The 72,089-nt window shown below is 38.1% G+C and overlaps 2 protein-coding genes, 2 long non-coding RNA genes and 2 pseudogenes across 12 annotated transcripts; 2 read left to right on the top strand and 4 right to left on the bottom strand.

Annotated features, from left to right (window-relative positions):
- Positions 1 to 2,099: 2,099 nt before the first annotated feature.
- LOC112173925 (THO complex subunit 7A) lies at positions 2,100 to 6,273 on the top strand. Of its 3 annotated transcripts, none has more exons than XM_040508705.1 (3): positions 2,100 to 2,780; positions 2,879 to 3,025; positions 5,887 to 6,273. In XM_040508705.1, exons 1-2 carry the CDS (start codon positions 2,187 to 2,189, stop codon positions 2,993 to 2,995), a joined length of 711 nt encoding a protein of 236 aa, XP_040364639.1. In that variant the 5' UTR covers positions 2,100 to 2,186; the 3' UTR covers positions 2,996 to 3,025; positions 5,887 to 6,273. The 3 variants fall into 3 exon arrangements, with proteins under 3 accessions (XP_040364639.1, XP_024167377.1, XP_040364640.1); XM_024311609.2 differs by having other exon boundaries at positions 5,879 to 6,270; XM_040508706.1 differs by lacking the exon at positions 5,887 to 6,273 and adding an exon at positions 3,882 to 5,551.
- A 1,930-nt stretch (positions 6,274 to 8,203) lies between these two features.
- Positions 8,204 to 11,001, bottom strand: LOC112174161. Of its 6 annotated transcripts, none has more exons than XR_005801688.1 (5): positions 10,663 to 11,001; positions 10,345 to 10,462; positions 9,897 to 10,036; positions 8,890 to 9,792; positions 8,204 to 8,413 (listed from the first exon to the last, which is right to left on the bottom strand). It is a non-coding gene; the product is annotated as an uncharacterized LOC112174161 (long non-coding RNA). The 6 variants fall into 6 exon arrangements; XR_005801689.1 differs by having other exon boundaries at positions 8,204 to 9,138; positions 9,522 to 9,792; positions 10,663 to 10,998; XR_005801691.1 differs by having other exon boundaries at positions 9,522 to 9,792; positions 10,663 to 10,998.
- Positions 11,002 to 35,244: 24,243 nt separating this feature from the next.
- Positions 35,245 to 36,057, top strand: LOC112174676 (annotated as a pseudogene).
- Positions 36,058 to 46,206: 10,149 nt separating this feature from the next.
- Positions 46,207 to 46,794, bottom strand: LOC112171280 (secreted RxLR effector protein 161-like). Its single transcript, XM_024308485.1, has one exon. The coding sequence runs from the start codon at positions 46,792 to 46,794 to the stop codon at positions 46,207 to 46,209; it is 588 nt and encodes a 195-aa protein (XP_024164253.1).
- Positions 46,795 to 63,774: 16,980 nt separating this feature from the next.
- On the bottom strand, positions 63,775 to 67,292 carry LOC112171279 (annotated as a pseudogene).
- A 2,274-nt stretch (positions 67,293 to 69,566) lies between these two features.
- LOC112169798 lies at positions 69,567 to 71,541 on the bottom strand. 2 transcript variants are annotated; one of them, XR_005801239.1, is made up of 5 exons: positions 71,304 to 71,541; positions 71,064 to 71,166; positions 70,824 to 70,978; positions 70,561 to 70,636; positions 69,567 to 70,330 (listed from the first exon to the last, which is right to left on the bottom strand). It is a non-coding gene; the product is annotated as an uncharacterized LOC112169798 (long non-coding RNA). The 2 variants fall into 2 exon arrangements; XR_002924879.2 differs by having other exon boundaries at positions 69,567 to 70,636.
- Between the last annotated feature and the right edge of the window lie 548 nt (positions 71,542 to 72,089).

The following is a 72,089-nucleotide window of genomic DNA, read 5'->3' as shown; positions in this document are numbered from 1 at the left end:
GCGGTTGCCCTCAAATCTTGATTTATGAAATTGCAGGATATAGGGGGGGTCCGCATAGAGCCTGAACCCCAAATTACAATAAGCATAGAGAGAACATCCTAAATAATACCAGGATTCTCCATAAAACCTATGTATTCTAACAAGCACCAATTAGCAAAGAGTGCACGAATGACTACTCCATTTGCTTTGACATAGTGGTGACATACCGGAAAGATAACTCTATCATGAAGAAGCATCATTACAAATAGTACAATTTTCCCACTATGTTGCCGCACGAAAATAAATCCGGCATCACTCAATTTCTTTTGGCTACTAGGAAGTTGCGTCTATTTGATCAAGCAAATAACTCGCCACCTCGTTAGGTCAGACAAGGCACACAGAGTGTGCATACCAGGACAAAACCCACTTCACCCTAACCAAAATTGGTAGGGAATTATTACTGGCATGGAGCCATAGCATACTAAATGTAAATAATAATTAAGCAAAACAGAAAAATAAGTTGGGTCAAGGGCCAAAGCCCAGACCAACAAAATGGTCAAAGCCCAGACCAACAAGATGGTCAAAGCCTAGACCCAATGTTTAACCGGCCCAAGCCGAGATCGGGAGCAGAACTGACAACTTGCTGATGCCTCCCTTGTCGACCATCCACCGGCATCAGCACCAACATCCACCTTCCTGCTAGCCACCCCACCCTTCCAGAGATTAGAGCCAGAACATCCCACCCAGTGATCGATCTGATCTGTAAGATCGAGTCCAATCGATCTGATCCACCACCAGAGAATTGTAGCGACCCCGCCGTCCTGTCACCACCGTAAGGCGATCTCTGATCCCACAACATCGCCGCAAAACGTCCGCACTCCTTCCTATGGTCAGGCGACATCGGCCCCGACACCCATCCATCAACCCGCTGCTGCCCTTCGCCGTTAAATCCTCCAAACGCCAATGTCGCCACCCTGCAACCTTCTCCCTGACTGGACCATGCAATCCCTGCCACAAAGGACCCTTCGAGCCCGTCCTACGTCGTCGGACTGGGCATACACTTCAATGGAAGACTCTCGCCGCCTAGGGTTTTGGAGAGAGAGAAACGATGGAGAAAGAATAGTTCTATCTCGATGAGTGCTTCCCCTTTGTTCTTTATTATGTTGATGAAGGTTTGACAAAAATAGAAAAAAAGAGGTAGATAAGGAGCTGGCGGCGGATAAGAGGTTTGAGGTAGTTATTTTCATTGCAATGGTGTTCAGAAAAAAAAAAAAAAAAAAAAAGGTTCTATTGGGAGCAATAGGCATCTATTTGGGGGGCAATAAATATTTTGAATTGATGTAATCTCCTCATTTTTTTTCTTTAATCAAAATTTTATTTGTTTAATTTTAAAAAGATTAGTTCTAATTTCGATGACCGAAAGTTTTATTGGGGGGGGGGGGGGGGCAACATATGTCTATTGGGGTGCAATAGATAGTCTATTGTCTCTCTATTAGAGGGCAATAGACGTCTATTAGGAGGCAATAGACTATTGGGGGTAGTAGACGTCTATTGTGGACAATAAACCTTTCTGGCGACCTATAAGATCTCCGATGACCACTTTGGGGAACTCTGGTGAGGTTTTCAGAAAAGTTCGGTGGGCGCGTGGCCCGTGACTGGAATCCGGCGAAAGTTCTGGCGAAGTCCCTTATGATTTCTCTCTCTTCCATTCTCTCTCTAAGTAACAAAGGGGTGAGGGTAAAATAGTCTTAAAAAAAAAAACTTAATGGGGTATTAAGAAAGACTTTTTTAGAGTGTTTTGGGTGTAAGGAGAAATTTTTTTTTGAGAAGAGTAAGGAGGAATTAAAACAGTAGTGTTCACCTAGTCAGTTGTTGACCAAAAAATGTATGCTCAATAACCCTTAGATTTACATCCAAGGGTGGAAAACAAAACACCTCAACTTAATAATAATTCTCTCTGCCATTGGATTTACATCCAAGGGTGGTTGAATATTATTTTGTTGGTCAATAACTGACTAGGTGAACATTAGCCGGAATTAAAAAAACTTAATGAGATAAATGAGAAAAAAATTCCTAGAAACAGGATAAATGGACAAAAACTCAAATTTTTTTTTTTTTAAGACCTCAAAACCATTCCCAATTTTCCATTGTAGCGCCTCCTCCCAGAAACTCACTTGAGATTGGGTTTAGGGTTTGGTGAATCACAAATGTTGGGAAAGGGAAGGAAAGTTTCCGGTCGCGGCGAGACCGTGGCGGCGAACTACGCGTTTGGGCCGCATGAAGACGACATAATCATCAAGCACCGACTTCTCACCCGCACCACCACCACAAGAGGCGAACCGCCATTGAAGAAGCTCCAGAAGAAGTTCACTTCCCTCTTCGTCGAGCTCGACAAGGACGATGACAACTACGCCGACTGCGACAAGCTCGCCAGAGCCTTCCTTCAAGAGCTCTCCACCTTCGAGATTCCCCTCCTCAAGAGCAAAGCGGTCGTGGACGCCAATCTGAGAGAGAAGCACAACTTCGATGAGCTGCGGGAGGAGATTAACCGGCAGATTCTGCAGGCCCAGACCGACATTGAAACGCTTAAGAAGCAACTGGAGGAGGCTAAGATCGAGAGGCGGCATAAGGAGGAGTGCGAGGCCATTCGGAGGTTGATTGCTATGCAGCCGCCTCGGTCTCAGACGCTCAAGATCATATCGGATTTGGAGAAGGAGATTGCGGCTTTGGATTCGGAGAATACTGCCAGTTCAAGGATGCTGGAGCTTCGTAAGAAGCAGTTTGCTCTGCTCTTACATGTGGTATGTTGCTGTGTTCAATTTCGTAATGGTTGATTGTGTTGTGCGCGCTAATAAGGTTGACATTAGGTCTGATTGTTGTTGTGCTGTGTGTTTGCCAGGTGGATGAGTTGCAGACTACTATAGAGGAAGAGCAGAAGAGTTTAATTGAGGAGAAGGAGCAGAGAGGGGGGATGGAGGATGCAAATGGAGGACCGGAACCAATGCATGTTGATTAAGGGTGTACAATGCATCTCGGATTTATAATTGTAAGATTCTATGCTCTTACATTTTATTCTATTGATGCAATGGTCTCAATGTTGATTGTTATAAGAGAGTATAGGTTTGTCTCAGTTGTAGTGTGTGAGCAACTTGTAGAATCTCTTGCACATCTGATTCAGAAGAGAATGGCGAGAACTTTCTTCGTAGTAACTTCTATGTAGTTCAAAGCTTTCCTTGAATGTGTAGCACTTATATACATAAAATTAGTAGCGGAACATTATGGTTTTTTCATTTAGATGATTATGAGAGTTGGAAAATGCATATATTTCAGTGTCAATGACATGCTTATGCTTTTAAATACCATGTACTGTTACTGTTGGACCTTTACTCAGCTGGTAAAAAAAAAGACAAGGTTTGACTGCGAGATACTAATCTTTTCACGTAAAAATATATATATATATATATATATATATATATATCAAATGTTTATTAGCAGGCTAAAAGGATTATATTCCTACTAGGGTTTAGTGGTCAGGCCCATATTTTGGCTCTGTCATTTGGGGTTCGAACCCCCAAAGGTATCCACCTTATCTGCTACAGTTTCTTGCCTCTTAAAGATTGTAGGGTTTGGCGGGAGCTCCAGCTTTAAACCCATGTATGATTGTGGGTTTGAGGGTTTCTGGCGTCAATATATATATTTATATGTTAAAATCATGCTAAAAGGATCAATAAAACTTGTTATATAACCCTGTTTGTATCTATATTTTGATTAGATGGTAAGGTTTCACTATTGTTAGAAGAGGTTCATGGGGAGACTATTTTGTGAACTATATTCTCTGTGCTAGATTTGCCTTTCATTTTCATCTCCCTTGATTGAGTAAAGTACTTGTTACATGTCTTTAGTGAACTGGTTCTGCAAGTTATGGCATTCAATATGACAGGCCTATAGTCGACTCCCTGTTACATCTATATCAATCTATGGGGCCCGGTCCATAGTTGACTCCCTGTTACATCTAAAGTGAACTAGTTTCATCTCCGCTCCCTGTTAATCTACATCTATCTCTTTCTATTCTGAAGACACTAGATGTGACTCATTAATTGAATCTTATGTTGAGAGATTGGCCTTGGTTCCCCTCTGGAGTTCACTAGTTGAGTTGCTTAGTTCAGCGTAAAATACATATGCTGTAGTTTACTGAATAACACATAATCTGGGTCGTGTACAGTTCTAATTTCTGTTCAGCTGGTAACTGAAAAGGCCAATAGTTGAGTCAATTCAACACAGTTGATCCGGATTAAAAAGATGCAGATTTGCCGGATCAAGGGTGTATGAATTCTGTGACAAGTTTTATAGCGGGTTGAGATGTTGCTTTATTTGGAGTGCATGCTGTTTCTATTGCTTCCATATCTGAGAAAGATGGCTTTGTAATATTTTCACCTGGGTAAACATAGTTGGGTGAGTTCTAGTTTTCTAGTTTTCACCATGTGGTTTGTTTGAGTTTTGAGACTGTAAACATACGGGATCTACATGGGCAAGTCAAGGTTAGGGCTATCACTAGTGAAATATACGTGCAAGAGAGTTTCACAGGTTGTTAAGGATGTAAGAATTAAGAAATGAGGTAGAGCATGTGAGAGTTTTGCTGGTTCATAAGGATGCGACAAAGACAGGAAGAAAACACCGAGACGATGGTAATATGTGTAATCAATTAAGTATTGTGTTTCATGGTTGGTGTGCTGCAAACTTGTTCCAATCCAACTGTAAGTTCTTGGGTTTCAACTGGTCCCAACTGTTCATCTTTATCTGTTGGTTTATATGGAAATGGCGCAGTAAGATCTTTGTTACTGATTTCAAGGGTCCATATAGTGCCTCAACTATAATTTTCCAATAAATAACAGAATGGATATCTCTAAACTCGCGTGCAAAAAATTATAATACAAGGGTGGAGATGCTATGCCGGCAAACCTGAGATTGGTCATTTTAAGTTTAATGTGGATGGCTCTAGAATTGGGGAGGGACTAATTGGTGCTGGTGGGGTTATTAGAGACAGTAATGGTGTATGGAGAAAAGGTTTTATGAAGAACATTGAGCGTGGAGAAATACTTCAAGCAGACGCCTGGGGTTTGTTTACTGGCCTCCAAATGGCTGTTGAGATGGATATTATCATATTAAGCATTTGGAAGTGGAGACTGATTCTGCTGTGTTGTTTAACCTCTACACAGTACTGTATTGTGCTTCATCCTCTTGGAACCTTGTTTAACAATTGCAAAACTTTGGCACAACATTTTGAATCCTACTCTATCAAGCATATTTACTGAGAGAGGAATACGGTCACTGATATTTTAGCCAAAAGGAGTCTTGATCAAGATCTGGGAACTTACAGCTTCAATACCAATCCACTTTTTACTATTCAAGCTGTCTTAGATGACATTGATGGCATAGTGAGGTCTGGTTCCTTTGCAACAGCTTTGGCTGTTTAGTTTCTGAGTCTTTGTTTTCTTTTGTTTGGGCTTCAGGCCTCCTTGTAACCAAAAAATAAATAAATTGAGTATTGTGTTTACGTGTCTTATTTATCGGTTTGATTGGTCTCAGCATTGAATTTGCTTTGGAACTTTTTGGTTTTTACGTATTGCTCAGACTAAAATAACTTTCGTATCTCTGCATCCATTAATTCTTTGTTCTATCTGTGTTGAATTAAGAAATGATCTTCCATTAACTTGGTGGGTCCCTTGGGTCTACATGTTTAAAGGAACCGACTTGCCACTGATTTTTCTGTTATTCTGAAATATTATTATTATCACCTCTCTTCCATACACTTTGAACTGCATTTTCCTAAACTTGAACTGTTTTGTATACGCTAAGCAGTGGAACCCTTTGAATTAGGTCTAATTTTTATGGTGTTCAGTGTCTTAGGTGGATGAGTTGCAGGCTACCACAGAGGGAGAGCAGAAGAATTTAATTGAGGAGAAAGAGCTCAAGTACGCACCGGAGAAGTAGGGCTTGAAACTGATGCCTGTTGATTCCAAGTGTATGAGAGCATCTGGGATTTGTAATTGTAAGATTCTATGCTCGTAAGTTCTACTGATGAAATCATCTACATCCCGATTTTTGTAACAGGCATACAAGAGAATATAAGTTTCCTGCCCTGCAGTTGTAGTAAGTAAGCAATATTTTAAAATTCATATCTTTTAAGTAATCGGTAGAATTTCTTGCACACCTGCATTAACATGTTCATATGTTGAATATAATATTGGTAAAACTTTTCTTCTGTTACTAGATGAAGTAGATGCTATAAACTTAGTTCTTGAATTCTTTGCATTTCCATTAGCAGTGTAACATTACAGTGCATTTACATACACAAGGGGAAGCTGAAAATGCATATTTTCAGCATCAATTTGGCTTTTTCAAATGCCATGTACAGGCTCATCGTACCTATCTACTTAGCTATTTGCTAAAGTTCCCTGCCTCCCAAAGATTGTAGGGTTAGGCGAGTTTGAACCCTGGAATGCAATATGGTTTGGGTGATTTCTCGGTTTCAGAGAAATGTTACGCTACAGGGACGCTATAAAGGATTTATGTTATTTTTTTAAGTAACCCTGTTTGTATTTATATTTGCTTCGCCTGTGAGGTTTCACTATTGCTTGTCCAGAATAGGTGATGGGGAGACTTTTTTTGTTAAATAACTGTATTCCCCGTGATAGATTTGCTTTCAGTTGAATATTTCTAGAGTATGTAAAGTAATAGTTAAATAGTCATAGTGATAGGTTTTGTGCGTGTTATGAGAGTGGGGCTACTTGGAAGGGGATTGACAGGAGTTGTCTTATGGCTTGGGAAATTGGGATGCAATGACATGGGGATACTTTGAGGTAGCTTTACGTCACGATTTTTTAGTTCATGTTGTACTTTGTTTCTTCTTAATGGTTTATGGTGATATTCTTAGCCTAGTTTTTTGTTTTTTTCCCTTTCTTTTTTTGTTTTTCGAACACAGTGGTCTTTGTATGTGTGGTTATTTGATGTTTGCTTCTACTACCTCCTATTCTACAAGTGGGGCCGAAGCCAAGTCAATTAGGACAGAACTACATAAGAGGTGATGGGGTACAAACAGATACTTTTGGAACGTCCTTACCATCTAAGCAAGTGAAAACTTATTTTAGGGATAATTGACCTTAAAAAAAAGAAGTAATGACCTTTATGGTCGCTCAGGACCAGACTGAAAATGCACTCATGTTTGATATCTAGTTGACTCTTACCTTGATAGAATCCATAAGGGTTCCTGACTAGTTAAGAGCTAATTAGTTCAGTTCAACATATGTCAGCCATGTTTACTGAATCAATTGAAATCAGGGCTGTGTTCAGTTTTAATTTGTGTTCGTCTTGTATTCCAAAACTCAAAAAGTAAATAGTTGAGCCAATGTATATACACTAGGTTGATTTGGAATAAACTGAATTGCAGATCTATTGAATCCATGGTGTGAAAGATTTTATGATGCCTTGTGCATTGGGTTGAAAATTTTTGCTTTAGGTGGGAGTATGTGATGGTGTGTTGCTTCTGTACTTCAATATGATGGCTTTGTAGAATTTGTACCAGGGCAAAGATTGTTCGGCGAGTCTCAAATTTTAGTTTTCACCAAACAAGTTGTTGTTTGAGTTATAAGACTGTAGATAAGTGGGATTTGCATGTGCAAGTCTAGGGTTGGGGTTATTAGTTGATAAAGAGGTAAGAATTGAGCAGGAATGAGATAGGAGCGTCTGATGGTTTTACAGGTTAACAGGGATGTAACAAAGAGGGAAGAAACACCAAGAATCAATGGTAGGGTATCTGCTATTGATTTAATGTTTTGCTTCATTGGGTCATTTATGTGTTTGGTTTTTCTCCAATCTCCGTTATGACCCCTAGCAACATATCACCCTTTAATTCTCGTCTATAGTTATGTATAGCGGTATAGCCCGCACGATGCCGCGGATTTGTTTGTTTGATGTGGCACTTCTAATTTAACACTAACATTTCTGGGGCAATATTTGTTGTCAAAATAATCTCACTTTTGAAGAATTCATTCAATTTAAAGAGCTCTAAATTAGAAATTCCTAGTAACTATTATCGCATATTAATGTTCAGCACACATTACCTTCTTTGCGGCAGATAGGAGAGGTTCTCATTCAAAATGTACTAACAAAGAAACAGAGATAGGACAAATACAGAATCACATAAATCAACATTCCAACGGCAGGCCATCCTAAATTGGCATTCAAAGTAAGCGGGACTGCACAAAACTGTGCAACCACAACTTTTGGGTCGAATAAACATAATTGGAACATTAGAAGATACATTTTTTTTTTTTTTTTGCATTCTAAAACACTCACTCTAGCCAACAATATAACAAACATAGTTCTGTTCAAATAATCTTTTGCTTGATTCATCAAGTCTGGTGCAATGTTAAACCTGAAAAGAAAAGAACAAAAGGATTTAAAAAGAGAAGTAAATGAAGTTTGTATTGAACTTATGTCGAAAGACTGCCATACATAATACAAAGGGTCAAGAGGATCTTCATCTTTTTTTTGAAATGTAGTAAAGAGCCTCAATTGGCATGACAAAAACGTCTAAAAGTGCCCAGTAGAGCAACCCAAACCATTCTTCAAGCTCTATTCTTCTCTAGTATAGTAACTATAGAATTCATTCAAACTTGCGACCCTAAAAATTTGTGCACAAATATAGCAGAATAGCATAAGTGGAATAAGAAATAGCTAATCAATAAAGCTTTTTGTTATCTAATTCCTGATAGAATACTGACCCATGCACTCACTCAGGTAAATAGTGAGCCAAACTATAATAGGGATTCAAAATAATGTGGTTTTGAAGTGAAAGCTTTAACCAAATGGTCTTTTCCATCTTTCAATAGGTGAATAGATTTTGTTTACCTTGTTACAGGATCAGGGTAATGGCAGACCTGCTTGCATACAGAATTTGCATAAACAAATACAGTCACTGTAGAGAGTGCACCTCTGTGGAGTCAAAACATCTGATCCTCTAGTTTTTGTTCACTCAAACTAAGACGTTGACTAAAGATAACAGGAAAAGAAAGTATCCATACGTTCAAGCTTGATGTTCAAAAGCCCAAATTCCAGCTTGTAAGGGAAACGAAAAGGGAAGAAACCTCACTATTAAAACTGGAAAGGAAAAGGGAAGAACCTTTTTAGGGCAATGTATTACAGTTTAGAAACTCTACATGACTGATTCAAATAAACAGAGCTACAGAAATACGTATTGAACAACGTGAAGTTGATAAGACATATAGATCATTAACATTGAATAGAAATCACTGTGGAAAAGCAATTTGATCGTGCAGAAATAATTGAGATAGTTAAGTACAATTCAAACAACGGGAAAGAATAAGAAACTAACAATAGCAAGTGCACCCTCACTAAGCAATTCCGATACGGTTACTCCAACTACAACTAACCATTTAAACTGATGTAATCATTAAACAATACTATATCATACAGATCATATATGAATTACATTGGCATATATAAGAGATCATATAAATCACCTGAGCCGATTACTGTTAAGTGGGTGTGAGCCAGAGAATGCAAGGAGCTGTACACAAACAAATGAAGACAGGTTTTGGTAAAAAGAAGAGAACGGGGTAACACTAAAAACAAATCAAAATTTGAGAAACTATCTGGAATGGATTCAACCCTCTGATCTTTTGTGTACACATGATCTTCTCCCATGGCTTTTAGATTATGTCAAGCCCTAAATCTCTCCTAGCTTTTGGGATTATAAAGCTGAAAACTTGAAAATTAGGTCCAACCCTGAAACTGAATCAAACATACAAAATCCGCATCAGTAACAATTTTCTTCAATATGAAAATGTATTAAGCAAAAAACCAATAAATGTTCTTTCCCAAATCAAAACACATACCAGAAATCCAGAACATGAACTCTGAGAGGAAAAGTTATTGTTGCATTTTCTCCTCACAAAATTTTTCAATAAATGTATCTGCTCCTTGGGAACCACTCGTTTGCAAACTCCCACCAGTTTGGATCAACCTTCCTGAATCCCTGAACATTGATTCAATGATTTTGGAGACCGAAATTAAATCTCTACAGACTTTCCTCTCAATTAGAAAACTTCATAGGGTGTCTGAAAATTCAACACACATACCCAATCACAATTCACAATTGACTGGAAATCCTATTCTACTGAAAATTGTTTTTACTTCGACAACAACACTTGGTTCTAAAGGGTGTTTATGACTCATTATTTGACCATATAGCAAAGAACACTCATATCAGTACTCAGTAGTTACAGTGAGCTCCAGTAAATAATGCAATTAATTTTTTATTTTATTTTTTCAAAATGAACATACCTTCGGGCTTCAGGGGTTGGCATTGCATTTTCTCCCTGCATGAGTTATGATTGCAACGCCTCATACTCTTCCCACTATACATAACAGCAGTATTTCTGAACTCAAGATGTATGGTGTCCTACATTCATAAAATTGTGAGGGTTTATTGGAATCTATCAAAGATAAATTACAAAACAGCGAAAAACGGCATAAATGTCTAATATGGTGATTAAACTTGCAATTCCTCAATGAATATTTTTCTGCACAACAACAATACCCATCCAAAAAATTGAGCAATCCAAAACAAAAACCCAGAATCAGACAAAAGAAAAAACTTACATGCGCAATCCAAAACAAACGCAAACCCAGATCCTTCTTCTCCTTCTTTCGCGTGATTCCACTCTGCCATTTTAATATGGCCATTGAAAACACAAACATCCATTCCGCTCATATAAATTGGGGATTTGAATGCCATGATTGTAAAAGCGCACCTATAAAGTTAGTGGCTTGTCGAACTGAAATTGGAATGGAGCGACTGATGTTGATAGAGGCTGAAGTTAGTGGGAGATTGTTGATTTTGATGGCTGGGTTTGATGCTGCGAAACAGCGAATATGGATGTTGATAGAGGCTTCCCGAAGAAACTAAGAATTTGGGATTTTTGCTTATATAGTTAGGGGACATGGCAGAGCCGTAAGTCAAAGCAAAAACAGAGGGCAAAACCGTCATTTCCGCTTCTGAGTGAACAGTTTGGAATAGTAAACTCAGCCTTAGATATATGTATAATTTATTTCCTGTTACAACTACGGGTGATCCTTGCTACAGTGGCGTTTGCTGGTGTTTGCGGTATCTCAGTGCTTGATAGCTGATTAGCTGTCACTAAACTGTGATAATTCAAAATAGCCATTGTACTGTGGTGAAGGATAACCAGCCACGTGTCACTGATTCCTGATTTGTGGGAACATGATATGTACCGATTCAGCCCATCTTATCAAAGAAAACTAGCATTTTTAGTTTTTACATTTCAAGTTCTGTCTTTCTGCAATTTTATTTCTTCAGGATTTTGGACTAGGGCTTTCCATATGGATTTCTTTTTGAACGTTTCAGACAGGCGACTTTCATATGTGCGCATGAACTATAGAGTTCGGATGCACAATAGCCTTTTCTGACTCATACATGCATGAAGTATGAAGCTTTTTCTTATTGAATGTATTAAGTTCCATGTGACCAGATTGTTTTGTTAGTGGAGTCCAAGAATGTTTGAAAAGTAAATTCTATTAATGTTCGAAAATATTACAACATATTAGTATTACCGGTTTTGAGCTCAATATCAAGACATATTCCTAGCAAGATCTATATTTCCAGTTCCGTCACTATTAATGCCATCTATGAGCCGATTGCTCAACCATTAACTAAACTTTCTGCTTATAGCCAGGGGCAACTATGAAGTGTAACCACACACACGTGTCACGATGCAACTTCTTCACCACCAACATCAAGATGAAGTGATGAACAACTTCACCATGTTCGACATTGTGTCCAGAAATTGCTAGACCACGTTCAAGGGAATACACCACCATGTGGATGGTAAAAAAAGCACAGAAATTGAAGCACATTGTTCCCGAGAGTACTGCCATAGAAATGGCACATGACCAAAACTTTAGCTTAAGGCAAGAATTCGAAACCACCAGTCTCGCACTCACCAAACCTTGGGTCTCATTGGTGATCAAACCGCCAATCCATCTCATTCACTGTTTCACTCCGGCGAGAAGCAAATGTGGTGATAAAAGTGCTAGGCTAGATTTAGTGGTTGCAGCACAAGATCGGCATTGGAAGGCCATCAATATGTGGCTTACGACTGAGGCTAATGTCGGCCGCCATTGATGGAGCGCAGAGCTGCAGAGGCTAGGGTTTGGGGAAAGACGAGTCAAAGGTCTTGATTGATGAGTTTACCTAAACACATAACTACTTATCTCGGTCTCTATATTTATAAGCGAGATAACTAGAAATTAAAATGGAGAGCCATTCAGGAATCTGGTGTAGCATACTTGTCCATGGAATATTTATGGGGAATATTAAGAATGTTAGTGGTCTGATCTTTCTTTTGTCATGGTGTTGAAGTAGAAAAATTGATAATAAACTTATGATAGTTAACTTTTTGGCCAGATGCAAGTTGAAAGATATATTTTGTATATATCCCTGAGAGTAGAAGCAGCTTTGGTTGAAGCTTGAGCAAAAATTAAACAATGATCGACAAAGTATAAGTTAGAAATTCGTAATCCCCTAGTTGAAGAGAGAAGTTCCATATGATAAGTCTTTTCAGTAAAGAAATTAAGATTCGCTATAAAAGGTTCAATACATATAAGAAAAGGTATGAAGATAAAGGATACCGTTGTCTAGGTCTCCTAGAAGAACCAGTGTTCAAGATTTGATATAGGACGATTTATGTTCCCATCCAATCCAAAAAACTATACTAAAGCCTTGTTCACTGCAGATTAATTAGCCAAGGCCCAATTCAAGGAGACGCAATTGCCAACCAAAATGTAGGATTAAAAAACAAAAGGGTAAGCAGTTCGAACCACGCAATAATATTGGGAGGGTTTATTACTTCATTACATGTTTCATTGGCATGAATAATCCTGGGACTGAAACGTCACGCCTTTTGAGCAAGTTTGTTGTAGAAGATAAGGAGCCAGGGACAGAAAGCCGTTTTACTAAGTGGTGCATTTGTTGCATGTACATGAACTTTTGTACTAAAATTTAAATGCATGCTATTCGTAAATGCAGTGGGATTAAAAAATAATAATAATAACTTGATTGCTGCTGAAAGTGTATCTAATTATTAATTTGAAAGAACTTTCAGCAGTTTTCAAGCACTGCAAAACAAACTTTGTTTCAGTTATCATCTAACTTATCATCACACATTCTATCGAAAAAAACTTATCACCACACATGATCTGTTAGATATTTTCAGTTAATTACCTAACATTTAATAATATTTTTATTGAAAGGGAATAATGTATCTAGACTAAATTTATTTGATGATTTTTCTTTTTCCAATTATAGATGAGGTTTTGAATTCAAGTTTTCCTCCTCCTAGAATCAAGAAAACTAAAACAAAATTTTTTTTGGGGAAATAACTGGTCACATCCTGTAATTTGGGTGCGTCGACAGTTCAGACCCTCACATCTTAATTTTAATAAATAACTTCCCAGACATTCAAATTTCACACAATTTGGTTCAAAATGACCATTTTACCCCTCACTTCCTCTTTTTTTTTATTTTTTTTTTTATTTTAAATTCTTCTCTCCCTCTCTCTCTCTCTCTTTTTTTTTTTGTTATTTTTTTTGCTTGCCTCTCTCTCTCTCTCTTCTCTCGCCAACTCGCCTGAGCCTCCCTCGTCGTCCCTCCGCCAACTTGACGTCGTGGACTCCTCATTGTCAAACCCTAGGTCTCTCTCTCTTTCTCTCTCTCTCTCTCTCTCTCTCTCTCTCTCTCTCTCTCTCTCTCTCTCTCTCTCTCTCTCTCTCTCTCTCTCTCTCTCTCTCTCTCCTCAGAAAGACGGCGCCGGAAGATTTAGAGGATGCGATTAGCCGATTAACCAAGCCGGAGTCCTCGTGATCCAATCAGTCACCGGCGAGCCCGATTTCGACACCCCTTCCGTCGTGGAGCTTGAGAAAATGGCGGAAGAACAAGACGAAGCTCCCATACTTCGCTATGATTCCACCACGCTGAAGCTTCCTGTTCATCTGGGCAAGTTTCCTCTGGAGTTAAATGTCAATATGTGTAAGTGGGCTTGGTTCAAAATTTAGGGTTTAAGTCTTTGTATACTGTTTCTAATAGCATTTAGGGTTTAATGAATTCAATAACTTAAATTTGCGTGGTTTTCGTAGAGTTAGAGAAAGAAAGTTTTGATCTTTTTTTACTTGTAATGTTTAATTTGGTTTCTTACCCAAATCTTTTATTTAAAAACTGAATGAAAACATAGCTGTGGGAATCAATAATGTTGGTTTGGGTTGTTGAAATCTTGTTTTGCTTTCAATTTTGCAGGATTTTAGTGATTTGATTCCTACAGTTAGGAAGTGGGGTTCTTGATTGTGGAGGGAATAGGTGGAATTTGGGGCTATTGAGTTAGGATTTGATGATCAAGATGAAGACGCATGCTAAGGGGAGACGAAATGGGAGTCATTGTGCAACATGTGGTTTTCGAGCTCAAACAAAAGGTGGTTGTTACGCTGAATAAGCTTGTTGATCGAGATGCTTACCAAACAGGTGTCGAGGAGCTTGAGAAAATGGCAGAGTACGTGCTTGAACCCAGATGGGACTGCTCCATTTCTGTTGTGTAATTTGGATACAGATTCGGAACAGAAGAGCGCTGTTAGAAAGGAATGCATTAGGTTGATGGGTACATTGGTGAGGTATCTTGAGGGGCATGTCGGAATGCATCTTGGTAAGATGGTTGCCGAGAGAGAGAGAGAGAGAGAGAGAGAGAGAGAGAGAGAGAGAGAGAGAGAGAGAGAGAGAGAGAGAGAGAGAGAGAGAGAGAGAGAGAGAGAGAGAGAGAGAGAGAGAGAGAGAGAGAGAGAGAGAGAAGCAGAAAAAATAACATTAAAAGAGAGAGAAGAATAATTAAAAAAAAGAGGAAGTGAGGGGTAAAATGGTCATTTTAGACCAAATTGTGTGAAATTTGAATGTCCGGGGAGTTATTTGTTAAAATTAAGATGTGAGGGACTGAATTATCGACGTACCTAAAGTACAGGGTGTGATCAGTAATTTCCCCAATCTTTAAAAAAAAAAATTATTTATTGTTATTATTATTTTTAGGGAAATTGGGTGTCAATCCATTAAAAGTAGAAAATGTTACAAAGAAAATAGCTCACCCGAATTGGGCTACGACAAGATTGAGCAATTTTTAGGGACCCTAATTGGCTAAGAACCAAAATGTAACAATGAAAAGGGCCACCTAACATGCAACATTATCCTAAGAGAAGAACTGAGATAGTTTCCTAACAATGAAACCAAGAGATAGTTTCCTAACACTATTAGAGAAAGAACCAGAACGAAACCAAATGCTAACTCTAATTTATTCTTTGACCTACAAAATACCCTACTCTAGAGCGCCCCAAGGAGTGCTACCGTCAAAGACATGCTCAACATTGACCTCCCCGATCTTTTGCATCGCCACCACTTGCGTCTCTTCTGTCACCTTAGCCACGATAGCTCCTCTTGCTCCAGAACGTTTACAGTAGCCTTAAAAGCCCTTTTCTTTCTTGGTTTGACTTCCCCACTCATCTTTAGCTGTTCAGGACGCATGCCCTCCGGTTTGGGGTTATTTTTCCTCCTCGGAGGTCATCTTAACTTAGCCTTCTTAGCCGGAGACACCAAAATAACACCGTTGGTGGTTTTCAAGGCCAGTTCAGGTTCAAACCCTAACTAGACATTAGCATTGCTCGACGGAGCAGCATCCATTGTAGGTCATACCCTCTTGCTGGTATTGGACCAAAGTCAACGGTGGACCTGCACACTTCTTACCAGTAATGGGTTCATGCGCCATGGAAGGCGGAAAGCGGGTCGTTGTCATTGGCAGAGGAGCTGGGACCGGCTGTTGGGTTCGCACAAAGAATGTTAATATTGATAATAATAAAAATTACATAAGAGATTGAATTGTTAGAATCATAAAAATGAATTTGGTAATCTCAATAAAGCAAGGTGAAATACCTAAAAAGAGACATCCCCCTTGCCAATGAGATAAAAAGAGACAAGTATATCAACATCTAAGTATCTAAGAGTTTGCAAAGACATCGCTGTTAACGTGAGTCATATCCCTAGAATTGTGGTAATTGTAATATATTAGGATTATGCAGTTAGGAGAGAATATCCCATTGTAATCACGTAATCACGTGTAATTACTTTCCTAGTAGGACTGTGTCTTGGTCTGTATAAATGCCTCCATTAGGAGTAGAATAAATCATTCTAAATTCTATAGATATTATTCTGTTATGTTCTTTCTAACTTGGTATCAGAGTAGAGATCCAATTTGGGCTCTGCGTTCTTGGGGTCTTTATGTTCCGCTGTGTTCTTTTGGTTGATTGATCGAGGTCTTTTGGTGCTACAAATATTTGTTTGTTGGTCCATTGGTGTTTGAGTATTTTAGGGTTTTTGAACCCTTCGGCAGAACTCGTGTCCTCTCATAATGGTAATCCCATAAAGTCCCAATCTACCTCTTCTTGGTCATGGCAAGGGTGACTCCATTACCGATCCTCCACCAAAACCTCAAGAGGTCGTGATTGTTCAAAATGTGAATGACAATTCTGCTACACATTTTGGAGTAAAACTTGATGGCACCAATTATCAGTTATGGCACAAGTATGAAGATCCATGTGCAATGCATTGGAAAGTGGGGATACATCACAGGTAGCACTACAAGGCCACCTACTGGAAGTGCACAATTTGAGGCATGGGACACAGCAAATTCCAGTGTTATGGGAATTTTTTTCAAGGTTATGACACCAGAGGTAATGCAATTGTTTGCATGTTTTGATACTGGAAAGGCGATAAGGGATTCTGTTTCTTCTACTTATTATGACGGGAATGATTTTGCCCGTATTCGTGAGTTGACCACCAAAACATTTAAGATGTCACAGAATGGGCAAGCTATTGCCAATTATTTTGATGTTTTGAAGACTATTTGGCAGGAACTTGATCAAAGGCACCCTAACCTGATGACATGTGAGAATGACATTAACTTATATCGGGTGGTGTAAGACAAGATGAGAGTCCATATTTTTCTTGGAGGCCTAGACTTATATTTGGACGGTGCTAAGGGTGAGCTCCTCTGCATGCCACAACCACCAACTTTGGAGCAAGCATTTGCATATATTCGAAAAAATAAGGTGAACAAGGCTGCAATGACGAGTATCCACACAAAAATTTCAAGCTTGGCAATTCAAGCTAAGCTCCACAACTACAACTGCCCACAGTTATGGAAGATCTCTAGGATACTCTAATAATTGAGTAAGGTGCCACTACTGCAAAGACCTTGTCCATTTCAAGGATAGGTGCCCAAAGCTTGGGAGGAACAACTCTAACTATTATAACTCTACATGGAAGGGTGGTAACACCAACACAAGAAGCAAGACCACTGCTTAACTTATGAAAGAACATGATTTCTATGGTGTTGAGGGGTAAGATCACACTAATGGTAAAGTTTCTATGACTGAAATGCCTCGAGGTAAAATTGGTGTTGCCTTACATATTTCTGACTTTACTGGTAGTGATACCTGGATAATTGATTCTGGTGTGTCTGACCACATATATGACCTATGATAAATCTTTATTTACCCATTTGTCTCAACCATCTATAACCCATGTGTCTAATGCTAATGATGAGTCCTTTCCAGTCTTAGGAGTTGGATATGTTGCTGTCACCCTTACAGTTACTCTTCATAATGTTCCTTCTCTCGCTCATCATCTACTTTCTGTGTCCGAGGTTAACTTACAAAACAAATGTTCTATAACATTTTCCCCCATGTATGTTGTCTTTCAGGACCTTCGCACTCAGGAGATAGTTGGCAAGGGAGATCTAAGGGGGAGACTGTTTCACTTGGATTGCATGTACGCAGGGCAGAAGCAGACAGCACAGCAAAATCGAGTGGCCTGACATTGAATTCTGACCGGTTGAATGAGTTATGGTTGTGGCACAAACGCTTGAGACATCCTTCTTTTGGTGTTATGAAGAAATCTATGCCATCCTTGATTTTAGGTATTAATGAGTCTAGTCTCCATTGTGAAACTTCTGTTTTGGCCAAGAGCCACCGAACTAGTTTCATCAAGTTTGAATAAAGTTCCATGCCTTTTATGTTGATTCATTCTAATCTATGGGGGCCTTCCAAACACTCCACACTCTTTCGGATGCATTATTTTGTTCTCTTTACTGATGATTATACTAGATTGACATGGGTCGTTGAAGTCAAAAGATGCTGTGTTTTCTGCTTTCCAAACATTTCATAATCTTGTTCATACTCAATATAATGCTCAGCTCAAGATATTTCGGTCTGATAATGGGGGCGAATTTGTCAACCATCATTTTCATGATTATTTTCAAGCCCATGAGATTGTCCATCACACCACTTGTCCTCAAACACCTGAACAGAATGAGGTTTCTGAACGAAAAAACCGTCATCTGTTAGATATGAGTCATGCTCTCGTTCTGAGTTCACACATGCCTAAGAATCTTTGGGTAGAAGCTGTTCTATGTGCATCTCATCTGATTAACATATTACCTTCTGCCATTCTCCAAGGTCATGTCCCATTTGAGGTATTGTCTACTCATGTACCTATACCCTCCCTTAATAATTTACTATCTCGGGTGTTTGGTTGTGTAGTATATGTCCACCTCCACAAGAATCAACAGTCTAAATTAGATGATCGTGCTATTAGGTGTGTCTCTGTTGGTTATAAGTGCTATCTTCCTCCCTCACATAGATTTTTTGTCACTATCGATGTTATGTTTTGTGAAAATACTAGTTACTTTTCTTCTATAGCGACTCCCGGACAGAGGAAGCATAGTACATACTTTGAAGAACAATATAGTAAGGTCCGGGTGCTTGGTTCAGGGGGAGAAAATGTCCCTTCTCGACCCGTCTAACAGAGGTCAGGAGCTACTGGAGGAGAAAACGACGACTCTCGACTCGTCGAAGGTGGATAGGCAGTGGTTGCAGCTCTAGGGACTAATATTAACTTATCGACTATCAAATCAGAATTCAACCAGTCTAAGGGGGAGGGTTGACCAGTCAATCATGCTACTGGGAACAGTTCGAGTTTGGATGAAGAACATGCAAATCCACTCTCTCCGTCTCCATCAGTGGTCTCTCCTGAGGTATGTTCTAGCCATTTAAGTATGCATAGTGTTAATTTACCTTTATGTGATCCTAAATAGGTTAAAACAAAGGTCTTGCCTGAAAGGTCTACTAGTGGGCAGGCCTCGAAGAAATATGAACCAAGTCTTAGTGTTAACGCCAAGTATCCAGTAGCCAACTATGTGTCCACCCATAGGTTGTCTAAGTCTTCTGTGTCATTTGTGAATCAATTATCTTCTGTGTCTACCCCTAGTAAAGTGGAGGATACTCTAAGCCATGAAAAATGGGCGAAGGCGATGGAGGTAGAGATGGATGCATTAGAGAGAAATCATACATGGGAGTTGGTAGCATTACCTCCAGGCAAGCGGACTGTAGGATGCACGTGGATATACACTGTGAAGCATAATTCAGATGGGTCTGTGGATAGATACAAGGCACGGTTAGTTGCAAAAGGGTACACTCAAAAGTATGGAGTGGATTATGATGAGACTTTTGCACCAGTTACAAAGATTAACACGATTCGAGTACTGTTGTCACTTGCTGTAAATCTTGATTGGCCTTTACAGCAGTTTGATGTGAAGAATGCGTTTTTGCATGGGGATCATCATGAAGAAGTTTATATGGATCTTTTTCTAGGGTATGGTACTTCTACAGGTGAACAGGTTGTGTGTAGAATGCGAAAGTCTCTATATGGTTTGAAGAAGTCTCCTTAGGCTTGGTTTGGTAGATTCACTTCATTCATGAGGCATATTGGGTATAAGCAGAGTAATTCAGATCACATCCTTTTCTGAAATGTCAGAGGGGTAAGCTTACAGCTTTGATTATTTATGTGGACAATATGGTAGTGACAGGTGATGATGCTGAGGAAATTAAGAGATTACAAGTACAATTGGCTTTTGAGTTTGAGATGAAGGATCTGGGGAAGTTGAAATATTTTCTAGGAATAGAGGTGGCTAGAGGAAGTGACTGTATTTTGTTGTGTCAGAGGAAGTATGTGCTTGATTTATTAGTAGAGACCGGTATGCTTGACTGCAAACCATCAGATACTCTTATTGAGTTGAATCATCGCCTTGCTGAGTGCCCAGATCAATCCCCACCAACAAGGCTCGATATCAAAGGATAGTTGAAAAATTGATTTATTTGTCACACACTAGGCCGGATATTGCATATGCAAAGTCTCATATGGATGCGGTGATATGTATTTTGAAGTATTTGAAGTCTGCACCCGATAAAGGATTGGTTTTCTCTAAGAACAGTCATTTGGATGTTTATGGGTATATCGATGTAGATTGGGTAGGTTGTATCATTGATCGTAGATCCACTTCAGGGTACTTTACATTTGTGGGTGGTAATTTAGTGACGTGGAAGAGTAAGAAGCAAAAGGTAGTAGCCCGGTCTAGTGCTGAAGCAGAATACAGAGGAATGGCCCATGGAGTGTGTGAGTTGTTGTGGTTGAGACATTTACTCAGAGACTTGGGTTTTAGACAAAGGAGGGTGATGAAGCTTAATTTATTGTGATAACAAAGCTGCCATTGAGATTGCACACAATCTAGTTCAGCATGATCGAACCAAGCATGTGAAAATTGACAGACATTTTATAAAGGAGAAGTTAGATGCTTAGATTATTTCATTCCTGTTTGTACCAACAGAGGAGCAGTTAGCTGATATACTCACAAAGGCTATTTCAAGTAAGTCCTTCTATGACTCACTTAACAAGTTAGGCATTCGACATCTGTATGCGTCAACTTTAGGGGGAGTGTTAATGTGAGTCATATCCTTAGAATTGTGGTAATAGTAATATATTAGGATTTTGTAGTTAGGAGAGAATATCTCATTGTAATCACGTGTAATTACTTTCCTAGTAGGACTGTGTATTAGTCTGTATAAATGCCTCCATTGGGGGAAGAATAAATCTCTGAATTCCAAAGATATTAATATGTTCTGTTCTTTCTGACTATCGCGCAATGGAAAACTAGCAGGGAAAATCATTGAATGAGAGCAGCGAAAAGAACAAAAATCTCTAAGTGATTGAGATAATAAAGTAATCTAAGGTTCACATCCAAAACCAATTGCCAATGGATGGAGTGGCTCAAACCCTTATAAACCTATAGGTAAGGTCCCATTTTCCCATGTGAGATGTATATATTCTCAACATGAGACACCCAGATCCTTGACCTGAAGTCAGCATATGCCAAACTCAATAGGGTTGTCTCTTTGCCTAAGAACCTTTGCAACAACAAAACAAGGTTTTGGAGAAAACATTAAGACCCCAAAAAAGAAAAGAAAAGAGAAGACATGGAAATCGAGGTCTAGCTATGCGACAATGACCAACCAAGGTTGGAGCATAGTCTAAAGTGCCAGGAGGTATAAAGCTAATGTCAGAATGTAGAGTTCCTTTTAGTTAAGTTCATTTTCTTTATTCCATTGAAAATGAGAATTTGATGTCCTACTCTTGGTTAAAAGATTATTTTTTGTGTAAATGCGTCTTCTAGGAAATATAAGTTGGCAGTCAACTTAATTAACAAAATAGCAAAAAAATGAAATCTAGCAGAGCTCTGCTAGGGGTGAGAGAGCTCCGCCCCTGTGCCTGGCACCTTTACGCCTCCCTTCATTATCATTGGCAGGCTATTCCGGCATCATCTTCGGTGTCACATCAATCGAGTATGATAAACGTCCTCTGAGTTTCTCGATGTGACCGTGGCAGGTGCCTATGTCGTGGTGACCTCTGGTGGGAGGGCTTCTCCTTTTACGCTTTGTTGGGAGGAGTGCCAAATCATTCCATCATCTAAGTGGATCAGTTACAACCTCAAGTGGGGGACTGAAAGCGTTGGTTGTTGGTTGGTGGTTGGTGGTTGGGTTCGATCCGTGTAGCAAGGTCAGTTTGGGTGGGTGGTTTTCAATAGGTGGCTCTTAAGTGAAGCGCCGTCTTGTTATTCTAGTGTGCGACGACAATGTGGTGGTTTGATTTGTTTGCAGTTAGGTTGGAGGTGCGGTTGCACAGTGGATGTCCAGCACCTGCTCTAGTGCCCATATATATGGGTTTGGGCCTCTCCCTTTTCTGGTGGCGATCGAAAAATGTACTTAATCTCCAGTGTACTGGCAACAATGGCTGTATGGCACCAGTGGGGACTGGTGTAGGTGGCCTGGGTGCCCTAAGAGGATCTACAAGGGCTTGGGATTGTGTTTTGGTTCTTGCTAATTTTCTATCGGCTTTGGATCTTAGGCCCACACACTCTTGGGCTTGCATTTGGGATCCAGAAGGTTGTTGTTGTAAAATTTAGGTTCTAGTTCAAATTTTAATTGGAAACCCGGATTCATGATTCTTGTTCTTGAGAGCTTGATTGCGAACATCCACATTTTTGACACCCTTGGTCACTTTCGTTCTTCCAGGGCCTTACCTCACTCTGCTCTTGGAAATTCAGTTAGGGTGTATCTCTTTGGCTACGGTTACGATCCTGGTTACTATTAATTATTACTACATTTACACTACTCAAATAACATATGCTGTGCTATTTGATGTCTTTCAGCTTTTAGTCATGTTCTGGTTACTCTTCAATTTTAGATGCGCTTGTGCATCTTGTTTTGTTTCACTGCTTTTCTTTTGATGCATTTGCATCGCTTCATGTAGTCCTCAATTTTAATTAATATAGCTTGTCGTCTTTCCCTTAAAAAAAATATCAAAACAAATATCACTTGGCTTATTTTGATCACTTGGCTTATTTTGTGAGGCGAGTGTCATTTAATTATAACTACTTATTAAAGACAATACAGATACAGTACGAGTATTGATTTATCCATGCTACGCATTTCCCTTAATATTGTTGGTTGACTTTTTTTTTTCAATACAATGAAACTATAACTATTAAATACACATTATTGGATGTCTTCGAACTTTATCCTATTGATTTAATTATTATTTTTTTTGGTAATTTATCCTATTGAGTTAATTAAGGGTGGTGCTATTCACACACCATTTTTCTCTATTCACACATCCCTTCTAATTTTCTATTACTTTAATTCAATCTTTTTTATAAATTACCCTAACTACCCTCCCTTGTAATCTTTTTTTTTCTTTTTTTTTTCTATTTGGCAATTCAATCATGAATCAAACATCATTGTACAATAATTCAATTTTTTTACCTATAAATGAAGGAAGAATAATATGTTTATTAAGTAGAAAGACCTATATTATTAGACAAAGAATATGCTTCCCAGGTAATCACCTTCACCCAACTGAATCCAAATTGTAAAGTTTGTTCTCATACTTTGCAAAGTACCAAACTCAATGCTTGTTTGTTTATGACTCTTAATCCAGGTGCATCATCCTCAAATTGAAAAAAAAAAAAATATGGAATCAGCGTTTTATCCACTTCAGCCACAATCTTCCACATTGCAGCTGATAATGTACACAAAATTTGGAGATGCTCTACATAATATTGAATGCAATGAGTTGCAATCTTCGTGTCGGGAAAAAATTATGTTCTACTAGCATATTATAGTAGAACAAATCATATTTATAATCATAAGTCCATCATTATTAGGCTGTTGTAAAGTTCTACAGTTGCTCAATGGATTCGAATACACCAAATAATTTCAGTTAGAATCTTATAAGGAATAATAAGATTACACACTATTACTTTTAGTTTTAAGTTGCAGAACAACCTTACTTTTTCTGCAGAAGAAACTACACATACAGAACTTTAATAAGAGGCAAAGTTTAGGTTGTGAAATTATATCCCTTTCACACTGCACTAAATTACTTCATCAAATAAAATCTTATACAGGAATTTGATGAGTCGATCAGCTTACATATTGCTATTATTGTTATATTCAAAAGATTTAGAATGACTCCCCCTACTGCTTGACTAAAAGTGTAAAACTGATAGTGGATATTATTGATATGAAAGATGAGAAAGCAGAGGGTCTAGAGTCGTGTGCTTTCCAAATGTCCAAGTTTTTTTTTTTTTTTTTTTCCGACTAGATGTCCAAGGTTTTGTGAATATAGATATGTCCAAACTTTTTTTGTTTTTGAGTTGTAAAGCCACGGGGGCGAAATAGTATATTCATCACAAGCTAGAAATGCCATTACATACCCTTCCGCTGTCATTTATAGACAGACAAGAATCTAGTGGTAGTACCCACAAGTGGTACGTACATATAGTCCTACTCATTATACATTCAAATACGTAGAAATAGCAGATATCCTCCTTCGGTACTACTCCAGAGACGCTAAAGAGACATAAGGTGCACAATAGTGCTTAGGTTCCTAAAACAAAGGAAATTATTGTAACTAGACAAACTAATTAACATAGGGATGGGCCTAGGGAAAAACCCTAGCCCAACATATTCAGTTCAAGGCAGATCCAAAGAGGCCCATACAAAAACCCAGCAAGTCTGACCAGGCCCAAGCCCAACCTTCATCTCCACACACGTCTGGCCATCGAACAGATTCAGCGCCGTGCGTGCTCTGCCATGATCCCGCCGCAACGAATCATCTTCATAGCCCAAATCACCCAGAATCACGTCGCTACACCTAGCATCACCACGATGCGCCCCGATCCAAACACTTGCAATCCCCACCGCCGCAAAAAGTTAACCCTTCCCGGAAGGTCGTTGATCCAGCAGCATACCGAAGTCCCGATTCCGCCTACATAGCCACCACATATAGAGATTTCAAGCCAAGCCTTCAGCCCGAGCAAACCTGCAAAAAACCTCAAGCAAGACCCCTCAAAAGGAACTCCTCGAAACGATAGCTTTCATCCCCGTTAGGCAGTAGACCGCGCAGCGTCAGCGAGGCCAAAGGCCAGCCAAGATGCCGGGGTCGCCACTGGACGAGAGCGATCAATTCAGTCTAGGATTGCCGCCCCCCTTAGGGTTTTGTGCTCTCGCCCCGAGAGAGAGAGGGTATGTCCAAACTTATTGGTTTCTAAAATAGACAAACAATTGGGTAGTCCGGCCACTAACAGAATCAAATTACACTATTTATTCAAAAAGCCAGTTATTGCTCAATAAAGCCATTAGTGACATCGAACAATTTGAGCGGGAGTTTGTGGGACGCCTGGGAAGGAAGGAGAAGATAAAGCTAGAAACCCTAATTTTGGTTTCTTGAATTGACTGGATTTAAATATCAATTCGGTGGCGGCATTCTTATGGAATGCACACTCCCTTCCATTTTCTTATATAATCTAATGCATGCCAACGCTTTATTTTTGCACAAAATATACCTAGTTCGTATGGAATGCACGCTCCTCCCATTTTCTTATATTATCTAATGCATGCCAACTCTTGACAGAGAATGTAATTAAAGAGTTGACTGGATTTAAATATCAATTGGGTGATGGCTTTCGTATGGGATGCACACTCCCTCCCATTTTCTTATGTTATCTAATGCATCCCAACTCTTTATTTTTGCACTATATATGAAAAGACTATACATCAAGAGACTATATATTAATTTGCCGGGGATCGGAGCATCAGCCTGGGTGCGCCAGTGGTAATATATATTGCATATATTGTTTGATATGGGTTACTAACAAGGGCAAATGGTACCTGATTCGTGAAGGTATCTAGGGACTATATATCAAGATACTATTATTTTACTGGGGGCATCAGCCCTTAATTTGCCGGGGAGCATCAGCCTGCGTGCGCCAGTGGTAATATATATTTATATATATACACAACTTTGCTCAGGTGGAGATGTCCGTACCTAAGCAAAAGGTACCGATTTTTATATTTGACCAATTTTTCGATCATATTTTCATATCTTAATCATTCAATTTTTAGGTCCTAATGTATAGATCATCTCTATAAATTTTCAGCCAAATTGATGATCGTTAAGGCATCCAAAACTGCAATCTACACGAATGAACCGAATCTGTCGAATCGGAACCATTTGTGTTTATAATGGTAAATTGCCGTTTTGGATGCTTTAACGATTATCAATTTAGTTGAAAATTTGCAGAAGTGATCTACTCATATATACCTAAAAACTGAACGGTTAAGATGTAAAAATGTGATCGAAAAGTGGGTCAAAACTGGAAATCCGTTCCTTAGCTTAGGAACGGACGTCCGTAGCCAAGAAGGGCTATGTGTGTGTGTGTATATATATCTTGTTTGATATGGATTACTAACAAGGGCAATTAGTACCTGATTCGTTAAGTTATCTAGGGACTATATATCAAGAGACTATATTATTTTACTGGGGGCATCAACCCACACACACACATATATATATATACAGGCCCGCTCACCTGCGGGACTACTTTTCAGGATAAAAAGGGACAAAACAATATCAGCCTTATAATTTTAATACTTTAGATGCAATGGCTCTCAATCATTTACATAATAAAAAATAGAACATGGTGTATGTTCATCATTTCAGCCTTGTTCTCTACTTCTACAGTTCTACTCAAAAAAAACCCAGTTCTCTACTTTTGAAGGGTAAACTCTCGACTTACTGCTTGTTTTCTTTCTCTTTCTCTCAATCTCTCTTAATTCGTGCTTTTTTAGTCTCTTGCTTAATTGAAAACTCATTCAGCAAAAGTCATGATTAAACTTCGATATCATTTAGAGAATCAAACTAAAGAATTGAAAATTTTGGATCTTTACTGTTCAAATTGAAGAAACCTCAAAGAATCAGATCATAGTTTGCATAAGTTAAAATAAAAAAGCAATAATCTTGGATATTTGTAAATTAGCAAAGAATGAATCCTAGATTTTGGTTCAACTCAAAATACAAAAAGTAATAGAAATCTTGAATTCATAATAGTTCGCACGGTACCCTTGACTCAAACCCAAATTCCAATGAATTTTATTATTCATAAATGTTTAATTGTTCAATAGTCTCAAACGAGACAACCCCAGTGATCGAGTGAGCCAGAAAGAATAGAGGGAGGGAGGGAGGGATATAAAGAGAGGAAGAGAGAGAGAGCAGCGAATGAAGATGGGCAACGGATTGGGTGGAATCCATGAAGGTTTGTAAAGTTTCTTTCACCCGTCAGATCTGGTTCATTTAAATCTAATGGCCATAAACCATCTATCCCCTTTTGTCCCTGAAAAGTAGTCCCGCAGGTGAGCGGGTATATATATAACTTTGCTCAGGTGAGGATATCCGCACCAAAGCAAAAAGGTACGGATTTGCCATTTTTTTCCCACTTTCCGATCATATTTTCACATCTTAACATTTCAATTTTTAGTTCCTAATGTATAAATCATCTCTACAAAATTTCAGCCAATTTGGTGATCGTTAAGGTATCCAAAACTGCAATTTACATGAATAGACCAAATCTGTCGAATCGGAACCGTTCGTATTTATAATGGTAAATTGCAGTTTTGGATGCCTTAACGATCACCAAATTGGCTGAAGTTTTGCAGAGATGATCTATACATTAGGACCTAAAAACTAAACGGCTAACATGTGAAAATATGATCGGAAAGTGGAGAAAAACTGGAAATCCGCACCGAAGCAAAAAGTGCGGACATCCGCACCCAAGAAGGGTTGTATATATATATATATATATATATATAAATATGATCGGAAAGTGGAGAAAAACTGGAAATCCGCACCGAAGCAAAAAATGCGGACATCCGCACCCAAGAAGGGTTGTATATATATATATATATATATATATATATATATATATATATATATATATATATTGTTTGATTCTTCCTGCTATGTGTCAAAGCAAGTTCGCTCTGATATTCTGATGTCGCAATTTAATATATTCTCTGTCTATTTGCACACAAGTCCTCACAAGTTACAAATCTCTAACACCATGACCCTCTTATCTCAGATGACAAAAACATGACCATCCTTGAATAATAATTATTGCTTCCATTTTAATTCGAAATGATTTCATAGAGGAACTTTAATCTTGTTTCATAGGTACTGATCACACTTCGCTCATTGATTTGGGGTGTCCGGTATAACTGCCTTAAAAAAGCATGATAACTTTGAACAAGGTAAAAGTTGAAGGTTCTCTTTGCTAACTTTGTATGATATGTCCCATCATTTTTCGTTTCTGCTTTTGTTCTTACTTTACACAGTTGAAACAGCTTAGATTAGAAAACTCTGAATCGATTTCATCTTCCCAAACTGGTTGAGATCTATCAGTAATGGGTGACTAGGGTTAGCTATTCAGTCTATCTGTTACAGGTAATTTTTTCTGGTACGGAGTTATCTCCTTTGCCTTGCTCAATGCATTTATTCCAGGGTGGTCAGCATCTTGTTAGGATCTGCATCATTGAAACTTTGAGTATGTTTTCTAGTGGATCACTCGTATACATCACAGCAAAGGTTCTACGTACAGACATATCGCATCTCTGCTTTCGAAATTTTTTTTCTTTCTAAAAACTGTTGTTCCCCATAAAAATTAATGATCTGCTGAAATAACATTTTCTCATATATATTTTTGTTTTTATACTGGTTTTACACACCTTTTGTTTTAGTTTTTGTGAGGTTAGTTGCTATTCTCACTCTTAATTTGTCATTCTACACAAAACTGATTAATATCTTGATGTTTTGATGGAAACAAATTGTCTAGACCAAAAGAGTGCGAATGGTACTAACTTTTATCTCTAATAAATAGATATGCAAAATCTTGTACCAAATTTTGATGTTTTGATGGAAACAAATTGTCTAGACCAAAAGAGTGCGAATGGTACTAACTTTTATCTCTAATAAATAGATATGCAAAATCTTGTACCAAATCAAGTAAGATACAATGGTAGCATTAGAAATTGATATTTCCAGCGAGTACGCAAGGACTGAAATATTTGGGAAATTTTCAATATATCTCCCAATATCTCCCTTTTTGGAGGGACTGATATATTATAGGGGGAAAATATCTTATCTTTCCCCGTTTCTGCGAAATTTCTCCAATATCGTCAAATATTCCTGATATATTAGATATTTGCAATATATCCTCAATAAAATTTAAAAATATTTGTAAAATCTAATAGAAAAAAAATGAAAAAAAAAACTCAGTTATTCACATAGAAACATACAATATGGAATATAGAGGTTATACCTTAACAACGGCTTATAGTCAGGATATGGCCTATTAAAGAGGCAAATTAACCTGTTTATCTCAAAGTGAAACCTCTAAAGACAGATTTGGGTGAAGAGAAATCCCTTCAAGGTAAATCTGGGTGAGGAGAAATCCCCTTAATGTGATTCTGAGTGAAGTAATTCTCTAAATGCAAATCTGTGTGAGGAGAGATCTCGATCTCCTTAAGCCAAATCTGGGTGAGGAGAAATCCCCTCAAGGTGAATCTGTGCAAGTAAAAATCCCCTTAAGGTGAATCTATGCAAGTATCTCATCTGATGTTTCTTCAATTACCTTAAGTTTTGACTCTATCAGTTTAGGCACAGAGCGTAGTGGAACCTCAAATGAATCTCATGAAGGCGACAATCAATCTGGCTATGATGCTTATGGATAAAATCAATATGGAGAAGTACATAATCAGACATCCAGTTGGATTCATCCTTATTATCTCTTTATAGGGTAAACAGTTAGCAGTTGTAAAGAGGTCTATGACTATCATTTTCATTACTACAATTCGTAAAGTATGGGTCATATGTCTTGGTCTAATTATTGAACTTTCATAAATCAACGAGCAACTTTTCAACCACCTAGATGTAGAATCGCTGTAAATCTGTATGTAATTAGGATTATATTTAATTAGGATATCCTGTAATTATGGAAAGATTGTTTCCTATTAGAGTTACACTACTCCTTTATACTTGTATATATACCCTCATTGTGGGATGAATAGTATCATCGAATTAACCCTGAATTGAAGTATTCTTTTCTACTTGGTATCAAAGCAGGTTCAATCCTTTGAACTTGCACTGCATTCTTTGAATCCTGAATCCTGAAAAAACCACAAACCGCTGCGTACCACCACCATTGAATTCTAACCACCATCACCCTACCTTTTTTCAAAAAAAAATTCAGATCCATCTTGAAACCCTAGAAAATCCAATCTAGCAAAAATCCCGAATTCCTCAATGGCCGGACCTGTAATTGAAGGTGAACAGTCAAATCCCGAGAAGGCAATGGTGCCATCCTCACAAGTCATCCATCACCACTACACCACCCAACAAGACAACTCTGTGTTCCCAACAAGTGTTGTCTTGAATGAATCCAACTACACCATACGGGCTCCTCTCATGCGGATGCACATTGGAGCACGAGGGAAGGTTGGTTATCTGACCGGAGTGAAGGCTGAACCCGTCATAAATTTTGCAGAGTATGAAGCTTGGGCCACGGACAATGAAAAGGTGAAAAGTTGGCTCATTGACTCCATGGAGTCCTCTCTTATGAACCGGTATATTCGTCTCCCTACTGCAAAAGATATTTGGGAAGCTGTAGAGAAAACATTTTATGATGATTCTGATGAAACCCAGATCTTTGAATTGAAAAAGAAGTGTTTTGAAGCAAAACAAAATAGACGGCCTATTCCTACCTACTATAATGAGTTAGTGGCGATGTTCCAGGAGATTGATCAAAGGGTGGCCTCTCAGAATGATAATGTTGCAGCTGTAATTCAAGAGACCTCAGCGATGTCCCGGATGCGTGTTCACATGTTTTTGAGTGGACTTGACCTAGAGTATGATCAAGTACGTGGAGAAATCCTGCTCAAGGAACCTAAATTCTCTTTGGAGCAGAGCTATGCTTACATTCGCAAGGTGCAATCAGAGAAACAGGCTATGGGGCATTCGATACCTACCGAATCTTCTGTTATGCATGTCCAATGCAAACCAGGTCCTCCTCCAGGCTTCTCAGGTCCTTCTTCATGTCGTCCTCTAGGTAAACCAAATCCATGTGCAAATAGAAAGTGCATTGTGTGTGGGAAACTAGGTCATAGCAAGGAGCAGTGCTATGAAATGATTGGTTACCCTGATTGGTGGGACTTCACCAAGAAACCACGAAAGAATCTGGGCAAGGCCGCCATTGCTACTATAGAGGAAGAGCATCTAGCAATGCCTCCGCTAATGTAGCGCAATCAGGTCTGAAGGGTAAGGTTACTTTGAATAATACATGGATAATTGATACAGGTGCATCTGATCATATGACCAATGACCCTACTCTTGTGAAAAACCTTAGACAGTCCCCTCAAGTTGTTGTCTCTACTGCTGATGGTACTTCAACTCCAGTCACCGGAGAAGGTTCTATTGTTTTATCTGATACATTAACCCTTGAATCTGTCTTAGTTGTTCCATCACTATCTTATAATCTCTTGTCTGTTGGTCAAATTATTTTAGCTCTTGCATGTATTGTGACATTCTATCCGTCTTTCTGTGTGTTTCAGGACATTCTGACTCGGCGGATCCTTGGTTATGGTGTTAGAAGGGGGAAATTGTACTACCTGGATCTGACAGAGACTGGAGAGAACCAGATGCATCTTTTGGGACAAGCTAATCAGATCAACGGGGTAGAGAATGCGAAGGAAGCTGTTTGGTTATGGCATCGCCGTTTAGGTCATCTATCCTTTAGTTATCTTAAGAAGCTGCAACCTTATTTGTTTTTAGTTGTTAGTGAGTTGAATTTCCATTGTGACATTTGTGAACTGGCCAAGAGTCACCGTATTTCATATTCACCAAGTCTTAATAAAAGTCATGTTCCTTTTATGAAGATTCACTCTGATGTCTGGGGTCCTGTGAAAATTCCTTCTCTTTCTGGAGCTCGGTATTTTGTAACGTTTATTGATGATTGCACTCTCATGACATGGGTGTCATTACTGAAGAATAAGAGTGATGTATTTGGAATGTTTACTGAATTTCACAAAATCGTGGCAACTCAGTATCAACAATCCATCAGAGTGTTTCAGTCTGACAATGGTGGAGAGTTTGTGAATGGCCCTATGATTGAGTTTTGCTAGTCACATGGAATTCTTCATCAAACCTCCAATTCCTATACTCCTTAACAAAATGGTTTAGCAGAACGGAAGAACAGGAAGTTGATGGAAGTTGTTTGTGCTTCCTTGTTTGGCATGAATGTACCTCGGTCCTATTGGGGAGAAGCAGTGAAATCAGTAGCATATCTTATCAACCGTACTCCTTCACGGGTGATTGAGTTTCAGAATCCTCATAAGAAGCTTCATACACTTCTGACCATCCCTTCTATGCCTAATTTGGAGCCCCGGGTGTTTGGGTGTACAGCCTATGTTCATATTCCCAAGCCTCAATGCAGCAAGCTTGATCCTCGTGTCCATAAGTGTATATTTGTTGGTTATGCTGACTTCCAGAAGGGTTATCGATGTTATGATCCTCTTACTGGCACTATACATGTCTCTCTTGATGTTGCTTTTCGTGAATCCGAGCTTTATTACTTAGGGGGAGCTTCTCAGTCTTCCCTTTAGGGGGAGAGAGGTTGTGAAGGGAATCCTTGTTCTATTATTGATTTTGATGTCTTTGAAGACTTGGAAAATTTGGAGGATAGATTTGAAGGTAGAAATTCAGAAACAGAAAATGCAGTTGCCGAACAGAGCATTGTGAATTTCGAAACAGAAAATGCGGCTGCTGAACAGAATGCGACTGCCGAACGAAGTGTCGCGAATTCCAAAATAGAAAATGTAACTGTCGAACAGAGTGTTGTGAATTTCGAGACAGAAGAGACGACTTTCCTGGATAGTTTGAATCACAATCAAGACGTATCTGAAGCTCACACACAAGATATTCCCCCTTCTGCATCACCAACTGAAGATCCCGGTCAGAATGATCCACCTCAAGGACCCCTAAACTTTAATGAGTCCTCTGAGTTAGACAGTGTCGAACCTAGGAAATCACAAAGGGTTACCAAGGGAATTAATAAGAAACAATATGAACCAGATATCAAAGCCAAAGCTAAATACCCTATAGCTAATTTTATGTCTAACCATAGGATTTCTGGGTCAAATGCACTTGTTGTTGATCAATTATCTACTGTATCTATTCCTAGTAACGTGCATGATGCATTGATGGATCCAAAATGGACAAAGGCGATGAATGAAGAATTGGAAGCTCTTCAAAAGAATGCAACATGGGAGCTAGTACCTATGCCAGTTGTCGTTGGTATTTACTATGAAGCTTAATGCAGATGGAACTATTAATAGATACAAGGCGAGGTTGGTTGCCAAAGAATATACACAACGCTATGGGATTGATTATGAGGAGACTTTTGCACCTGTGGCAAAGATTAATACTGTCCGGATTCTAATCTCACTTGCAGCAAACAAAGATTGGCCCTTGCACCAGTTTGATGTGAAGAATGCATTTCTTAATGGGAATTTAGAGGAAGAAGTGTACATGGATGTGCCCCCAGGTTTTAAGAATTACCCAAGTGACATTGGCAAGGTGTGTAAATTGAAGAAGTCTTTGTATGGCCTGAAGCAGTCTCCAAGAGCTTGGTTTGGAAGATTTTCAAAGTCCATGAAAGCCTTTAGATACAGACATAGCAATTCTGGCCATACCTTGTTCATCAAGCGCAAGAATGGTAAGGTTACAGCTCTTATTGTGTATGTTGATGACATGATTGTTATAGGGGATGATTCGAAAGAAATAAATGAATTGCAAAAGTATTTGTCCAGGGAGTTTGAAATGAAGGATCTGGGACAACTGAAGTATTTTTTGGGTATTGAAGTTGCAAGGTCTAAGAAGGGGATTTCACTTTCACAGATTGAGGAAATATGTTCTTGATATACTTGCTGAAACGGGGATGCTGGACTGCAGACCCATCAAGACACCCATTGAGATGAATCACGGACTTGCTATCTATCCTGATCAAGTTCCAACTGATAACGGGAGGTATCAACGTCTTGTAGGAAGATTGATTTATCTTTCACATACTAGACCTGATATTGCTTATGCTGTGAGTGTTAGTCAATTTATGCATTGTCCTAGTGAAGAGCATATGGATGCAGTCTTTCGTATTTTGAGGTACTTGAAGATGGCACCAGGTAAAGGGTTACTGTTTCAGAAAAAAGATGAATTGGAAGTTGTTGGGCATACAGATGCAGATTGGGCTGGTGATAAAACTGACAAACGTTCTACATCTAGGTACTTCACTTTTGTTGGAGGGAACCTTGTCACTTGGCATAGCAAAAAGCAGAAAGTTGTTGCTAGACCAAGTGCAGAAGCTGAGTTCCGAGGTATGGCACACGGAGTCTGTGAAATGTTATGGATTCGTAATGTCTTGAAAGACCTGGGTTACAAGCTTAAAAAGCCTATGGATTTGCATTGTGATAATACAGATGCCATTGAGATTGCACATAATCCAGTTCAGCATGATATAACAAAGCATGTGGAGGTTGACCGTCATTTTATTAAAGAAAATCTTGACAGAAAGGTTATTCGCTTTCCATTTGTAAACTCAGAGGAGCAATTAGCTGATGTTCTTACTAAAGGAGTGTCTTGGAAGATATTTGAAAGCTCAGTTGACAAGTTGGGCATGATAGACATCTATGCACCAACTTGAGGGGGAGTGTAGAATCGTTGTAAATCTGTATATAATTAGGATTTTATTTAATTAGGATATCCTATAATTATGGAAAGATTCTTTCCTATTAGAGTTAAACTACTCCTTTGTACTTGTATATATACCCTCATTGTGGGATAAATAGTATCATCGAATTAACCCTGAATTGAAGTATTCTTTTATACTCTATAGTCTCTTTTTAGATGTAAATGAAGTTGACATTTATATGTATTTACATGTAATTCCAATAAATTGTCTCTTTTGAAAAAGATATATTTTCTCAAATATCATTAATATTTCCGATATCTTTATTTTTCAAACTTTTGATAAATATTTAGATACAGATATTTTAATCCTTCCGTACATCAGCTATTATAATTATCCACATCTATAAGTGTTAGAGACAATTTTTTTACAGTGAAGCCAAGAATATGGTGGTTTCATACTTTCATACATTGAGACTATTTAATTACATATTTTAATTTAATTTGATCTCTTTTCCATCCGTGGCTGTAACCCACCATTGCCTCCTCCATAATTGAACATCTTCCTCTATAAATAGACCCCTTCAGGGCGTGTGTCCTCCACACTTCTCCAACTATCTCTTCTTGTTCTTCCTCAAACAAATCCCTAGCTAGCTTCTTCCTCATTTGCTTTTCATCATGGCGCCAAATAGCCAAGAATCCGTAAATGGGGGCAAGTACCCTAACCCAACCATGACCAACCTGGACCTCGAGCACCAACCCACCCAAGACCTCAATACTTCCCAGGACAACGACGACTTCGACTACTCCAAACGCTCCCAGTGGCTTCGTGCCGCCGTCCTGGGAGCCAACGACGGTCTGATCTCCACCGCGTCTTTAATGATGGGTGTTGGTGCTGTTAAGCAGGACATTAAAGCCATGATACTAACCGGGTTTGCCGGACTAGTAGCCGGTGCCTGCAGCATGGCCATCGGAGAGTTTGTCTCCGTTTACTCCCAGTTGGACATAGAGGTGGCCCAAATGAAGAGAGACAACAACAAAAACAACAAGCAAAAGAGCCCGGTGGTACACGTGGTAGAAGACGAGGAGGGAGAAGAGAAGGAGAAATTGCCAAACCCGTTACGAGCAGACGAGGAGGGAGAAGAGAAGGAGAACTTGCCAAACCCGTTACGAGCAGCAGGTGCATCGGCTCTTGCGTTTTCAGTGGGAGCAATGGTACCACTGCTAGCAGCCTCGTTCATAAGGGAGTATAGGGCGAGGTTGGGAGTGTGGCGGCGGCAGTGACATTGGCTTTGATGGTGTTTGGGTGGTTGGGAGCAGCTTTGGGGAAGGCACCAGTTCTGAGATCAACGATTAGGGTTTTGGTTGGAGGGTGGATGGCTATGGCTATAACCTTTGGGTTAACCAAGTTGATTGGATCGACTGGACTGTAACTAGCCAGTAAGATAGACCCATCATTTTCTAGTTCTTTTTTTTCTCTTGGCCCTTTGGGTATTTTCGATGTGTACGTGCTTTTGAACTGTTACAAGAAATGAAATGAAATGAAATGTATGATGATGATGATAGAATTCTGCTTGCTTTAACTTCAGTCTTATCGAAGAAATGAAATGTATATCAATAATGATTAAGAAATGCAAGTTTAATTGCATATTATTTTTGAAAGAGGGTTCCTCTTATTGTTGCACTAGATTTATCACTTTAATCTATGAGGTATAAAAGCTTCACCCACGGTTAAAATTATTAATCTATGCCCTACTCAAAACAGCCAACAGGTTTCAGAATTCAATGTGGTGAGCAAAAGTTTTCGTTCCTTCCCAACTTATCAAGTAATAATTGGGACATATCATGCATCCTGAATCATCATGCATAATGTGGTATTATAAATTCAAAAGATTTGATAACAAGTACTTCTATGACGTAGTAGGTAGGGAAAAAGTGGTAATTAATAAATCGACTACCTAGATAAACTTTTACTTCCTTTTAAAAAAGAAAAAAAAAAAAAAAATTACTTTGATGCCCGCACTTTACAATGTGAAAGTGAAGTGAAAAGAATAATCGATCTGTAGAACGTAGCAAATTCGATGCCTGATGTGTTTACTGATATCGCAAAAGTGACGAGATCACATATACCAGCTGCAAATGTGCCTGCAAAGTTAGAAGTCCCCAACAAGGGGCACAGTGCCGCAGATAGAGGCACAATGCCGCAGATAGAGGCACTGCAACCACACTTAATGGAAGTGTGGTTGACGTTGTGGCTCCCCAAAGGAAGAGGGGGAGGCCACATGGTATGATTGACACTCACCCAAGGAAGAAGAGGGCGAGTAAGGCACAAACCAATCCATTAATCATTAATGTAGAGAATCCATCTCATGAGATTGTTTCTGATTATAGTTATGTCCATGAATCAATACTGGAGGACGCTCCGATGTTTGAAATGATTCCAGAGAACAAACAAATCTCAATGGATAAGGAGTTGATAGAAAGATCTTCCATACACATTGATGATGTATTTGCATACACTGTTGATCTTTGTTGCAGAATGTCAACAAAGAGCAGATTGGCCTAAATGGAAAGAAGCAATCCGGACAGAACTAGATTTTCTGGCAAAGAGACAGGTATTTAGTTCGGTATTGCTAACCCCACCAAGTGTAAAGCCTGTAGGACATAAATGGGTCTTTGTCAGAAAGCGTAATGAGAAGAATGAAGTCCTGAGGTACAAGGCTTACCTTGTGGCGGAAGGTTTCTCACAACTGATGCGGCTGAAATAACCTCACAATTTAACCCTGCAAAATGTAGTTTTCAGTATAGGATAAGCAGGGATCGTTCAGTCCGAGGATTGTAGGGTACACCTACACAAAAAGGTCATTTAACAAATAAAAGAATAAAATGGGGAGTTTTGGAAATTTGGGTTCCTAATCTACTAAAAATAAAAACAAAACAAATGAAACTATATATAATGATCGATTTCTTCACACTTAAATCAGAATTTCTAAACCATATCAACATGCAATGAATTATTTCAATCTAAACAACCTAAAATTGTGCCAACACTAAATATCAGAAATGAATTCGAAGTACAAGTCTGAAGAGATTGAGTACCACTTTAATTCTTCTTTTGAATCTCCTAAGTTAGGAAAAGTCCGTAATTTCAAATATTTCATATAAAACATCACGTTAATACTGAAAAGCATCCGTCAACATTAAATATGAATCATTAAGTGCAATTAGAATTCTGAATCCAAACATGTATGCATCCATAAGAAGTTACAAATGCACAAACATGTAGCATATAATCTCGACCATATCAGAACACAAATTTGGCTTTATTAACCTGCAGATTAACATAATTATTCACCCAAAATCATATGCTTAAAGATATAAAAGGATGGCACAAAATCAGATTATAAAGATATCATAAACAACTCAAGAACATAAAGAAATGAATCTGAAAATTACTAACATAAACTCATTCTAAACAAAAATCCAACTCCAATGATAAAGTTCATAAACGAAATCTGAAATTCAATACTAAAGAGTACGAAAATAGAAATAAGGGTCATGGATTACACTTTTTGATCTTCAAGGAAGCTTGGAGAACGTCAAGAGAACACACAGCTAGGCCTTTAAGAACACGAATAGCCTTGGAGAAGTCCTAAAGCTCTTCACGACAAGAGGCTTTTTCTGAATTTTGGAGAGGGTTTTGGAGAGAAGAGAGCTAGGCTATGAACTGAATTTTGTATGAAGAAGTGATGATTTTGGAGCAGAGAATGGCTGCTATTTATAGTGGAATTCTCATCTCTTGTGATGCAATCATGTCCAATCATCTAGAGGTGATTTCTCCTCTAAATTTGCTTAATTTTCTCATGACAAAGTCTTGATTTTTCTAATCTCTTTTCCCCTTAATGACTCATTGTATATTCCTTGAATAGTGACCAGATACATCCCTTATTCCTCTCCTTTGAATTGTACTAATATCTTCTTCCAATTGTGCACATAATGAATTCCTACAATCAAGAAAAATCAGAATTTAAATAGTGTTATAATCAATAGTAAATAAAATAATTAGGAATAAATATTGACTATAAACAGTCCATTTTATCTCCTTGAATTCTTCCTGATTTATGCAAGTTTTCTTTTCTTATAATTTTTGCTTGATTTCATCAGTCAAGAGTTCTTAATGTGATGGACTCCTAAATTCTCTCTTTAAAACAAGAAAATCAGAAATAGGAAAGTTCAAATGAAGAAAGTTTCCCTAAAACAAAATAGGAAATATTTCCTAAAATGAAAGAGGAAAGTTTCTAAAATGACTTGTCCTTCATTTACGCTCATTTCTGCTCTTTTTTTTACCTCTTTTCACCATTTCCGACCATGAAGTACCTAAGAGCATAAACTATATTATAATTATTAATTTTAAGAGAACTTTAGCCAAATGAGGGAAAATACATGTTAAAAACGTCACACTTTGTGCTCCTATCAACAACGCCCTGGAATTGACTACGAGGAAACGTCATCTCCCATAATGGACGTTATAACGTTGCGCTACCTAGTTAGCTTGGGAGTTTCCGAAGGACTAGAAATGCAGCTCATGGATGTGGTTACTGCATATCTCTATGGGGATCTTGATTCAGAGATATATATGAAAGTGCATGATGGCTTTACATTACCCAAGTCAAGTGACTCTAAACCATGGAGTGCGTTTGCAATTAGGTTGAAACGCTCACTTTAAGGATTAAAACAATCTGGCCGGATGTGGTATACCCGTCTAAGTGACTACTTGATTGGGAAGGGATATAAGAACGATGAATTGTGCCCCCGCGTATTCGTAAAGAAAACAAGTTTTGGATTTGCTATTGTAGCTGTATATGTCGATGATATGAACATAATAGGTACTCTTGATGAAATAAGAGAAACCGCAAGCTACTTGAAATCTGAATTTGAGATGAAGGATCTTGGGAAAACTCGATTCAGTCTAGGCCTTGAACTAGAACACTGAGCTTGTGGAATACTAATCCACTAGGTTGTGTATGTCCAAAAGTTAGGCGATTTAACATGGACAAAGTGCATCCTTCTAGCACTCCCATGATCGGTCGAAGTTTGGATGCAAGGAAAGATCCATTTCGTCCAAAGGAAGATGACGAAGAGGTGTTGGGAGCTGAAATTCTCTATCTAAGTGCAATAGGTGCATTATTGTACTTAGCCCAATGTACTCGACCACACATTGTATTCTCAGTGAACTTGTTGGCTAGATGTAGCTCAGCGCCAACGCAGCGTCACTGGAATGGTATCAAAAATATTTTCCGATACCTAAAAGGAACCATTGACTTGGGACTGTTCTTTCCCTACAGAGAGACAAGAGGGACCGCAGATGGAACTGCAATCCCTAAAGAAAATTTTGATGGCGAAAGCGCCACTCACTACACTGAAACGCCAAATGACGTTTTGGTTGGTTTTGCTGATGCTGGGTACCGCTCTGACCCACATAAAGGTCGTTCCCAAACTGGTTATGTATTTAGCGTTGAGAACACAGCGATATCTTGGAGATCAACCAAACAAACCCTTGTGGCTACCTCCTCGAACCACTCAGAGCTCATTGCTCTACATGAGGTGGTTCGTGAGTGTATATGGTTAAGAGCTATCATTACACATATTCGAGGGACTAGTGGTTTGAGTTCTACCACTAAAGTGCTTACTTGCATTTATAAAGATAATGAAGCTTGCATTGAACAGATGAATTTAGGATATATCAAGGGTGATAATACAAAACACATATAGTCAAAGTTTTCCTACAATCAGCAACAACAGGCCCTCCTCAAGATTCAAGTGAATCAAGTAAGGTCTGAGGAGAATGTGGCTGATTTGTTCACCAAATCACTGCCTAAGGCCACATTTGAGAAACATGTGAAAAACATAGGAATGCGAAGATCAGGGGGAGGTGTAGACGTTAGGGGGAGTCTAACACACACATGTTATTCTCAAATGTAGAAGGTGTGTTGTACTCTTTTCCTTCGACCAAGGTTTATTTTTTGTCCCACATGGTTTTTATTGTTACTTGACAAGGTTTTTAGTGAGGCAACAACCCATGCACCATTTCGTCTTTGACTTGACAGAAGGGGGAGTGTTAAAGGAAAAACATATTGTGTGCCTTCGTCAAAGCGACTGACAGAGAGGGAATCAAGGAATTAGTGATTACCATCAATCAACACGATTACGGATCAATCAACATTTAATGTTATCATTGTAATTGATATTTCCGTTGTAATTCTCTCCCTATATAAAGGGACTATGAAATGAAATGTGTACACCAATTCCAATCTCAATTTTACTTTTACTTCCAGATATATGTTTATAATTTTTTTTTGGACAAGATCAAACGCTTATCTATTAGTCTGAATGATAATAATTCTTGTCCAACAATTTATCACTGGAGGTGAGGTATAAGGAGAGATTCTTAGGTAGGGCAGGCGAGTCATGTGGCGGTACACCCAGCAAATCATTGCCTATGCAGGGGGTGTTTTGAGTATTTTATTATAATTAAACATAGGTAGTTTTGGAATTCAATTAAAAAATAGAGAAATATGATTGGCCTGGTGTACCACGTGGTTGGTACATTTGCGCTACCTAAGAATTTCTTACTGCTCTGCGAATCATTATAAGGAGATCTAAGCATCAATTACATCTGCTTTCTGTCCAAATAGTACGAATGAATATATACTTTTCTTACTTTCTATATCCACTTGCTATTTATAATCCAACTTTTTTTTTTGAAGAATATCATGTCGGTATATTAATATTAATACTCAGGCCAGAAAGGACTATTACATATCTTTCCTCTATCGTCTATGGATAGATAAAGAGTTTGTGGTAAACCACAGCGATACATAGATTAGATCCAATCATTTGACGGTACCCATGCTCACTTATTCAAGAAAGGCTATTTAACTATGAACAGTAATGCATAGTAATAGGCAAGCAAATTCGAAAAAAGACTAACTAAATAATGGGTACAGAAACCCACTAGCTATGCTGGACCCAAGAGAGAGCCGGACCAAAATCAATTCCAAAGCCGTAGCATAGCTCAACTTTGAACCTGGAAAATGGCCCAACTGGCCTCTAGATTGCTAAAAGCCAAGCCCAAGGATCGTTAGGGCTCCAAATCCAGATAGAGAAATCTAGTGGAGTGGGCCCCACAGAAGCCCAAATTCCTGGGGACTCGGTTTGATCACCGGGCACCCAGAGTCCTCCTTCGTGGGTCTTCCGGTGTCCTCTGAACCAAACCCAACCACCAGAAATGGTTGGTGTCGGTGTAGGGATTGACATACCAGTTGGAGTGGTCAAAGGAGTCGCTGACCCTCACAGCCGCTTTGTTCCTCGTGCCCAATAGCATCCCATCTGCTCCGTTTGCGCAGTCATCGGCCTTCAAAGATTCCAATCTCAGCCACATAGACGCATCAGTCTCCGATTCGAGCCAAGCATCATCATATGCTTGGAGCAGCGCCTCAGTCTCTGCCATCATAACCAGTGGTACCGCCTTGGCACATCCTCAGGAGACTGAGTTTGGGACTACAGAAATGCATTCCATGAATCAGATTAAGATGCGGCAGCCTAGAGATGGAAGAGAAGGCAAAAGCTAGTCCCGTCCAAATAAGATGAGATGGGAAGCAAGCAGCCCAAGGGGGCAGTCCGGTCATTGCTGAAGCAGAAACACCATAGCGTAGATCAAGAGATTGGGGCAAACAGAGATGTCTTGAGATTGGTTAGCCGGGGCTGTGTTTGTCCCCGTCACATGGGAGTGACACTAGGGTTGGCGCTAGAGAGAGCGCGGCTAGAGAGAGAATAGGGTTAGCCATGTTCAGTATGCATATTACCTATTTATAATCCAACATTAATTGGCTTTAACTTTAAGAATTCATAAAATAATTAGTAGGTTGCCAAAATCGTCTATGATCAACTTGCTATATAAACAATCTGACCAAACTTAATTATAACTCAATTCCTAATCACCCCTCATCACTTGGGTAACCTCAATTAAATGAACTGAATTTGAGCTCAATATTAAGCCCGATAAGAAAACGAGCCGAGCTTGACTATGATATATTTGGCTTATCAAGCTCATGAGTAGCCAGCTCATATTTCATGAGTAACTTGAAATTGTTAAAGCTCGACTCATGAAAATTTATAATATTAAAATATAATTTTTCTAATAAAAACTAATTCTTTTGATTACCTTTCTTTTCAATTTGAAAAGAATTTAAGTACGTATATGTGACGACCCAAATTTTAAGTTTATAAAGTCGAAAGTTATTATTGAGAAGTTTTTATTTAATTTTACTAATTTTAGAGCTCTTGAAAAATATTTGAATTTTGAAGTTGGTCAAATTTTATTTTTGAGGTTGGAAGTGAAAAGTAAAGATCTCCACGAGTTCGCAGCATTTTTCGGTGAATTTTTCAGATTTCCGAGTTATTTTAAAGATTTTTTTAAAGTTTAGTAAGAAATTAAATACATTTCAATACGTGGCGCATCACTATTGGTTACTGTGTACTTGGGGACCAAGAACAGCAGCTGCACATGCTGTAAGTGTGTAGTAGATGCTTGGTACGTGTCAGGTAATGGTTGTCTTGTTAAGGAGAACACAACACATGACATCCACTTGTCAGTTTTATGTTAATAGTTTGATACATGGCACTTACTATCTGTTCACACACTATAGACCCAATGACGTCGGTACTTTCAGCCGACCCATATCAGAATACTCCACAATCTTCGGATAATTTTCTCTCTCTACAACTTATTTTTATCATATCTTTTAAAACCGTAAGTCTGATTTATGATCTGTTTTCGCCTATGGATTCGTCTCGACGAGATCTTTCTATTGGTGGAAAGAGTAGTCAGATTTGGTGAAATATTTTTGACGACCTAGAAGGCTTGATTTTGTTTCATATTGTCCACAATTGTCAAAAATAAGGTAGCTAGGGTGATCTCGGGGAAACTTTTTATGATTGGATGTTGATTTTATGTGCTTCGTGTATTTGTTATTCTCGTTAATGTTATTTTGAATGTTTTCTTTGATGATATTTGAATTATAGAGTACTGAATATACGTTGATCGATGTAAGTATGCATGTTTTCATGGAGGTTGTTATTTATCAAGTGTAAAAAAGTTGGGGAGAAATTATGGTTATTTGGTGATTGTGAGAATTATCTTTTGTGTAGTTGAGTGGCGAGCCCGTATGCACATTTAGGTTTAGAATATCAACGGTATAATTGTCAATATATTTGGGTGATTTTGGCTTGGAGATCAATGTTTCGAACAAGATGACTAACAAAAGGATTTTGGGGGATTTGATTGAGTCAGGGGGTTAATTTATATGTTTGGATAATCAAGTCACAATTGCAAAACTATAAAGTACACGGTATGGGACGTGTACGTTTGCGTATTCTGATATATGGATTAACGGGTATATAAATGGAGTTGGATTGCATCATTGGTTGATATGCATGTTATAATTGAAATACATGATTGTGTTATCTTTGGTCAATTATCCGTGAGGAAGTTTTATGTCCCTACTGAGTCGCTGATTAAGCTCACCCTTTAACAGATTTTGCAGGTACTGAATCAAGATACTAGAGCAAGAAGTACAATATGTATATAATGTTGAATGGATTGTGAAGCTTATGTTTCTTTTATGTTTGTTTGAAATAAAGAATGAGTACTAGTGTACTATGTATGATAGAGATTATGTAAGATATGCTTTTGCTGGAAATTTGAGATCTTGTTATCTAATTGTTAGTTTACAATTTATTTACTTTTTTGTCACATTTTTATTATAGAAATTTTAGTTCTATAATTAAGATTTGATTCACACCTTAACTCGACATGATAAGACTAATTTGAGTTAGGGCGTGACAAGGTGGTATTAGAGCACTAGGTTTTGAATCCTATAACCTTATAAGTTAAGATTATTATTATTATATTTTTTTTTTTCGCGATTAGAGACCACATGTTTTTAAGTTTGATGATAGCGTGAAACTTGTTTGATAGTGTCATTGATTTTTGACGTTGGTGCAATAGTTTTTGTTTGATTCATATCTAGTTAGCAATTTTTATTTTGTTATGAGAGGTATAGAAAATAAATTTTTGGTCCATAACCAGTTTAGTTGTTTTCTTTGCTAAGATGGCTGAGCAACAAAGTAATGATATGATTATATGAATAGCAATGCTGAAGTGATTTTAGCCATTCAAGACATGGCAGTCAAACAGAACAAAGGAACAAGAGATTGAGAATTTTCTGATGTGTTATTTACCTTCTCCAAGAACGGAGTATATATACAAGATACATCAAGACCCAGTAGGAAACTAAGTACAATAGAATATTACAGAACATTCCAAATAACGGCAGATTAGGCTAGATGAATGATCTTCCCTTAGAAAGTGAGTTTGTTCTTGCTTGGTTAGGCTTGCTTCATGCGAGCGTCCCATAGACTTTAATGAGTTTAGTATAGGCTTAGATAAATTTCTCAGTTTTTTATAACCGGATTCTTGTGTAAGTGCATGTTAGACTGATGCCTACTTTATGTCTGATTTTTTATAATACAAATTCCTATTAAAAAACATATATATATATATATATATATATATATATATATATATATATATATATGAGGGCAATGGCCTTCCATCAAGAGATTCCTTTTTAGCCATTTTAAGGGATTTTTTGTGACTTTGTGGGACCTTTTTTTTTTTTTTATTACATATCAACATCTCGACTGTTCAGTTTTTAGGTATCCATGAGTAAATCATTTCTATAAAATTTCAGCCAAATTGATAATCATTAAGGTATTTATAATCATGATCTAGCATTATGAAAAAAACTGTTCAGTTTGGACAAATTCGGTTCATCTATTTATTTGATCTAGTTTGGTACATTAACGATCATCAATTTGAATGAAAATTTGCAGAAATGATCTACTCATGGAGACATAAAAACTGAACAGTCAAGATGTTGACATGAGATTAAAAAGTGAGTCACACCGGTGATTCTTTAAAATGGCCAAAAAAATGATACATCGTGTCTCTGTGTGTGTGTATATATAAGTCGATAATAATTAACAAGAAGATAAATAGTGTAGAATTTAGTATTTGTTTAAGGAAAACTGAATTGGAAGAGAATTGAATTATACTTTCATTGACAATATGGGCCTCTTTATATAGAGGATTACAAGCATAGAGATAGAGTTGTACATGGAAACATAATCGTATATTGATTGGATATCTCCTAAGATTCTCCGAGAATATCTCTAATATAAACCCTATTTCAATTAGAGCAAGTAACCTCGAGTTTGGGCCAGACACATAATAATAATATAATATTCACAATCCTAAAATTACACGGCATGCATGACTCACGCCAACACTCCTCCTCATGTTGGTGCATACAGATTACAAATGCCCAACTTGTCAAGTGAGTCATGAAAGGCTTTAATCGAGAGAGCCTTTGTAAGAATATCGGCCAACTGTTCTACAGTAGGAACAAAAGGGAAGAAAATGACTTGTCCATCCAACTTTTCTTTAATGAAGTGCCGATCTACCTCCACATATTTGGTGCAATCATGTGGAACATGATTTCAATTGTAGCCTTATTATCACAATAAAGCGGCATAGCCTTCTTCTGCTTGAATCTCAAATCTCTCAACAAATGTCTCAACCACAACATCTCACAGAGTCCTCGGGCCACTCCTCTATATTCTGCTTTAGCACTGGAACGAGCCGCCACTTTTTGTTTCTTGCTCTTCCAAGTGACTAAGTTACCATTAACAAACGTGAAGTAGCCCGAAGTAGATCTGCGATCCGTAATATTACTTGCCCAGTCTACATCTGTGTACCCGAAAACACCCAAATGATAGTGTTTGGAAAAGATTAATCCCTTCCCAAGAACAAACTTCAAATATTGCAAGATACGAAATACAACATCCATATGAATCTCATTGAGATTATGCATAAACTGACTCACCACACTAATTGCGTAGGCTAAATCAGGTCTAGTGTGGGACAAATAAATCAACCGGCCAACTAACCTCTGATATCTCGCTTTATCTGTGGGTACCTGATCCACAGACTCTGCCAACCGATGGTTTTGCTCGATAGGAGTATCAGCAGGTTTACAATCAAGCATACCTATTTTTGCCAGTAAGTCTAGAACATATTTCCTCTGACTCAACACAATAAAATCTTTCCCACTCGCAATTTCAATTTCCAAGAAATATTTCAAATTACCGAAATCTTTCATCTCAAACTCAGAAGATAACTAACAATGTACACGAACGGTTCCAGTTCGACATATTCGTTTCATTTGTGTAAATTGCAGTTTTAGATGTCTTAACGATCATCAATTCGGCAGAAATTGTGCAGAAGTGATATATGCATTAGGACCTAAGAATTGAACGGTTAAGATATGAATATGTGATCGAAAAGTGGCCAAAAACTGGAAATCCGTTCCATAAGCTTAAGTAAGGATATCCTTACCTGAGAAAGCCTATGTGTGTGTGTGTGTGTATACATATCTTATCCAGAGCGAGGCCAGCGAGGCCTCGCTCTGAAATTAAAGTGCGAGGTTAGAGTTTAGTGTCACTTTTCGGTCGCATATCTACATCTCGACCCTTCATTTTTTAGGTATTAATGTATAGATAATCTCTGCAAAATTTCAGCTAAATTGATAGTCGTTAAGGCATTGATAACTGCCTTAAAACTAGTATTGTTCAGGTTTGACAGATTCAGTTCATCAATTGGTTTAAGCGAGTTAGAAACCTTAAAGATCATCAATTTGGCTGAAATTTTGTAGAGATGATATATATATTAGTACCTAAAACTGAACAGTCGAGATGTGGATATGTGATGGAAAAGTGACCCTAAACTCCAACCTCGCACTTTAATTTCAAAGTGAGGTCTCTCTCTCTCTCTCTCTCTCTCTCTCTCTCTCTCTCTCTCTCTCTCTCTCTCTCTCTCTCTCTCTCTCTCTCTCTCTCTCTCTCTCTCTCTCTCTCTCTCTCTCTCTCTCTCTCTCTCTCTCTCTCTCTCTCTATATATATATATATATATATATATATAGAACATTAAGACATGAAAATCCATAAATATGTTTTTTTTTTAATCCACAAAGCTCAGTCTTTCAACGCCTTGTAGGTGAGCCTTCAATGGCTCGCTACCTAGACATGAAAACTGACGGAATGGAACTAGCAAATTATGCTTTGCACTCCTCAAGGCACTCCTAAAGCGCACCTTTTTATTCATTGAGTATAACACATATCAGCCGTGTTTGTTGAATCATTTGAAATCAGGGCTGCGTACAGTTTTAATTTGTGTTCTTCTTGTATTCCAAAACTCAAAAAGTAAATAGTTAAGCCAATTTATTTACACTAGGTTGATTTGAAATTAACAGAATTATAGATTTATTGAATCCATGGTGTGAAAGATTTTATGATGCCTTGTGCATTGGGTTGAAAAGTTTTGCTTTAGGTGGGAGTATGTGATGGTTTTGTTGCTTTTGTATGTCACGCGCCGAATTTCAAATAAAGAAATTTAAATCTGAAACGTCATAACTTGACAAACCCAAAAAAGCACTCAGAAATTTTTTCATTTAAACTAAGCAACAAAATAAACCGAGCTAACAAATGTCAATACTAACTCGTTCTTTAGAGTCACATATTATAGAATAGAGAGTTTACAAATTATTAAACTGAACAACAATTCAATAAGTAAATACACTCTCCACACTCACTGCATAGCGGAAGACTAAAACCAAAATAAACTTCTATGTCCAAGCTACGACAGCAACCAAGCCTCAGTTTAGACGACGGTTACTCGTTACTCTGACCTTTACAATAACCCCTAACCATGGAATAGTGCACTGGGTTGAAACAACAAACCTGGTAAGCTTTTACAAGCTCGTGTGAGTGAACTCAAACAACCACAAACTCACATTTTCGACTCAAGAAAACAAATCAACAAAATGATTATTTCAAAAATTGAAATCATTTTATTTTTAAGGAAAACACAAGTCACCACTGGGACAAATCAAATCACTAATGTTTTTGGGAATGTAAATCATAGAGTTATTTCCATTAGATTAGTTCTTGATGCGGTCCAATTGGAAATCTCTGATTTTGGCCAGAGTTTGGATAGACTGAGCAGAGAGGATTCAACCCTTAATGGATACAGGGAAGCTCTCTCTTTACAAGACAGCCTCCTACGCGAAAAAGCAAGACTCCGTTGGTTAACAGATGGAGACCGTAACACTTCTTTTCTGCATAACATGGTGAGAATCAGGCATCTTAAGAATTTTATTTCTTCTCTTCGAGTGGGATAGCAAGTTGTACAAAACCATGCAGACATTGCAAACCATGCAGTTCAGCACTTTAGTTTGTCTTTCACCTGTGATGACAGTATTGTAAACACCGGTTTGGTGGAAAGACTCATTCCCAACTTGGTAACGAAAGCTGATAATTACCGCCTTACTGCTTTGTCTAATGAGGAGGAAATTAAATCAACTGTTTTTTCCATGGATGGTTCAAGCTCTCCCGGGCCCGATGGTTTTGGTGGTTGTTTCTTTCACTTTTGTTTGGTTGTGATCTCAGCGGATGTTATATTAGTGGTACAAAGCTTCTTCTTAACAAGGTTTGTGATGCCTCATTTCAATTCTAGCTTAATCACTCTCATCCCCAAGAAGCAAGAAGCTGATAATCTTTCAGATTTCCGCCCCATTGCACTGTCCAACTTTATCTTTAAGATCATAACTAAAATTCTTGCAGACCGTTTGAGTAAGGTGGCGGCTCGGATTGTTTCTCTAGAGCAAAGTACTTTCATTGAGGGTGGATCAATCACTGATCCCATCCCTTTCACCTCGCAATGTATTTATCTCCTTGACCGTAAGTGTAAGGGAGAGAATATTGCACTCAAGTTAGATATCAGGAAAGCCTTTGACACTATTGATTGGCCTTTCTTGCTCAGGGTCCTAACTTCATTTGGGTTTTCTTCTTGCTTTGTTATCTGGATTCATCATCTTCTGAAATCTGCACATCTCTCTGTTTTTATTAACAGACAATTTGCAGGCTACTTTACTTGCTCTAGAGGGGTTCGGCAGGGGGACCCCCTTTCTCCTCTGCTATTTTGCCTTGCAGAGGAAGAGCTAAGCCACTGCATCACCAGTTTAGTGGCTCAGGGAAAGATTACAAGTTTCGCGGTTCCAAAGAGGGTTAATCCTCCTTCACATGTTCTCTTCGCGGATGATGTTATGGTTTTTATGCAAGTGAATAGAAGGAGTCTTCGAAGGTTGTTTCGTTTTCTTGATGATTACGCTCGTAACTCAGGCCAAGTTATTAATAAAGCCAAGTCGTCGGTTTATCTGGGCAAGTATGCTCGGGCTAGAGTGACATCTATTCAACATTTCTTAGGCATCAGAGAGGGTAGTCTGCCGTTTACATACCTTGGAATTCCAGTTTTCCCTGGGTCCAAGGCAGGCTTTCTTTAGAAACATTGCGAACAAAGTGCGTTGTAAACTCAGTGCTTGGAAAGGTAGACTGCTCTCCCAGGCTGTCAAATTACAACTGATTTCCTCTGTGATCTAGAGTCTTCTTATTTATAGCTTCCAGATTTATGAGTGGCCGAGATCGATTCTTTATAAGGTTCAAGGTTGGATGAGAAACTTTGGTTGGGTGATCCTTTGAAAATGGGCTCTGTGTTAATTGCTTGGTCAACCTGTTGCTTGCCTAAAAATGAAGATGGCCTGGGGCTTAAAAATATCCTTGTCCTTAATCAGGCTCTACTCTTAAAACGTTGTTGGGAGGTGGCTAATGGAGTCTCAACGTCAGCCTCCTTCCTACGAGATAGATTTGATGCTAGTCTCATTCCTTCCAATGTTTACCGAAAGTCCTCCATTTGGCCTGGTTTGAAGAAGCTCTGGCCAAGTTTAGTTAGCAATGTGCAGTGGTTAATTGGTAATGGCTTCAAAGTCTCATTTTGGAGGGATAATTGGGTTGATACCCCTCTGTATCAACTATGCAATATTGATGCTTGTCTTTTTCCTTCATTGAATGAGAGGGTTGGTGATTACATAACAAACCATCAGTGGGTTGCTTCAACCTCCATCACAATTCTCCCTCCTGGCTTTAGTTTCCTTTGAGTTTACTGCTAATCTCCATCATTCAGGTGCTCTACTTTGGAGACTTGTGTTCTGTAATTTAGTTTGGTGCATCTGGATGGAACGTAACAGATTGAGATTTGAAGGCAAGCACTTCTGTATTCTTCATTTCAAACAAAAATTTATTCTTTCCTAAACGGATTCTGCTTCTCTATGCTTTAAACGGTGAAATACTAGTTCCCCTACTCTTCCCATTTTCAATATGTTGGGCCTCTCTCCCTTGAACTTTTGTGCCCCGAAGTTCATTCCGGTCAGCTGGGTTTGTCCTGCCTCACCATGGTTGAAGGTTAATACATATGGTTCTTTTGTGAGTGCCAATTCTGCTGGTTATGGGGGTATTTTCAGAAACAATATGGGACTTTTCAGGGTGCTTTCTCTTCTAAAGTTTCAGTTCCAAGTGCTATTGATGCGGAAGTTCTCGTGGTGATTGAAGCTATTTGAATAGCCTCGGTTAGAAACTGGACTCACATTTGGCTAGAAACTGATTCTACATTGGTCATTCATTATCTCCATCATCCTCAGCTAGTTCTATTGCATTATCTCCATCATCCTCAGCTAGTTCCATGGAGATTAAGAGTTAGTTGGTTTAATTGCTTACATTTGATTCGTCAGCTTAATTTTCATGCATCCCATATTTTTAGAGAAGGTAATATGGTTGCGGATTGCATTGCTCGATTTGGTGAATCAAATGATGGGTCCTTTTGGTGGGATTCTTTGCCTTCATTCATCTCTTCCTTATGGTAAAAATTTGGCTTCAATTGGTTCGTATAGATACAGGTAACGATGTAATGGGTTGGGGTGACTTCTCTCTGTTGGTTCATCCAAATTTCACAGCTCTTGGATACTGCTGGTATGCGTCAAAGGGAGGTGTAGCGGCAACCTTCGCTTTTTAATAAAGTTGGTTGCTGCTATCGCATGCATCATGGCTCGTTATGAATGCCAACTTTTCTTTTGGGTATGCAGAGTAATTACTTGGGTGTTCAACTCTTATTTTGGGTGCTCAAGTTAATTCTTTGTTCACAATACCAAAGTGAAGTTCTAGTGCTACTGTTCTGTTATTGTATTTAGTTTTGGTTCTTTTGGTTTCTTTGTTTGATTTGTACTTCTTTTTTTGTTGGTCTTTCTCTTTTGTTCCTTTCTTTTGGCAAGGATTTGGTATTGCCCCCCTTGCTTTGTACTTCATTTTTCTTCCATCAATAAATTCGAGTAAGAGCAATTAGCTCGCTCTTATTCCGCTTCTTTAAAAAAATAATAATAAATAAAAAAAATATAAAAAAAATCATTTGTACTCTCAACAACAAATCTAAGAAATCACTCTTCTTTCCTCTCAGCAGGAAGCCTTTATCACCACAATGACATGATAAAACATTTCTCAACTCTTTACGAGTCTCAACCACAACTGCACTTATAAATTAAACTAAATAAAAACCAGTAGCCTACAGAGAAAATTAGTTCAGGAGATCACCAAAAAGCACACTATCCAAAATCATAGTAATCCCTGCATATAGTTTAGTTCATGAGACTATATTAAAATCAAACAGTTCAATTTAAAACAAGAAATCAATAAGAAAATCAAACAACTCACGCTAAAGCTAAGAAATCACTATTTCAACTCAAGGAAAACAACTCGCAATTAAATATGAAACTTATGTCCCTCTTGGACAAGAAAGGAAAGAATACACTCGAAACTCTCTTTTTAAAAACGCGTACTCATGAGTCACAATAACACAAAGTTACCCCCATGAAGTACATTTGCAAACAGACTATAGCTCTAACTAATCGTAACTACTCACCCAGCCAAAGACGTGGTTCTCGATTTACTTGCACTAAGGTTATCACTGTAACCGCCGGACCTCAAGCCTTTCAGCCCTCAGAACAAAACATTTAAAAAGTCCCACATGACTCAAAATATTACACCAGGTCTCCACAGACCAAAAAATAACATTTAGAAAGTCCTACATGACTAAAAAATGTTACACTCAACTCAATCACCACTGTGACAATAGGTCCTTAGACCGAAAATATTTAAAAAGTCTCACATGACTCAAAAATGTTACACCAATCTCTATAAAAGATTCTCTCGGTACAAAGACTAAAACATTTAAAGAGGTCACACAAGACCCAAAAATGTAACACTACAGCTCAAAGTACTCTTTCAAAACAATATAAATCAACATTCTCAAGTATATTGTTTTCCCTCAAAAATCAGGTCATTAAACCATCAATAAACATCATAGCGAAATTGTACTCTTTACAGTAACCGGTTTTATAATGTGAAACCAAATCAAACCAATATAAACCAACAATTGCATGATATATTGCATTCGCGAAAAGAGTAAATGCTCAAAACAATAACCTAAATAAAATCACAATTATTATATTTCTCACAATGTCACACCATCAAGATATATATTTCACACACACACACACACACATATAGTCATCCACTCAGGTATGCCATTAATACCAACTATAGTCCACAATCGCAAAACTCAAGAAAAATTATTTTTATAAGAAAACCTCATTTTAACATACATATGAACCGTAGATGATCAAGTTCGCAAAATTTAAAACAAATATTTATCTCCGAAAATAATTTCACCATTTAACAAATAATTATGAATAATAGAATAACTCCTTTCATAAATGAACCTCATAAGATTTACTCATGTCTAAATCCCCTGCGTCTTTACACGCCACACGAGATAAAGCGTAAAACCATCAACTCCGCTCACAACGAATTCGTCAAGCACCTAAACATATCAAGGCCACAACTCATTATAACACGAAGTACGAAAACATTCAAAGTCCGAAACATGAAATCTATCAACAACAGAGGGTTCGCCAATCGAGACAAAAGCCTCATCCAAGACCACCCAAGGTCTCTAAAATATTTCTAGGATCAATATGTCAACACGGCAAGTCGATCCAACGGTTGGATCCTCATGGATCGAAAACTGAGATAATCAAAATTACAGAAAAACTCTAACATTCAAACGATCTCCAAATACTACAAATCATATATCAAAACACTCATATCGACAAGTAGATGATAAAATGACAAACAACTGCCTCAATGAAGGTCAGACCACCGCCACACGCCGCCACAAGTGGCTACATGCGCCGCCAGACCGACACCAAACTCTGGAGGATCAGCTCCTACCAACCTGTAGAGCATAATATGGGGAGAAACTTTCATACTAGGCACTAAGGCCAATTCTGCCTAGATCGGCCGAGATCAAGCTCAAAAATCTCCACCGTTGAACTTCAAACCGTGATTTCTTGCTCCACACTTTGAATCGACTTGAAAGGCTTGTATGGATGTGATCAACATGAGGACAGCGTCAAAACTTGATAGGTTTCGAGTTCAGCCGCCGCTCGAAATTGAAAAATCCAACTGGGTCCGCTACCTCTTAACCCTTGGTTTTGATCTCCAGTTTCTAACGAGAATCGATGGAAAAGATGCCGATGGGGAGGACGGTGAGGAGGAGGCGAACGAGTCTGTGATGGTGGCGTCGCCGGAGGTCGCTAGACGGCGAAGATACGGCCGGGTCAGAAAGCCGTGCTCGGGTCGGGTCGGACGGAAATCAGAGAAAAATAGGGTTTCGTTCGAGAGAGAAAAAGAGAAGGAAAATTCCCTGTTTTGGAGATTTGGAAATTATGGGGAAAAAATGGGAAAAATCCAATTTATAGGAAAATTTCTGAAAAATGAAACATTTTCTATTGGCCATAACTTTCTCATACAAACTCTGATTTCTGCGTGCCATATGTCCACGAACTCAGATCGACGTGCTCTACAACTTTCGTGAAGGAATATTTTAGAGAAACTCAACGAATAAAAAGTTAACCCTTTGACCCTTCGAAAATGAAACATTTCGAGTAATTATTTGTCCAAAACAATTTTACTCACCCTCGAACCACTAATTGTACTAACAAATACTTCATTAATTTATGAAAATCTCAAGAAACTAATAACGAATGTCCAGGATATTAGACTGTATGATCAATATAATGGCTTTATAAAATTTGCACTAGGGCAAAGATTGTTCGGTGAGTCTCAAATTTTAGTTTTCACCAAACAATTTGTTGCTTGAGTTTTAAGACTATGTAGATAAATGGGATTTGACATGTGCAAGTCTAGGGTTGGGGTTATCAGCTGATAAAGCGGTAAGAAATGAGAAGGAATGAGATAGGAGCGTTTGATGGTTTTGCAGGTCACATGTGATGTAACAAAGAGGGAAGAAACACCAAGAATCAATTTGTATTTGCTATTGATTTAATGTTTTGCTTCATTGGGGCATTTATGTGTTTGGTTTTTCTCCAATCTCTGTTATGACCCTAGCAACATATCACCCTTTAATTCTCTTCTATAGTTATGTATTTATTTCCTGTTATAACTAGGAATAATCCTTGCTACAGTGGCGTTGCTGGTGCATGTGGTATCTCTATGCTTGATAGATGTCACGAAACTGTGATAATTCCAAAGAGCCATTGTACTGTGGTGAAGGATAACCAGCCACGTGTGGCTGATTCCTGATTTGTAATGATTAGTAGGAACATGATATGTAACCGATTCGGCCCATCTTTAGGATTTAGGACTTGGGCCCTCCATATGGATTTATTTTTGAACGTTGCCAAAAAGCCTTTTCTGACTCATGCATGCATGAAGTATGAAGCATTTTCTTATGGGAAAATGCTTCCTAACAGTGTCTGAACTTTTTCAGACTATTAATTTTCATACCTATACTTTGAAAAACATCAAAATGGTACCTAACGATTTAAGCCCAACCCAATATTCATACCTGAAATCACTAACGACGTTAGGGACGTTAACTTTTCAAGGGTAATTTCGTCCCTTCACTTCCCTAATCCTTTTCCCCCAAATCAGTCTCCAAAACCTTAATTTGGGGAGGAAAGAGAGATGGAGAGGAAGAGGCATCTTTTGAGATTGGCGTAGTAGACGTCACAGGCTTTGGACATGGTGAAGGGGAACCGGAGCCGGAGATGTCTGCAACAGAGCACACAGAACCCGACCATAGAGACTGCGATGGCGCGTGGTTTGGTGGGTTTGTCGAGGGAGTCGTCGAAGAACCCAGCAATGGCTTCCTTAGACAAAGATTGAGAAGCTTATCACGGTCAAATTCGAGATTATCACTAGTGGAATTTGGGATCGACGGTTGAATTGTAGTGACCGCTGATCTAAGAAATCCATTCTGCTCAATTTGGGATCGACGAAGCTAGACTACTTCGGGGTGGTGTTCCGGGCCAAGTTCGGGTCGATCTTGTCCTACCTAGGGGGATGAAGGGGAAGGGAGAGGAGGCGGTGAGGATGGGATTGTGGATTCAGCGCACGACAGCGCCGAAGCGGCGATGGGAGTGGCGGAGAAGCTAGGGGATAGGAAGTGGAAGGGTGAGGTGTATGCAGAGATTAGGATGAGTCGGGTTTAGGCTTTGCGAGTTGGGATTGGTGCTCCTGCCACTGGATTTAGGGCTCCTCCGGCGCGGCGTCAATCTCCTCTACACTGCCTCCCACCAATGGACGAGTTCCGGAGATCGAGAGAGCTTTCTCTTTGAACTCTTCTTCTGCAATTTTAGTTTCAAGATTTACATTGCTCTATTCAGTGGCTGGGTCCAAGAAGATTTCTATCAAGCCTAATTTTCTAGGCTTTTGTCTTTCATTTTCCATGTTTCTCTAGCAAGAAAATGATTTTGTTCTTGGGGAATTTTGTGTATACAGATTTGATGATTGAGTATGAGTATTGGTAGAACTTTTATTTGTTTTTGTGCATGACTAAAAGGATATTGGGATTCTCTGAGCCAGCTCCCATTGCCATTGAATCAGACCAACTGCTTGAAGAATCCAATTTTCAAGGATTTGTTATTGTTGTTGGTTTATGGTGTTGAAAAGAACTGATTTTGGATCGAAGAGTTGAATTAGATGTACATGTAACATGTGTTCCTTCTCCAATTAATAGTATGAAACTTTATGGCTGGGAATCTGGAATGAAGGAGGAGAGAGATATTTGTAGAGACTGCAAAGCACGATAAGGAAGATGACAGAATGGTCAAAGAAAAAATTATTTTGTGCTAAATGATATATATAATTTTTGTTTGCCACATACTAATACCATGCAAGTATTCTGGTGGTCGGGGCTTTCATTCCCATTTGTGTTGGTGTGGGTTCGAGTCTCCCCAACCTCAAAGTTGGGGGTTTATTTTGGATTTTCATTGTTTCAAAATTGATTTACTGTATCAAAATACATGAAGTACCGTTTTTACCCCTTAAAATTTAACGGAGTTGACGACTTTACTGTTGCTAGGTACATAAATTGGGTCGGGCTTAAATCGTCAGGTACCATTTTGATGTTTTTCAAAGTATAGATATGAAAATTAATAGTTCAGAAAAGTTCGGACATTGTTTGGACGATTTTCCCTTCTCTTATTGAATGTATTGAGTTCCATGTAACAAGATTGTTTTGTTAGTAGAGTCCAAGAATGTTTGAAAAGTAAATTCCATTAATGTTCGAAAATGTTACAACAAGATAGAATTACCGGTTGTGACCTCAATATCAAGATACATTCCTACCAAGATCTATATTTCCAATTCTGACACTACTAGTGCCATCTATGAGCCGAATGCGCAACCATTAATTGGACTTTATGCCTATAGCCAGGGGCTACTGTGAAGGGTAATCACACTCAAGTTTCATGATGCAGCTTCACCACCAATATTAAGATGAACAACTTCACCATATTCGACAATGTGTCCAAAAATTGCTAGACCACGTTCAAGGGAATACACTGTCAAGTGGATAGAAAAGAAACAAAAGCACAGAAATTGTAGCTCATTGTTCCCAAGGGTACTACGGCACTACTGCCATAGAAATAGTACAATATGACCAAAACTTTAGCTTAAGGCAAGAAGAGACTTTAAAATAAAAAATTAAAATTAAAGGAAAAGAAAAACCTTTAACCCACCTCACCCTTACATATGTCAGTGAGAATCGAACTGATGACATTTATAATGTTGGAATTATAACTTACTAACATGTCACAGTTCACCAACAGTTTAAGACAAGACACTTATGCTAGGTGTGTTTTTATTTTTATTTTTTTTATTCTTTATTTGAGAAAAGATTTTCAAAACAGAAGTAATTATTATTATATATATCTCAAAATATCAAAATTGATCACTCAGTATTTACTCATTCCACACTTAACATACTCATTCAAAATTATTTAGCCACTCAACTTGTCTCCTCACTGCTTCAGGCTCCTTACATAGCAGCCCCATGGTGAGACCCATGCTCGACTCCACTGTCCTCAAATATTTCCCCCTGGGTTGGCCTGCACTAAGCACAAGCAAGTCCCTATTGCCATGATCGATCTCCAGCCAACCTCAGCCAGCCTGACTTGATTGATGTCTACCATTCTAGTCCTTTACACGGATCCCTTGAAACACTCAGCCGTCCTTGATTTGCAACATTGATCTCTGCCACCACCAAATCCCGGTCATTTATGACACGGTATGTTCATGATCTTAAGCAGCTCGCTTCTTCGACCAAGTTTAGGTCTGCCTTGAGTCAACCTCTACATGAATGAATCCGGAACCACTAGTCTTGCGCCCACCAAACCTTGGGTCTCATTGGATCAAACTGCCAATCCATCTCATTCACAACATCTATTTCACTCCGATGAGAAGCAAACATGGTGATAAAAGTCCTAGGGCTAGATTTGGTGGTCGCAGCACAAGATCGGCGTTGGAAGGCCATCAGTATGTGGCTTACAACGGAAACTAATGTCGGCCTCCATTGATAGAGCGCAGAGCTCTAAAGGCTATGGTTTGGGGTGAGATGAGCATAGGTCTTGATTGATGAGTTTTCCCAAATACATTACTACTTATCTCGCTCTCTATATTTAGAAGCGAGATAGCTAAAAGTTAAAATGGAGAGCCATTCAGAAATCTAGTGAAGGTGCTATATTTGATAAAAAAAACTAAACATGCTCTCTAAAATAGCTAAGGAGTCAAGATAGAGTCTGCTAAAGATGATCTAACATATTATCTTTATCAAACCAATGAATGATTTTTGAATATCCAAATACTTTCCCATGGAACATTTATGGGGAATATTAAGAATATTAGGAATTTGATCTCTCTTTTGTCGTGGTATCGAAGTAGAAAAATTGATAATGAACTTATGATAGTTATCTGTTTGGCTGGATGCGAGTTGACAATTATACATTAAGAGTAGAAGTAGCTTTAGTTCAAGCTTGAGAATCATCGAAAAAGTAGAAGTAGAAATTCGTAGAGAGAAATTCCATATGATAAGTCTATTTAGTAGTCAATAAATTAAGATTCCCTATAAAAAGGTTCAAATACATATAAGAAAAGGTATGAAGATAAAAGATATCGTTGTCTAAGTCCCCTAGATGGGAAGAACCAATGTTCAACATTTAAAATATGACGATTTAGTATTTTTTCATTCATTCCCATCTAATCTAGAAAACTACACTAAAGCCTTTTTTCACTACTACAATAAGTTAATCAGACGACAGACATTTTGTGTTGTGTGATGACCAGCCTCACTGTGGTCTAAACGAGTGTTGTGTGATTGAAAAATCACACAACGGTGATTTCACCGTTGTCCAATATTCATTTCCTCAACAGATAATTATTTCCGTTGTGCGAATTCTGCGCAGGCATGTGCCTGGCATGGCATGCGCGGGGATGCCTCGGCATTGACATGGCCATTCAAGCAACAGAAAATGAAATTTAGCTGTTGTCTGAGATTCATAACACACAACAACTATATTGTTTATTTGTTGTCTGAGGTTCATAACACACAACAGATAGAATTTTTTCTTTGTTGTCTGAGATAAGTAACAGACAACTCAATGAAATGATGTCTGTTATCTGTTGATTGATTCAGACAACAGGGATAATTTTATTTCTGTTGTGTGTTATGAATCTCACACAACAGAATTTTGTTATTTTCTATTGTTGGTTGTTAGTTCACACAACAACTATATTGTCTTAACTGTGGCGTGAATATTGTAATCGAATTGACTAACATCTAATAATTGTTGTACGAGAAGCCTTAATTTTGAATCCTTTTACAGTCAGACAATATATTTTTCTGGGGAAAAATTCACCAACGGTGTCTGGACACTTAGGGGACTTTCAGAATGATACCTGAACTTACAAAGTTATCAATGTGATACCTGGACTCATTTTTTCATATCAACGTCGTACCTATGACCAATTTCCGTCACGGAGCCGTTAAATTTTGCACGTGCAATGCATGTGAGTCACTTAATGAAGACAAAAAGACCGATTTACCCTCGAGAAAAATTCACCAACGGTGTTTGGACACTTAAGAGACATTCAGAATGATACCTGAACTTACAAAGTTATCAATGTGATACCTGGACTCATTTTTTCATATCAACGTTGTATCTACGACCAATTTCCGTCACGGAGCTGTTAGATTTTGCACGTGCGATGCACTTGAGTCACTTAATAAAGACAAAAAGACTGATTTACCCTCAAAAGTTTTTTTTTTCCTTTTCTTTTCTTTCTTTCTTTCTTTATTCTTCTTCTTCTTCTTTTTCGGTTTCTTTATTCTCTCCTTGACAACACCACCGCTTTCGGAGACCCCACCATGGAATATGCAGGAAGAAAAATGGGGGAGAGCCACAAAAACCTCCACCACCGCGCAATGACGTCGTCCTCTGCTGCTTCTCGATTGGGTTTGGATATAAGGACTGCTTCTTCATCCACCGCCAGCGAAATCGTGGAGGCTCGAGGCCACATTCTAAGGGCCACCGACCGGAAGGACCGCCACAGCAAGGTCTACACCGCCAAAGGCCCCATGGACTACCGCGTCCTGCTCGCCGCCCACACCGCCATTCAATTCTATGACATGCAAGACTGGCTTAGATACGACCGGCCTAGCAAGGCCGTTGATTGGGTTATCAAGAAAGCCAAGGCCACAATCGACGAGCTGTCACCGTGGAACCCGAAGTCAATTTCTATTTAGACAACATCTTCTCCGACGGGGCCGATATCTGCCGCGCAGGACACGCAGAACGCGAGCCTCCATTTCTTGATGGTGGAGGCTCCGAGTTCTTTGTCTGCTAATCGGCGAGGTGCAATGGTGGGTAGCAGTGGAGTGGCGGAGCTGGTGAATCAGAACAGCTCGAATTTTCTGCAGGTGAGGATGGTGTGGAGGCCGAAGTTGTTAATCTTTGGCTGCCTACAATTGCTTCTGATCGAAGTTTGGCTAGAGGCCGAAGTTGTCTGCTAGATCGATGAAGTTGCAGGTGAGGATGGTGTGGAGGTGGTGTTGCATGTTGGGAACGACGGAGAGGATGGCAGGGTGGGATTGGAGCTGTGATTTGAGAGTGGAGGGCTGGCAGGGTCTGAGTTTCTGGTCAATGGTGTATAAAAGGGGGTCGGAGGAGAGAACGAGAGTAGTGGTGGCTTAGTCGTCAGCGGTGGCGGCGGGGATGAACTCGGAGTGAGCGGCGAAGCCTCAGTGCAATTTCAATTTGCTGTAGGATTTGAAGTGGGGGAAACCATAAACATCTGCGGTGCATGAAGGTGGACTGAGACACAGCGGCGGTGTTTGATCGGCAATCGGCGGTGGGAATCGGACGAGCAAGATGATTTGAATCTTGATGATTCAAATCAGGGGAAGAAGAAACCAAAAAAGAAGAAGAAGGAAGGAACAAAGAAAGAAGAATAAAGAAAGAAAGAAATAAATAAAAGGAAGGAAAAAAAAAAGTTTTGAGGGTAAATCAGTCTTTTTGTCTTCATTAAGTTACTCACGTGCAAAATTTAATGGCTCCGTGACGGAAATTGGTCGTAGGTACGACGTTAATACGAAAAAATGAGTCCAGGTATCACATTAATAGCTTTGTAAGTTCAGGTATCATTCTGAAAGTCCCCTAAGTGTCCAGACACCTTTGGTGAATTTTTTCTTAAAACAAACTGAGGGCAGAATGTCTTTTTTGCCCTCATGTGAGTCACACGTGCTCACAGTTGACGGAGACATGACAGAAGTTTGCCAGAGGTACGACGATAATACGAAAAGTAAAGTCTAGGTATCACATTGATAACATTCAAAGTTCAGGTATCATTTTGAAAGTCACCAAAGTGTCCAAACACCATTGGTGAATTTTTCTGTATTATTCTGCATTGTGTTGTATGACTGAACCTTGGACAACTAAGATTGCCTTATCGAATTGTGTGAGGAGAACTCAGATATCATATTATTTTTATCAACCATTGTGTGAGGATTATAAACCAGTTGTGTGATTATTTTAGGGTATGTTGTTTGAGCTTGGTTCTCACAACTTGGTTGTCAACTATTGTTTGTTCAATCATGACCTAATTAGCTGGAACAATTTTCCAGAAACAATGCTGCATGTATATTACCACAAAAATAGTACATTACCAAATGAACAATACATATAAAGCCATATTGATCCATATCATTAGTGTAACTATATAAGTTGAATTTGTCAAGTACAACTAAACATCCAAAGTAGATAATTAAACTACCAAACAAAGAAAGAAAGCATTCCTAGTCTAGCTAGACCAATGCATGAATCAAAAGCTGATAAGTGTTCATGTGATATCTATCAGCAGAAGCAAAAATTCATCATGCTTTCCAAAAAGATATGCGATGGCTCCTACATGTATCTATTAACCACAAACCTAGCCCACTTATTCCTCATCTCATCAATATCACTTGGATATAAACATGGTTTGCTTCTCCTCTCCCACTGAAAAAAAAAAAAAAGATCAAGTAACCCATGTCAAAATTACCATAAAAAACTCATTGGAACGCAAACAGAATAAGCAAGCTTTAATAGTACCTTGTTAACAAATGAAAAGTCTTTATCATCAATGATGTCTCTCATGTATCGCATGATAAAGTAGCCACACTCCTTGCTGTTAGGTTGAGGAGAAATACCTTAAAAGTAGTAAATCCAAGATGTTAAATATGTCTACACCTATCCAATCTATTAATTGAAACATCTGTCTCTCAATATGAAATTATGAGAACTATGTTTCTAGATGTGAAATGGAAAAGGTATTTGACTTGCAAGTAATGGCAAAACCTTTTGTTATTTTTCCCTCATGACTTGGAAGTATAGAACAAATTGTGATGGACTCCGTGGACCGTGGTGGATCAACATTAATAATACTTTGTGGTGGTTTTAAATCAAGTGACATAACTAATATCAAGGTTTATATTTGCCAGAGAGATATTAACGAGCCAGTTGGCCTGGTCATAACTAATCAAACTCTCCTTCAGAACAGAACATACCTCGTTAAAAGATTTTTGGTTCCATTTCTTGGTGTTTCTTTTTCATGCTCCTCTCAATTTGTAAACCTCCTTCTTGTTTTATTTTATATTTTATTCCTTCCTTCTCCATTAAATTGTATGTGTCTTTCTCTGTTTTTCACCTTTGTTAATACTACTTTTCTCAAAACAAGGATAGCCAGTGTATGTAAACAATAATGGGAAAAGGGCATGAAAAGGATAGATGTAATTAGCATTTAGTACTTACCAAGAAGTCTCATCGCAGTCAATTGTCACACAACCATTTATATTTGGGATATCTGATTCTGCAGATTGAAGCTAATCAGAATCCAAGAAACAATGTATTTATGTTTGCTCACACACTTTCTGTATCAAAAATTTAACAAGGGACACAGAAATATTAAGAATATGAAGAGTCCGAATAGGCTGTTATCTTTCTGGATTAGCATGGATGTTTCCCAGTTACTAGTTTAGAAAGGGTTTGCATACTAAACGGCCATATAGGTAAGATTCAGCCTAACTGCTACCTAGAATTCTAGTAAACAAAACCGCAGAGCCAGTATTCTCCCCGATAATGAACTAGATGATACAATAATATATTTCCATGTGAAAATGTAAACCAGCATCATTGCCAAACAATAATAGAACCTGCAATACCTGCTATTAAAGGACTAGTTTCAATAGATTCCAAAAGCTCTGTCGATTCAGTAGGAGGTAAACCTAAAGGACAAGTTAGTTCAAATGTTAAAATTCTGAGGGATCATAAAAACTAAAGTAGTTATTAAAGATGATGCAGCACAAGAAAAGAGGCACCTTTCAGCTGCAATGGTTTCACCGCAAAAACCAAGACAGCAAAGGGAAGCATTAGAAGGGCCTCTCCCCATAATGCTCAACGCCAATTGATGCTCTCTCCCACCTAGGCAGTGAGTTAAAGGATAATGTTATTATAATACATATCTACTACAGTGAAAAATTGGGACTATATATCAATAGCCATGAAGAAATAAAATTATCATACTTGATGAGGACTAAAACACACCAAAAGAAGCTTATATATTAGCTTCCTAATAATGATTACCCTAAAATCTGTAAAAGCACTAATAAACACGCAGCTAAAGAACTGATGATTTCTCAAGTTAAATATAAAAGTAGGTTTCTTATATAAAGAATTTAAGAGTAATTCAGAACATGTAGGAGCTAGGAGAAAATACGGAAGATATAATTAGTTCATATGATAGATGATTCTTTGCAATGAAAATTAGTTGCCATTAGGTGGTACTAAAAACTTCCCATTACCTCTGTAAAGGAAAGAACCTCTAAAATATGGGGAGAAATGCCAATATTTACAGTGGAGGGGAACCTTCAAAGAGCAGGGAGGAAATAAATTTTTTTGGTTGAAAGAAGGAACAAAAATAAGCTATTTGCCAGGTCCATTGGTTCTGTAGTTTGGTGGGTAGAGAAAGAAGAAGGGAAAAAAAAAAAAGAGAAAGAAAGAGAGAGAGAAACTAGTCTCTGGATGTGTGTACGGCTAGCACCATCATTACAGAACCTAAAATATGAAATTGATTTTATCGTCGATGTCATGGATATCCAACAAAGTTTTACCAGATGATGGGAAACTGGAGCTTTTAAATTTTAATCAAAGAATGCTTAACTGTGGAGCATTGTCAGAAATCCATGAAAGAGGCTTTAAAGGCAAATGAATTTCTCTTAGGATGAAAACTGACAAACATACATTCTGCATTCCAAAATCTGCTTGCAAATTGCATCTATATCTAAAATTGTATTGATTAGCCTCCCATTAACAAGCTCCAACACCAACTCAAAATATAAAGGAAATTACATTCCAAATTCAAACAACAAAGATCCATATATATATTAAAAAGATAGGAAGATAGCTTGCCACATCTAAAACTTACAAATCCGCCAGAACATAGCCTATAGCAACTCCAGTCGGTATACACATGTAAAATATTGCCAGCTATGCTGATTTCTGGACCCACAATGAACAAATACTCAGCAAAATTAGGAGCATCATGAAGAGCATATTAGAAATTGTATCATTTTCCTTCTTCTTCTTTATTTTTTATTTTATTTTATTTTTATACCTTTTAGTTCTAGCCATAATCCCTATTTCTAATTATGAAAACCAATACGAAAGAATAAAGATGTAGGGGAAGGACCTGATCTGCAGGGACATGGTCATCAATGAACGGAGCTGCAAGACTTATGAAAGATGCCTCACCGACTCCAACTAGCCTACAATGGCAAAACCCAGTTATAACTCAGTATCTAGCACAGAGAGATACTAATGATGTAATACAAAGCCAACCCAAAAGAAAAACATAGTGTAAAGATAGTCACACTTACATGCGACATATTGCAATGGACCATAAATTAAATGAACTACCACACCCGGCTGTGGCAAATGTCCAAATAGATAACCCAACTCCAATCAGCCTAAAAGGATTGTGGCTACAACGCACATGAACTTATAAATCAAATCGGCTAAATCACATCTTGAATAAATTCACAGCTCATCCAGTTCCACAAGTACTCACCTCTTTGCCAAGAATGCAAAGATGGGTGAGGCCATGAGAAGCCCAACCATAAACACAGATGATAGAACACCATCTTGAAAGTTGTTCAATTTAAAATCCCCCATGTAAGAAACACACCATCGCAAGCCAAATACAGCCAATAAATACAATAAATCATGAATGTAATCTACTCACACTAGCTCTGACATCATAATAATCCTCTTAACAGCCTTCCTACACCGACATAACAGCCTAGACAAAAGTTATATATGAGAATAACTCAGGTAGACCGTAATTTCAGCGTAATGCCTCAAACTTGTATGACAATTTATCATTACATTTCCTTGTATGACAAGTAGTCAATAAAATTCTTACTGAATCTCGGTACTGGCATGGCAAATTCTGCTCTCATCGTAAATCCCTATGCTCTCATTGACCCCATTGCTGGCTATTGCTCCTCAATCAATATAATTTATCAAGTTAACTAGACACGGGATTAACAACAACCTAGCAAAAGTTTAAAAAATTCAATCACGTGATGATAAAAGGTACATAATAAACATCAGAAGCCCAGAAATTTCAATTAAAATTAAATTGAGGAGACATACCTTTCGGGGGAGAACCAGGAAGGCTTTGGAGCTGAGATTGCAGACCAATGAGAATGATCACAAGGATGTTAATGTCCAATCTCTTAATTGATAAAGCAAGTGTAAGCTCCTCCGGGCTACATCCAACCAATTTAGCAACAGTAAACAGACCTGGAGATGAAATTTGCATCTTTTAGAACACAAAACTCAGAAAAATTAAAAAGGACAGTGAACTATAAGGGTAAACTTAAACAGTCTAAAATATTATTATACAGCCCATACAGTAAAGCTGAATGATCCCAAAATATATGTTCAACTTATATACTTACTCTTACTATTAAGATTTCAACATTATTCTGGAGATCCTACCAGATCCAAGGACCAAAGTTCTTTTTCCCATTTGGAACATTAATTTTAGGACTAACTGGGGAAGGAACTAACAAATGGATTTCATGCATATAAATAATTCACAGTCCCCCAAAGAGAAGGTTGAGAACTATCAGACATACAAAGATAGCTCAATATTCTCCATAACAAGATGCATGTTCGATATGATTTGTAAATCACAATGCTTCATGGCAAACACCACTTGTAAAAAACATAATATAACAATCATATAGATTCTCTTTTTCTTTTTTCTTTTTTTCAGTCTATCATCAACATTGTGTTACCTTCATTTGCCACAGCTTCCACATGATTTTCATTATCAATCACACTAAATGAGATGTTTCCCAACCACAAGACTGCAGCAAGCATTGCAAAGACACTTTGTTGGTCTTCCTTGTTAATATGGACAACATCTAGAGCTTCTTGAAAATAGTGAGTTCACATGCATGTAAATACACATTCCTAATCATATATCTTTAAGAATGCACAAGTAGAGATGATCTGTTGAATTAAAAATGAAAACCTACCTTGACCACACGAAATTCTTCAGCATCATCAACTCCAGTAATGGAATAACAATTGCTTTGCTGCAGATATTTGTACTCATCTGCACTCTTCAAGTTCAGCATCTCTGTCACATGCAATCAAGGGAACAAAAAATGAAAATGGTATTGGAAAAGAACATAATTTGGCAATAAAAATAGTTAAACTTTTAAATCCAGCCAATACACAAAACATATTGTGCATTAGCTATAAATACACACATTACGTTATAAGCATGCACTATGTCACCAAAGTCATCAGACAACAGCCGATGACTGTCGTCTGATTCAGAAATTTTCTGTTGTCTATTGGCCTGATGTCTCTTAGGTCTTCAGACGACAGATATAACCCGTGGTCTATATCTCACTCAAACAACAGAGGCAGGCCAATAATCTGTTGTTTGATTATGTCAAGATATGCTGAAATGTGACATTCTGTGGTTGCAGATGTAACAAAACGACAATTATATGTTGTTATAAAAGATTTTGCATAACATCTTTTCATAAAACTCTATCGTTTGTATTTCATTAAGACGACAGAAATCTGTTGTGTGAATGTGGAGATTTGAACTATCTTGAATTTTTTCTGTTGTGTGAATCAATTGTGGACAACATATATTTTTTATGTTCTATTGTGTCTTTCTAACTAAAATGACATAAATATGTCGTCTGAATATATAGAAACTTGAACTTGCTTGGGTCTTTCTGTTGTTTGATTCAATTAGAAACCACAGTTATATGTCGACGTAAAAGACTGTTAACAACAGACCTCTGCTTGAATTATGTTGTTTGATGTTGGTTTAGATGTTAGCTTTATTTGGTTCGTATGTCTTAGCAAGTGCATTTGCACAACACCATTTAAGAAACCTGGTCTGAAAATTTTAGTTGTAATGTAAGAGAAACACTTACAATCAAATTATCATTATAATTAATTCATTTGAAAATGTACAAGTATCAAGATCTCATTACATCAATCAATCAAACTATAACTCTACAAGTTAAATCCACACAATCTGAAAATACCAGATCATCTAGTGCTCTAAACTGCTCACCCGACTGTGTGGCTTTCATCATCTTTCTTAAGGTCTCAAGCTTCTACCCCTGCTCCCCTTTTCTCTTCTACCAGCAATACCATATGAAGTACCACACCTACAGTTTCAGACAACCCAGAAACCATACAATTAGATAACTGCTAGAATGTGTTATGTACCTAGCCGGCTGCTAGGTATATAACACATTCCCCCAATAAGATAGTCAATCATTAAGATATATCTGCATTTCCATTCATTATCATGAAGATCCCTTGCAATTAGTTCCTGCACTGAAGGTTGTTGTTAGTAATCCTGAAGGAACACGAAGAATGAATGAATGGAGACCAAGTTCATGAGGAAGAGCAATTTAAACAATATCCTAGTAAACAGACCATTTTAATTAAGGCCGTTTAGAAGGTGCTTTGAGGTGATAAAAGACACTTGTTGTGGTTCAAGCTAGATGATTTAATGTTCTTTCAATAATGGAATAGATCTGCTGTGCTTAGTATCAATCCTTAATAGGATAACTTAAAGAAAGGAAGGGAAAAAAAAAAAAAAAAGGTTAAGCAAAGTGAAATTACAGGTACTTTAGAGATGTCAATTGATCACCAATGTATTTGGGGATTGAACCATTGATTGAGCAGTTTCTAAGTACCTTGCAAAAACCATATGAAGAGTTCAGAAAATGTAAGGGCAGACTATAGGTACATGATTGTCTAAGACTTTGAAGAGGCTGGAACTTTAATGTTTTTAAGTTTGATTGCATATAAAACCACTCACAAGTAAACATATTTGGTATTTGCAATCTCTTATGATAACTCGAAACTAGCATCTTCCAGGTCACTTATCAACCTGCAGAGGAACCATTACCTTAAGAATCAAAGACAGGAACTGAGCACTATGCAGAAGCAAATAATGTGTCTGTTCTCTATCTACATTGTTAAGTGAAAAGTAATCAGATAAAGAAACATAAATCAAGTGAAGAGAATATGTACGGTTGTGGTACCATTTAAATTAGCATAAGCAAACACTTGAAATCATGAATGAATAAACATCTTCAAAGCAAATAAATCATGATGATTTCGAAAACTTACATAATCTGTTAAACAACTAGATAAATATGTGTATCTGTGAACTAGAAAACGGAAAACACAGCAAACCGTATACATATATCTGTTACTATACAACTCTTGTACTCAAGCATGGAGCAGTACTTGAAGCTTCGGCTCACTCTTGTAAACATAAATCAAGTGCAGCTATAACTACACAACAACAATTTATTGTTCAGATGGTAAAAGCTATCTTCAGGAACATAAAAGTGGTTGTTGACATGAGAACCGTGGTAATATATAAGGGAGATTTGTGTACCCCTCCATGCATGAAAACCTCATTTCATTCTACATACACAATAAAATATCCAAATCAACATCTTTTAATTCATACTTTCTCAGAATGACAACATAGTTTCTGAGTTTTGCTTCAAGCATAGTTACATTGAATGCACTGATTCTTTCATAAATAGTAAGATGATAAAAAGCACAATACATTTTACCAGTTAATATCAGAGAAACATGTCACATGTAAACAATTTATTAACATGGGAAAGCACTAAATTATTAGCCAAATATTCCACCTGCAGCGTGAACAACTTACAAGAAACTAAATAACCTATTTGACTAGGAATATGATCGAACAGGCATAGGAACTACAAAGTGACAAAGTCTTTTTAAGATATTAAAATCCAAATTCAATGTTCCCACCCTTATGAATTAAGATCCGTCAACTATAGATGGCAACTATTAAGATCCATCATCTATTGTTAAGACATGAGGTCTGATGTAATAGAAAGAATAACTAAACCTTTGAAGAGAGAAACTCCTTCAATGAAAGAGTCAAATCATCATCAAAATTTTCATTTGTTTAAGGTCTACAAGATAAAGTGAAAAGGCACTGGCAGCAAGTTAAAAAGAAAATAAGTAACAAGATAACACTAGTTGATCAGAACTAAATATAACAAAAGAAAATAAGAAATATGCAATTGGAACTTACTGGACAAGTTTCTCACATCCTCTCAATTTGATCTGAAGTCTTGAGCTTCAAAATTAATATATCATTAATGATTTGGAAATTAAAAAAAGGAAAACGTAGAAAGCAGAAAGTCTAACTTGATAGCACATCAACCTATACCTAAACTATGATGGCATATTTGCATCTAGAAGTAGCAACACGATGCGGCATCTAACTCCCAATTAAATCAGCAAAAGATGCAATGCATCTATGCAAATTGGCCATGAGGAATACATAGAAATGATTCCAAAACTTACATCAGCTGCCCAATCAGGTAGATCAATATGAGCAGGTGCCACACGCTTACTAGATATAGGATACGGTCTCAATGTCCTGCACAACAGAGATATCAGTTTCAGAAACTCCATAAGTTGATAAATTCTTGTGAATTATAACAACTTATATGATGTCATAGCCACGACACGTAAGTTTCCAAACTATAAGACAAAGAATGCCAAGAGTCAGACCCACCCAGCATAGCTAACATCAATGAAAAGACTGCAAAATCATAGAAACATACCCAGTCCAATCAAAATAAGGAAGTTTCGGAGTTTGACCCTATCCTTTCTTCATGCAATATAGCTAGCCTTCGTTCTCTGGATTTTCCGTCCCATTGGATTGCTTGGCCTTTAAATGTATCGATTTATCCGAGCTCCACGATGCTTTAAAACAATCCTGAGTGATGATAAAAGTTGTCCAAATCTTCATAATTAGACATACTTACAATTCATCTTCAAACTTCTATCAAGTCGTACTGTACCTCCGTTTTGACGAGCATAGAAAACAAATTGCAGCGCCCAAGCCACTCCGCGTATCCTCCGTCTAAACCACCTAGCCTCCGCCCAAACTGCCTGCGCGGCCTCCTATTGCAATCAGAAAAAAAAAACCCTAAATCCCCAACTTGAGCAGAACACTTAATAAAAAAAAATAAAAAAAATAACCCTTAATCCCCAATCTTGAAGAAACCTTAAATCTATTAACACTTAACAGAGGGGCTTACCAGCAACACGATACAGATTGAGATTGAGAACAAGATACAGATTGAGACTGAGATGCTTTGGCTGGAATGAGGTTTTCTATGTTTGCTAGGCGAGATGGGTGGGATTTTTCTGGGTTTTCAGTTTGATGTTGGATTAGAAGAGATTGATGTTGGATTGGGTTTTCAATTCAAAAATTTCTGTTGTGTGCGAGAGCGAGGGAGAAGATTGGTTTGAGAGCGAAAGCGAGCTGAGGGATTGTTTCTAGGTTTCTATCAGTTTGACAAATTTGTCGGGCCAAAATATCATCAAGTGTTAGAGGAATATGTCTTCACGTTGTGCCAAAAAACCAAACTGAAAGGAAGGGAAAAAAAAACCAAACAAGTGAAAAATCAATCTTAGTTTAATGTACAACAGAAATCTGAACAGAAATCTGTTGTCTGAAACATAACCTTTTCTAAACAGTTCCTTTCGGGAAAAAAAAAAAATCAAACAACCAAAACTAAATCAATCTCAGTTTAATGCACAACAGAAATCTGTTGTCTGAAACAGAACCTTTTTCAGAAAACTGATTTACCATGATATACACTATATTCAGACAACAGAATTTTTTCATTCTGTCGTTAAAATTATTCAGACAACAGAAAACAATCATTCTGTCGTTTGAGCCCTGTCGTCTGATGAGTTTATTGACATAGTGATGCATCTACAAGTTGTGCAGGTGTGCTAGGTGTTTGTGATTGTCGTAAGTATTTAGCTGAACCTATAATAGAAGACACAATAAATTGGTTTGAGGGCAACATGGATTA

This window comes from Rosa chinensis, chromosome 6 (genome assembly GCF_002994745.2).
Source record: "Rosa chinensis cultivar Old Blush chromosome 6, RchiOBHm-V2, whole genome shotgun sequence".
NCBI lineage: Eukaryota > Viridiplantae > Streptophyta > Magnoliopsida > Rosales > Rosaceae > Rosa > Rosa chinensis.
Note: the sequence above shows the minus strand (reverse complement) of the source record. Positions and strands in the feature narration are given on the sequence as shown.

Coding starts and splice junctions, on each gene's coding strand:
- LOC112171280 (XM_024308485.1), bottom strand. CDS start 46,794: ATGCTTGATTGTAAACCTGCTGATACTCCTATCGAGCAAAACCATCGG.
- LOC112173925 (XM_040508705.1), top strand. CDS start 2,187: ATGTTGGGAAAGGGAAGGAAAGTTTCCGGTCGCGGCGAGACCGTGGCG. Junction 2,781..2,878: donor TTGCTCTGCTCTTACATGTG/GTATGTTGCTGT, acceptor TGTGTTTGCCAG/GTGGATGAGTTGCAGACTAC.